This window comes from Gossypium hirsutum, chromosome A05 (assembly GCF_007990345.1).
Source record: "Gossypium hirsutum isolate 1008001.06 chromosome A05, Gossypium_hirsutum_v2.1, whole genome shotgun sequence".
Lineage (NCBI taxonomy): Eukaryota > Viridiplantae > Streptophyta > Magnoliopsida > Malvales > Malvaceae > Gossypium > Gossypium hirsutum.
The window spans coordinates 22,799,997-22,866,416 of record NC_053428.1 but is presented as its reverse complement, the minus strand read 5'-3'; the positions used below and the strand labels follow the sequence as shown (position 1 = coordinate 22,866,416).

The window sequence follows — 66,420 nt, the reverse complement described above, 5'->3', positions numbered from 1 at the left end:
TTATTATAGTATTCTATTATTTATTAATTACCATTTTAATATTCTACCGGTATAGTTATTCTACATTATTTCATTATCATTATACTATACATTACGTTTAAAAATATTTGTTCGTTTTACATATGATGCTCGAATAAACTAAATATATACCTTTTTAAGTATTACGTTAATTTTTGCTTAATGCATAAAAAGAAAATTTTTAAAATAGGCAATATTTCAAATTTGGAGATTCGAGAAGTCGTACCCTAACTTACGGGGTTTCGATTTTCTCGTTGAACCTAAATGATCAAATGTTCTTTTAAAATTAAAAACCATGAGATTTAAATAAAAAATAAAAGGCAAGCTTATTCTCAAGGATTCGAGGTGTTGTGTCCTAACTTAAAGGATGTGACATTTTGTTATCTCGAGATGAGAGGGTCTTTAACATACGTTTCGATTTATCCAAGCAACTTTTAAGTAAAAATAACATTAACACAAAGAGGGATCGTACTTTAAACTCTTTTCAAGTTTTCAACTTTCGACACTAAGACATTAATTAATCAACTAGGTACCAATTTTGGGCATTACGAGGGTGCTAATCCTTCCTCGTGCGTAATTGACTCCCAAACTCATTTCTCAAAGTTTATAGACGAAAAATCATTGTTTTAGCAAATCAAACCGTTTATTAAAACGATTAAATTACGAGGTGACCTGATCACACCTCATAAAAAAAACTTGGTGGCGACTCCCATTTTTGTTTTTTTTTATAAAAAGTCTATTTCAAAAAAATATTTCGACTTCAAAAAGTAGATGTTTGTGGTTAAACTCGGTGTTGAAAAACGTGATATAAAAGCCCTTTTGGTGAAGTATTTTTGTCTAGCTTTAGCATGGGATTGGTATAGCCTTGAGGAGGGAAATGAATGCATATTGCATGATGCCTATAACCCAAGGAACCCATTGTCGATCAATATTTCAAGTTTAGAAAAATAGGAGGATGCAAGAAAGATATATGCTTTGATGGGGGGAGATTCGAGACCCCTTTTATAGCCCTTATGCAAGTGGCATTTTCAAATTTTCATATTACTGAAAAATCTAGCATTAGCAGTAAAATGTAACACCCTGAAAATTTCTACAGTAAGATATTATCCTTAATATAGTAAAATAAGGAAATAAAGTGACAAGAAAAGGAAAATTGAGTTATGTCGCTGGGAAGTATATTATGACATATTGATTCAAGAAGGACTAAATTGTAAAAGTGAGAAAAGTTTCGTCGCCCAAGAATAAATACTTAAAATTCGAGGGATTAAAGTGTAAATATGAAAAAATTGAAGGACTAATAGTACAAATATTTCTAGGGTGGAATGATCTAGAAACCAAGGAAAATTGATTAATTAGGACCAAATTGAATAAGTGAAGAATTATGAGGGACTAAATTACAATTTTACCAAATTAAGTGATGACGCAAGAATGGAATTTTAAAAGATCACAAAGGGAAAAATAGTCAATTGGAAGAGAGAGAAATCTAGAAAGTAATGATATGTTGGTGATATTTTATAATTATTTAATTAGATAATTATTATTTATTTAATATTTTAATAAGATATTTTAATAAGATATTTTATTATTTTATTTAGTATATATATATATATATGATTGTGTGTGTGTGTGGAAAAAAAAATACACACTTCATCATCTTTCCCATGCAAAACCAACGTGAGAAGAAGAAAAAAGAAAAGATGTTTTCATTTCTTTACAATTTGGTCCTTCTACCAAAAATTCACCATTTTCACCCAAAAATCAAAAGAATTTCCATAGCTACCAAGAGAGAAAAATGTTAAGGAGATTATGAGAAGTTAGAAATCAAGTTGGATTCAAGAAATGGAAGTTGAAGGAGAGAGAAAATCAAGATGAAGATTGAAATCAATAGACAAGGTAAGAACATCATGATTTCAATATATTTTTAAGTTTGATATTATTGAAAAAGCATGGGATTGATGTTAATGTAGAGTTTCCTTACATATGGTCCTATGTTCTTGATATGTTAGTGAAGAGAAAATAAGAGAAAGTGATGAGAAACAGTGTAGAGAAAGAAAATAAGGGTGTTATAAACATGGTAATTAATATCTTGCACTAAAACAGTTCTAGACGGCAGCAGTAGGCTAACTTTGAAAAATCAACATAAATTGTGGAAACCGAATTAGAGGATGAACAAAATATTTAATTAAATCTTATTGAGTCTAGTTTCTTATATAAGAAACGGTGTAAGCAATGGAATCATAAATTGTGAGATATAATAAATTTAGTGAGATAAGGTCAGAATGATTTTGGGTTCCCCTGTTCTGACTTTGGAAAATTATAAAAAATTAGATAAAAATAATTAGGTTCTTAAAGTTATATGTTTAAAATCCTGAATGAGTCTATTTTCAATAGAAACAAACAAGAACATCATCCAAATCCTGTACAATGAGATAATTAATCTTTAGTAAAGAAGGGTCGGAACTGTCAGATAGCAGAATAAGAGTGATTTTAAAGAATAAACTTTACTTATTGGATAAACCAAAAAATCTGAAAATTTTATGTTAAGTTAATATAACTTGAATTGTATTTTTAAATGCATGAAATATCGATATAATAAATTATCTGATTTATGTTTATGAAGAAATGGCAAGAGAATGATATTTATCATGACATGTAAATATGTGATTATCTTTGATACGTTGATACAAGAAAATTAAGTATATTGGGACGAGTAATAAATTCAAGTAAAACATGTCGAGAAAAAAATAAGTACGTTTAAGGGACAATATGTTTGATTTTAATTGGTTCCAAATATGAACGTTAGGTGAAATAAAACATCTGATAAATAAATCGGTAACTCTGGTAATGCTCCGTAACTCTATTTCGATAATGAATTCGGGTTAAGAGCGTTACAATAAAAATATTAAATTATATTAAAAATTGATGCTCCAATTGTTCAGCGAAGAAAAGTAAAATAAATCAGGAAAACACCTAAATAAGCCAAATAATAATCATCTGAGTACAGCTGAGGTATAGGTTTGACGGTAAGTACCTGTTCCAGGGAAGGCCAGCTACTGCTGGCTTAAATGATATGGCAAAGCAGCTAACTTTGATAAAACAACACATCATTTTCCCATTATAGAAGTGGTGATTATTGAATCATATTTCGTCATTCGTCAACTCCAACAGTTGAGGATTTCCGTAATTATCTCACATCGGGCTTTGTTTAATAACATCATACGTAATTATTTCACCTAATTAGTATTTAGGTGTTGACTAACAAATAAATTTTATACAAAAAAAAAAAATTGTCTTACAAGCAAGTTTTAAAATTCAGTTTTTATTTTTTTATTTTTCATGTTCGAAATTCGTGACTTTTAATAATATAGATTATAAAGTTCAAACTTTCATTCTTCCTTTCTTTGAGAGCACAGTATACATAACTATAACCACGATTAAATATACAAATATAAAAATTAATAAAATTTTAAACATATTAAAAGCAAAGGATAGATTTAAAAGAGAAGCATTCCCTATTCGTCCATAATGAAAATTGTAGAGTTCGGTTATTCATGGGTGTAAAAAGGATTGATGAGGATATTTTTCTCTGTTTGACGTGCAAAATGAAGTATAGTTAGAAATAATTACGTGGTCATTATTAAATTGGTTGGGATACTGACAAGGTGCATAACTCATGTTATGTCAATGAAAATGGCTGATGTATTTCCATTACTTGCATTATCTTTTTAATAATTTAAATTGCAAAATGAGATATTTATTGAGATCCTTTAATAGTATTCCTTCACCATTTAAAGCTCTTTTTGATAAGGACGCTGCCCTTAATTTCCACCATAACACATTTATTATATTAGATAATGGCACTCAAAAATGTAGTTAAGTAACAGCACATGTCCATGTTTTTAATGCATTACATGTGATTTGATTATTTGTTATTTTTTATAATTATAGTTTTTTTTTTCAAATTTTGATGTCTAATTAATTTGTAATACAATTTAAGTGTTGTTTGATCAAATTAAGTATTGAATTTAAAGTTATAAAATTTATTTGGTATATTTTATTAAAATTAACTATGTGTTATGAATATCTTATTAAGTGAATATCTATCAAAATCAAGATAAATTTTGATTTACTTCAAATTCTAATAGTCATCAAGAGTAGATCTCTATTTCATTTATACTTCTTAGGTATACAAATATAGATTTTGGAGAAGTATTGTAATAATGATCAATAAAATACGCTTTCTTTACTCTCCAATTCTCTTTATTCTTTATTCTGTCTTTTATTTATAACACTATAGAATATGATATGACTGTTTCACAAATGTAATATTTAAAATTTTTAAAAAATAATGTTTAAAAAATAAAAAGAATTATTAAAGAAATATACATTAAGTGATGATTAACTACTTATCAATCTATCGTTTTTATTATGAATTATCAACATAAACTTAAAATTAATATTTTTAGTTTTTTCAAATAGTTGAACAAACAAGCATTTAGACAAAAAAAAAAAAACTTAAAAGTAGTGTAATATATATAATATAAGATGTACAGAAAGTATATATTTTTATTTTATAATTTTATCTTCTTTTGAACTGAATCATATGTCATTAAGTCTAAAGACATCTAAAAGCATTATGAAAATATAGATATTACTACATCATACTACACCTATTATGGTCATCTATATTTTTATATTATATTTAATATTTAACGTCATAAGATAGTTGAAAATTGATTAAAAAGCTATTATTCTTACAAATAAAGTATAATATGATGAAAATCTATTTTGATTTTTTATATAAAAACTTTTTAGAAGGTACATCAAATTCAACCGAAAAGATTAGGATAGTAGAAAAAAAATAAATTATGTTCAAATACTGTAGTTAAAGAAATCCAAAATGATCCCAATCTCAATAATTGATGAGATCCATCTTCAATAAATCATAATGTTGGCATAGAAATTTGAGTAAAAAGTAAAGATATTAACCTAAAACCATGATTAATTTGAGAAATTGTCCTTAATAATTTAGTTACTGTTCATTTATACATAATAAAATCATTATTAGTCCAAAGTAAGAAATTAAGTTTATATGCATGTTAACAACTAGACTAATTTCTTTTTATTTTATTTTTTGAAAAATAATAAATGGATGCCATTAATGCTGAAACATTAATCACAATCTTGGTCTCCTACATCTATTAGACGGTGGAGCAGCTCCTAATTAATGAGGCGGCTGTATCCTACACACCTCCTATCGTCCGGTCCTTTAAAAAAAAAAAAAAGACAGCCTAAACAATCAACCTAAAATGGAACTCCTTCCTAAATTTCTATGACAACATTATGATTTATTTAAAGTGCATTAGATAATGAAAAGAAAGTGAGATTTGAATTGCCTTTCTTATCTGTTAAATTAAAATATGAGTGAAGGGATCAGATCAAACAATAGTATTCTTCCTTTTCATGAATAAACAATACTAGTACTAGATATGAAGTTGAATAGTAACATCATGGATGACACACTCACATTCCCCACTATTCTTAGGCGGCGGCACACTATTCCGACCGCCGTAACCCATACCATTTCCTTTATGTGTTAGTAGCCAATTGGGTTTTGGGTGATGGAGGACGAGACAACATCTTCCACCAGTTTAATAATTTTTTTTTTACTTTTCATTACAATTAGATTTAAAAATTCTAAATTTATGAAATTAACAGTGAGATTAGAGTATAGTATAATATTTAAATTTATACTCCATAATTTAACACAAATAAATAATACAAATGAAATTTTATTAGTGATAAGGTTACATTATTTTTGTAATGGCAAAATATAACCTTATCAATACTTAAAAGATATATCTTTTGAATCAAATAATTAAAGTAGGCTTTGATTTTAAGCTCTAGGTGTGCATAAAAGTTGGATAATTTTGTCAAGATTCATGTAAGACGAGCCATCAGCCTTGACAGTCGCCGCCTTTGCTTTTCTCTCCCACTCTACAGCTTTCTTCTTCATATCTTTACTCTTTTCTCCTTTGATTAGCTCTCTAACACGGCTCTCTACTTTATCCCTCTTAACATTATTGTCGATTTCCATGCCGATTCCCCATTTAGTACATGAATACCAACAGTTTGTTTGTTGCTCCGCGAAAAACGGCCAACATGTCATGGGCACGCCGCCGGATATGCTTTCAATCGTGGAATTCCATCCGCTATGTGTTAAGAATCCTCCAATCGAAGGGTGGTTCAGGACTTGTTCTTGTGGGCACCATGTTGCCAACATGCCTCTATCTTTGGTCTCCGCTACGAACTCTATTGGCACAACTGCTGATTCATCACCAACAAGATCAGGTCTAATGACCCACAGAAAAGGTTGTTTGCTATTTGCTAACCCCCAAGCAAATTCGTTTAGCTGATCAGCTGTCATCACAGTGATGCTCCCAAAATTCACGTAAACAACAGAGTTGGGCTCTTTGGAGTCTAACCATTGGAGGCACTCGGGCTCTTCTTTCCAAAGATTCGATCCTATTTGTTTCAATTCACTATTATCCACATTGTGATTCAAAACAAGATGCAAAGGACCCACTGAGTAAACTGGGGGTAGCATTGAGTTGAGTGCGTCCAATGATTCGTGCTCCAAATCATCAAACGTGTTCAATATAATTGCTGACGCCTTCTGAGCTCTTTTGGTTTCAGAGAAAATAAAATCAAGCATAACAAAATTCGAATCAGTTGTTCTAAGAAAAGAAGGTAGATCCCTCAATCGGATACCTTCCATTGTCGGTATCCAATTTATGACGGTATCCAAGTACCCATTGGTTAAATAGCTTTCATCTACAAATCGAAAATAACAATAATTAAACCCAACATCAATGGCGGCACTAGTGCCAGTGGTGGAAGTAGAGCTAAAATGTTGGATGATAAAAATTACCTTTGAGAGGCGTATAACCCTTTTCCATTAATTGGTGATAGTGAACGTAACCAAGGAAGCCACAAGCGCTTGTGGTCCAAAACAGAACTTCAGGGACGCCTAGTTCTTTAGCTGCATCAAGAGTGAAGCTCATGACACCATCCGAAACAATGCAAGAAACAGGGGGAACTTTGGATGTGGACGCAGAATCGTTTAGCTTGCGGAGGAGTTGTTTGAAATGGGGTAAGCAAGTCTTGCTAGTGGAGTTGCAGAGGGAAGGGATGTCTTGGGTGGCATCGACGTCGGTCGGCGGAAGGCCGTCGGGAATAGTCTCAAAACGAAAAGAAGGGAGACCATTAAGAGCATCAGGTCCTCGAGATTTAAGTATACGTTTATGGTTAAATTCAGTGTTGACAAAAGTGATATAAAAGCCCTTCTGGTGAAGTATTTTAGCTAGCTTTAGCATAGGATTGATATGGCCTTGAGCAGGGAAAGGAATACATACTGCATGATGCCTATGACTCAAGGAACCCATTGTTGAATGATATTTCTCAATTTGAAAAAATAAGAGTATAAAAGAACGATATATGCCTTGATTGGGGGAGATTCGAGACCCTTTTATAGCCCTCATGCAAGTGGCATTTTCAACTTTTTATACTAGAATAATTTCTTAATTACAAAATAAATTAAAATAAAAAAGTAGCTAAATTTGGTAGAATAGAGGATGAAACATTATGGTTAAATTAAAAGTGCATTTGAGAATGAAAAGAAAGTGAGATTTGAATTGCCTTCTTACCGGTTACTGAAGGAATCAAATCAGATTCCTCACTCTTCTTAGATATGAAGTTAAGCCTTGAATGGACGACCCAATCAGATTCCTCACTCTTCTTAGGCGGCGGCTGACTATTCCCACCGCCTTAACCCATACGATTCCTTGATGTGTAAGTAGCCAAATTGGGTATAAGTTGATGGAGGAGGAGATAACATTTGGACCACTTTCCCCCTTTGCTCGTCCAACCAAACTTAAATCATTGTTCCATTATTTCTGCTAAACCAAACTGAATATATAATTACGTTGAAAATGGGGATTTACTTTAAGAAGCAAACCTAAAATGCAAGTCACACTACAGTGAAAAGATTAGGTAAGCAATGAATTACTGTTTCCTAACCTCATTCGCTTTCTTATGTGTTAATTAAATTTAACCCACTGTTACCAAATTTGTGGTACCCATCTACTCATATTTTCATCACAAGTTAGACACCTAATTCAACTTATATTATGTATTTTTATTATTATGTGAAATTCAGCATTCCCCATTCCCATTGCTGCGTTTCTTAAGTTGGGTTATTACCAAAATGCAAATTATCTGATCTTCATTATGTTTGACTAAAGTTAACAAAAAAATTCCAAAAGGAAATTTTAGTAACAATGACACAGACATTAAATGCTACATTCTCTTTCTCTTTCACTTACATTAAATCAAATCCCTCAACTCCATTATCAATTTTATATCAACTCATAAATCCAACTTTTTCTTTCTTATCTTATTTCTTTTTATAATTTATTTATTTATAAGATAAAAGAAATATTATTATAATTATCAAATCATAATTTCTTTTCATTGGATAAAAAGCACATGTATTACATTTAAAGTTGATGATAGGTCAGGCTGGATCTCAATAAAATTTTAAGTTAAATTTCTAGGATCAAGCCAGACTTAAAAAATAGGTTTAAAATTTTAGTCAAACTCAGCCCATGCGTATTATATTTTAATATAAAAACAAATTTAAAAAAATAGAATATCAAATACACTATAAACATTAAAATAAATATTTCTCATTAAATTTAAAATAATTTTTTTAAAAAATATTTATATTTAAATAACACTAAAAGAGGTGCAATTTAGCAAGCAAATGCCTCTAAAATAATAGTAAAATTAACAATATAACCACAGTTATATAATATCCAAACAATAACAAAAAATAAGTAGCAATATAATAGCGAAATGACAACAAAACAATAGAAACAAAAGTAAAACTGTGACAAAACAATAAAAAAAATTTACAAGCTCAGGCCAAAAAAAGCTTACTCGAGGCCCGACCTATTTAGAATGTGGGGAAATATGTTCATATTGTAGTAAACATGTAACTGTTTTCTATGTATTTAAACGATGAATAAATAAAGTTAATTTCATATTTCACTATTACGTCTTTTGTATTTCTTTCTTCCATATTTTGTATACATAACAAAATTGTGACAAACAAAAATTAGCTTATTGATTGTCTAAGTTCAAACTGGTGATAAGTGGCACTGTAAGAAAGTCTAAATACGAGAAAGACAACTTATTTCAGTAGATAGTCTAAACAAGTCCGTAATCCCGTCAAAAAATTAAAGTGAACATTTGATTCAAATACTTAGAACGATTATTATTGTAATAGCCCGATCTTAGGCTTAGTCGGAACAGTGGTTTCGGGACCACAAATCCGACGAAAAAAAATGTAATGGCTTGAATTTTCAGAGGTGTCGGAACGGTGATTCGAGATCACTAAATTCGACAAATGGGTAGAAAATATTATTAATTTAGTAAGTATAAGTTAAATATGAAGTTAGGAAAATTTTTGAAATAGTGAATAGTGCACTATAAATAAATATTAAAATAATTAGAATCGAAATGAGGTATCAAGACCTCGGGGATTTTAAACTGAGCCATAAATATTTTTATAAATATTTATGGAGTGTTAAAAAGTTAGTATTAAAGTTTCGTTAAGAAATTTTAAAGTTCCGATAATTAATTGAACAAAAAGGACTAAATTGTAACAAATGCAAAATTTTGGGGAAATGATTAAATAGCTTAAATGATAAAAGGAAGAGGGCTTAAAAGGAAAATAGACCCAAGGTCTATTTGGGCTGGACGGCAGAGGCATGAAATCAGCAAGAAAGTAAGGAGAATTAAGGGCAAAATTGGAAAATTGCAAAATTTGCTTAATAAAGTTAGGACCCAAGTGGAATTATCTAGATTTCTCTTCATTTTTCTGAATTCTCATCAGCTAAAACACCATGGAAGGGCTTCTTCAAGCTGGTTCTTCATATTTTTATTACAAGTAAGTTCAATTCTTGACTATTTCTTGAAATTTTTGTATTTTTATGACTTTTACAACTAGGCCCACTTGTTAAATCCATTAGTTTTTGATTTTATGAAAGAAGTTGAAAGTTGATATGAATATGTGCTGGAAGTATATGATGATTTAGCATGAAATTAGAGCTTTAAATTATTCATATGCTGATTTTATTGAAAGAATTGAATAGAAAGTGAATGTTTGGGACCTAATAGTAAAAGAGTTTGAAGATAGAGTTATATGTGGAAATTCTGAATTTCAATAGTTGTGTAACAACTTATAATGTCTAGTAAAGTACTAATTGAGAAAATTAGATTAATTGAGGGGTTAATTGAGAAAGGACCGAATTGTATAAACTGTGAAATTTGGGGCAAAATGGAAATCAACATTTTGCACTAAAGCAGTTTTGGACAGCAGCAGTAGTGTAACTTTGAAAAATCACCAAAAATTGTAGAGATTGAATTAGAGGATGAATAAAATATGAAACTAAAGCTTATTGAGTCTAGTTTCTTATAAAAGAAATGATGTGAGCAATGGAATTGTAAATCATGAGATATAATAGATTTTGTGAGACAAGGTCAGAATGAATTCGGGTTCCCCTGTTCTGACTTTGGAAAATCATTAAAAATTGTACAAAAATGATTATGAGTTATAGTTTATATGGTTAGAATCCTTAATGAGTCTATTTTTAGAAGAAACAAGCTAAAACATCATCCGAATTCTGTACAATGAGATAATTAATTTTTAGTGAAGAGTGGTCGGAACTGTCAGACAGCGAAACAGGGGAAACTTTAGAGAATAAAATGTACTATTTGGCTGAACCAAAAATTATGAAAATTTTATGGTATGAAGATATGTGAGTCTAGTTTCAGGGAAAATTAACGGATCTTAATTTGGAGCTCTGTAGCTCCGGATAAAAATAATTTAGTGACTCTGACTCGGATAAACAGCTTTGAACATACATGTTAGTGAATATTGAAATTATGGTTAATGTTGTTTAAGTGTGTTATACACATTAAGGATGTGGAATGGAGAGGAGGAGGAGGAAAATTGGGAAATATATGAATGATTCGTGTATAAATGGTCATATGTTTGATTATAACTCATAAACGATGAAATATGAATGATGCTTATTTTTGTGCATTATTGGTCATGGTTTAAGCTCATGTGTGAAAATAAAGTTTCATAGTATGTGTGTATGTATATTCAGTATATGATTTGGCATGAAATAATACCATGAATGGTTTATGAATTAACACATGTTGGTAAGCCTGATATATGAATAAATGATCAAATTGAGCGGAACGCCGGATTTGAGTACTTCTGATCAAGTGACAAAGTGATAAGTGGTAGCTTTAGCTACACTTATCTGATCAAGTGACAAGTGGAAAGTGATAAGTAATAGCTTCGGCTATACTTATCTGATCAAGTGACAAAGTGATAAGTGATAGCTTCGGCTACACTTATCTGATCAAGTGACAAGTGAAAAGTGATAAGTGATAGCTTCGGCTATACTTATCTGATCAAGAGACAAAGTGATAAGTGATAGCTTTAGCTACACTTATCTGATCAATAGACAAAGTGATAAGTGACTACACTTATCTGATCAAGAAACAAAGTGATAGGTGGCTACACTTATCTGATCAAGAAACAAAGTGATAGGTGGCTACACTTATCTGATCAGGGACAAGTGATAAGTGATCATACGTAAGACCATAGTTATACTATGGCAAAGTGAAAGTGAAGTACTCAATTTTCCGTGACCGTTCCCTAATTTGATTAAGGATGGTAAGTGACAAATGGGCCCAAAAGAATTAAAGTAAATGGATAAGTGGTAGTGTATTTATATCAGGACGATGTTGTTATTCAAACTAAAGTGATATTTTCATTGCTAAATTGAGAATTTCATAAATGTGTTATTGAATGGTATAATCAATAAACATTGAGTTAAATGGTAAATACGTATTAGTTTTGAATTTGATGTCATTGAATTGTACGTGAATTAAATGGAAATTGCTAGTGATATGATTTAAATTATGAGCATGAGAAATTGCGAATTGAATGAAATGGAAATGAAGCATTAAATTGCATGAGTATGTATCGGGTCTGGTAGGCCCTAATTATTATGATTATAATATTTTGAGGATATATTGTGAAAAGTTATAGAAACATGTTAATTATTTTGAAAGTTTTAATTTTGATGAAATTTTATAACTCGGTTAAATACGTTTACAAGTGTATGTGTTTTGGTAATGCCTTGTACCCTATTCCGGTGTTGGATACGGGTAAGGGGTGTTACAATTATGTTGTCTACAATTCCAATTGGGAAGATGACTAGTTTTGGCTATCGGAGCAGTTGGCTCCACGGGTAGAGATATAGATGATACATTGGGCTGAACCCAAGTTGAATTAATTCTGAATCCATTTGTGAATTATTTCACTTGTGACATTCATGGTGTGAATTACCTAAATCCTGAGTTAGTCATTGACCATGCGTATGTAACTCAAGTGCTTTGATATAAGTGAAAGTTTATGCTCTAAATATGATCCAACCCATAGCCGATATGTTGGGTACATGACTTGTGTATGGCATGATTTTAGTAGTAAAAATGGAATCCATAACTTGATTAAAGAATTAACGGTATCCTCTCATTGACATTATGTGAATTGATAAATATGAAATATGGTCACGGGTTGCTAATTTTCATACGAGCAATTTATCTATGTTTTGCAAAGATCAAATAAATGAAGATTGAAGAGTACAAAGTACGAGTGTGCAATATGTTTGTATTTTAAATATTGTATAGATCATATAAAATTTTTAATATTGTATGATTACATAAATTATAATTTCAAAATTTTTTATTTTTCGAAGACTATATTTTAATTATCTTTAATATTGATTATTTATATTAATTGTACTAAATAAAAGTAATTTATTAAATAATATAGAAAACCTGTAATTTGCGTGCAACGAGGATAAAAATTAAATTTTTAATGGAGTTAGTGTTTAGTAAATTTCTTATAGCAAATTTTGTAAGGGATTTGTTTTTTTTAAATACTTACTTTTTCTCAATTGTGATGGGCAGTTTTCAATTAATGATTAATTTATGTTACTAAATTGTGTTCATACAATACTCTCATCTATTAACTCTCTCACAATTCGGAAGACGTGATTAACCAAATCTTTGTAATTAGGCAGAAATGGGTTGTTGAGGGCAGTTATCAACTATTGTTTTAAAGGCTTGTAAGTCGGCCAGGGGCTGTTGGGCTAAATTTATAGCCGCAAATGTTGTCCTATGTAATAATTACCAAAGGACGAAGGTCTTTAGTTTAAGAGGTTCACAAAACTAATCAATAGCCAGAATGAATTATGTTTACCTTAGTTTTTTTACATCAATTTAATTATAAAACATATACCTTTTAGAAGGTAAATTATATTCTTATTAGTTTGTGTTAGTAATTTCTAAAAAAATTAAATTTAAATCAAATTTTCATATATAAAATTTTACAAAATTAAAGTTCATATATGAAAATGCACATTAAACTAAAGTCTATATATACATATATTTTTATATTTATCCCTAAAAAGATATAAACCTAATAAATACACTATGATTTTTAAACTTTTTTAACTTTAACATTCCAACTTAAAATTCATCTATTTCTTACGTAAACTTTAAATAACCAAACTGTTGTTTCTCTAATATTAACCAAGTAGCGGATAGTAATTTATCAAAACTGCATGAGACTCATGTAGGGGAGCATATTACTTTTAGCATTTCTATTTAAAAATTAAGTAAATTGTTTATTTTTATTAAAAAAATTATTTATTTACACCGTTAAAAATTAAAATAATTGATACAATAATTAAATAATGACATGCGACATGCCCACATGTAATGTAAATTAATTAATTTTTAATGAAAAAAATAAAATTTTTAAATTTGCCTCATAAAATTTGTAATTTTATTGGTGATAATATTTTTACCTGATCCTCCACTATAAAATTCTTTATATTCCCCCCTCATACAAACTCATTTTATAGGTAAGATAGCGTAAGAAATATAGTAAGGATAAGATTTATTTACACATATAACAGCAGATTAATAGATAGTACAAACTTAAAATTCCCATGAGGGTCTCAGACAAGCGTTGAACATTGAGAAGTAACAGGGTCATACAAGGCTGGTAGCAAGTATTTCCTTTCATTTCCATATGGGTCGGTGACGGCCCCAGCCAGAAGACTAGCCATGTTTATGATCATGCCATCCACACCCACGTCTCCATTGGCGGCGTTTGTGGTCCGTAAATGGGCTGGTGGAATGACCAAGCGCATGTTGAAAAATAAAAGCTACTGCTAAATTTTTATTCTATAAAAAAAAAGACTAGCGATAGAGACAGACGAGAATTGAATTGATTTTTACATTTTATTAGTCACTGATCAATGCCTTTAAATAGGTAAAATTCCATCAGCTAATAGCTAGTAAATAAAAATCCTACTATAATAGAATACCCAAATTAGAGGAGCAATAACAGTAAAATATTAATAAATTATTAACAGATTATTTACATAAAACATGATCTTTTTAATCAACTACTTGACTCAATCAAACTCCATACACACATAACTTTAACAGCGCATTGACCTGGGCATTGAGTCTCCGAGTTTCCAACCCATACAAACACGGACTTTTACTTAGCGTTCGAGCTATGGAATCCACAGTTGCTCATGCAAAAGCCTTCGACAGCCACGTCTTTGGCTGTAAGAACAAGAGTCAATCCATGAGGTTTGGAGTGAACTCCTTTAGCCAACAAGGAAACTTGAGACTTTTTCAGAATTTTTCTGATAGAATAGTTCGTATCGGTGACTTGATTTGCTAAAACAATACGAGCATCGCTTCTGCCTGCTTTTTTCATGTAAGTTTGGATAGTGTTCCACCAAAGAGAAACCAAGGGTTTTGCAGGGGAGGGATCCGAGAGAGTAGAAAATCAGCAATGATGGATTTCTGAGGAGGTGAGAATTCACTATACCAGAGAATAGAGACTGGAATATTGCCTTCAAGCAATGCGCCGTTATGGTAAGTCAAAGCCAGGGGTGGTTGCTAGTATAAAGAGTTTAGCTTTCTTGCTCCGAGGCAAACATTGGCTAAGCTTAGGTAAATCAGTACAATAACAAGAGGAAGTGTTTTGGCTAACCAATGGAAACTCATTTCGAAAAGCTTTCAAGATAAAAAAAAATGGAACCAAAGATTCTGAAATTGCAAGAGACAAAGGGAGCTTGAATTTGGATATTGGGACATGGGTAAGTTGGTACATGCACTGAGAAAGTGGTAGCGGTTGCACGGTAGCTTTCATTGGCAGCTACGCAGTTAAAGAAAAAATGTAGAGATCGTGAAAATTGGGAAAAGATGTGAGGTGAGAACATCTAGCGAGAATCTTCCCTTTATTTATTCACTTTTTTGAACCCATTTTATTTTTGCATGGAGATTAGGACAACTTTAGCTAATGCTTACATCAATTTAAAGCTCGCAAATCGATTTAAATATAATTGTTTAAAGAGGTATGGGCAGCAGGTGTTGTAAAAAAAGCCTCTTACCTTATGCTGCGTCGCATTTCCATTCCCTTCAGTTTGAAGATTTGTTTTTGGATCGATGCTCTTATCTATTGGTGTTGCCGCCTCGTTTTACATCATTAAACTGCGTTATTATTCAATATAAAAGATTAAAATTTGAAGTCGATATTCAAAACTTAACCAATTCTTTAATTATGTGCATGAACCCTGCAAGATTTATTACCATTGTGGTTAAATTAAAAATTGTTCTGGTTTTTGAAATGTTCTCCACGATAAGAATCTTTAACCCCATGTAAGTTAGCTTTATATACCCACAGACAAAACTTCACTGCAATGTCACATCCATGGGGAATATTCCAGAATGTTTGGGACTACTGTAAGAAATAGAGCAGAGCCTTCCCCATCCCATGCTTCATAGAGGTGGATGCCATGCCTCATTTTGTGAGTGGACATTTTATCAAAATCATAAAATAGATAGATGAAAGGCCCTCTCACCCTGCCCATCGTTTCTCAATTAATGCAATCATGGTTGAATATCATGGCTTTGATGTTACTTTTCAATGGATTGAGTACCGGGGATTGAATGTTTAATTAATTTAGAGTTTCAAAGCATCACTCCTGCAGGTTTTGAAGAAATCAAAGCAATTGGTGACCATGTTTGCAAGTATGGGAACAAAAGCAAGCTCATCTACTCTCAGACAGGCTGGATGCTCTGCTCGAGTTCATCGGATGCTGCTGCTTTGGCGGCATCCGAGGTGTCTAAGTGCGCTGTTAATGGAATATAATATGCTCTACTCACGCACTTAAAACTGATTTCTTCAAGGGTTATGCGAATAAAATAATTCCAGCACCAAAATCATGGACTGCAATTGAATATGCAACGTCGATGGAGTTGGAAATATGGGAGAGTTGACAATTCCAGTGAAGGCTCCACTCAATTACTTTCTGAGAAAGTGCCAATATTGACTTCCGATCATCTCAAAATGATGGTTTCCCAAAAGTCTTATTAAGCACAGCTCAATTCAACACATAAATATAGGAAAATGGGTGTGAAGAAGGGGAACACTTTGACACTGAGATCATCCTCGTTCAATGAATTCATAATTGGGAATTCCCAAAACTCTTATTATGCATAGCTAAAAACCATGGCTTGAAGTTCAGTTTTTTTATCAGTGAATTCTGTTGATAAGTTAAATTAAAAAGGGGTTGAAAAGTCAAAAATGGTGGGAGGTGCAATTGGCACCGAAAGAAAAAAATAGTTGGCAAGTTGTTTAAAGTTGAAAGGGATAATTGCAATTTTGGTTCCTAATTTTTTAGGCCATTTGCAAGTTAGTCCCTGAACTTCAACTATAAATAGGCCTAACCATTTCTCATTTCAACCATCCCAACCAATCTTTCTCTCTTAGTTTTCTCTCTTCTCCCATTTGAGAATTCTTAAGGAATTCTATTTGTTTGTAATACTTTGGAGATAGTAAAGTTATCATCTGGTGTTAGTGCCCGAGGACGTAGGTATAATTTACCGAACCTCGTTAAAACTCTTGTGTTCTTTCTTGTCCTATTTTTCTTTCAATATTTGAGGGTATAATAGTAGTATTTAATTGTGCTATTAAATTACTATAGAAGGGATATTCTGTCTAAGGAAAGACTTGGTATTTAAGAGATCCATGTGATCCACCTCTCTTCCCTGGGAATTGAACTTTGTGTGATTTTTTAGAACAATAATTTACACGCTTCCGACCCTATTGGAACAACAAGTGGTATCAAGAGCCGAAGGTTAATCGTAGTATGCTCTGTGGTTGCAGTTTAAACTGATCTTCCACATCAGAAAAGATTTCCTTAGGTATATTGAAAGATTATGGAGAAAACAGTCGGTGTAGGAGCTTCAACATCGTCCATGTGGACAAGACCGACAATTGCAAATGCAAGATTGGCCGTGGAGATCTTTGATGGCACGGGCCATTTTGGTATGTGGCAAAGTGAGGTTCTAGATGCCCTTTTTCAGCAGGGTCTAGACATTGCCATTGATGAAGAGAAACCAGATGATGTACAGGAGAAAGATTGGAAGGCGATCAATCGGTTGGCATGTGGCACAATTCGATCATGCCTTTCTCGAGAGCAGAGGTATGCTTTTTCAAAGGAGACTTCTGCAAATAAGTTGTGGGTGGCACTTGAAGAAAAATTTTTGAAGAAAAACAGTCAAAATAAGCTCCACTTGAAGAAAAGACTGTTTCGCTTCACATACGTCCCAAGTACCACAATGAATGATCACATCACCAAATTTAATCAGTTAGTCACTGATTTGCTGAATATGGATGAGACATTCAAAGATGAAGATTTGGCTTTGATGCTGTTGGGGTCACTTCCTGAGGAGTTTGAGTTCCTAGAAACTACTCTACTTCATGGCAGGAGTGATATATCTCTGAGCGAAGTCTGTGCGGCCTTATACAGTTATGAACAGAGAAAAAAGGACAAACAGAAAAACTCAATCAGAGATACAGAAGCTTTAGTAGTCCGAGGTCGTTCATACACTCGGAAGAAAACTCAAAAGGGGAGATCAAAGTCAAAGTCCAGACTCGGGAAAGATGAATGTGCTTTTTGTCATGAGAAAGGCCACTGGAAGAAAAATTGTCCAAAGCTGAAGAATAAGGGAAAAGCTGCTGTAGATGCTTGTGTTGCAAAGCATGATACTAGTGACTCTGAACTATCACTGGTTGCATCATCATCGTCGTTCCATTCAGATGAGTGGATATTGGATTCGGGTTGTACCTATCATATGTCCCCTAACCGGGAGTGGTTCTCTGATTTAGTAGAACTAAATGGAGGAGTTGTTTATATGGGCAATGACAATGCCTGTAAAACTGTTGGGATAGGTTCAATCCAATTAAAGAATCAAGATGGATCAACCAGAGTTCTGACTGATGTTCGGTACGTGCCCAGTTTGAAGAAAAATCTCATCTCATTGGGAGCCTTGGAATCCAATGGTTCAGTTGTTACTATGAGAGATGGGATTTTGAAAGTGACATCTGGCGCACTTGTGATATTGAAGGGCATCAGAAAAAATAACTTGTATTACTACCAAGGTAGTACAGTTATTGGAGCAGTCGCTGCAGCTTCCGGTAACAAAGACTTGGACTCAATGCAGTTGTGGCATATGAAGTTGGGACATGCCAGCGAAAAATCCTTGCAAATTCTGGCAAAGCAAGGATTGTTGAAAGGTGCAAAGGCTTGCAAATTAAAATTTTGTGAGCACTGTGTTCTGGGAAAGCAAAAGAGAGTGAAATTCGGCACTGCTATCCATAATACAAAAGGTATTTTGGAATATATTCACTCAGATGTGTGGGGGCCTTCCAAAACACCTTCGTTGGGAGGAAAACACTACTTTGTTACTTTTGTTGATGACTTTTCCAGAAGAGTTTGGGTGTATACCATGAAAACTAAAGATGAAGTGCTTGGAGTTTTTCTTAAATGGAAAACTATGATCGAAAACCAGACTGGCAAGAAAATCAAGCGGCTTAGGACGGACAATGGAGGGGAATATAAAAGTGATCCGTTCTTCGATGTGTGCCAAGAGTATGGTATTGTTCGACACTTCACAGTTAGGGATACACCACAACAGAATGGAGTGGCAGAGCGTATGAATCGAACATTGCTGGAGAAAGTTCGATGTATGTTGTCCAATGCTGAGTTGGGCAAGCAATTTTGGGCTGAGGCTGTGACATACGCTGGCCATCTTGTTAATCGTTTGCCATCATCTGCATTAGAAAGAAAAACTCCTATGGAGGTATGGTCTGGAAAACCGGCTACAGATTATGATTCCTTACATGTGTTTGGATCCACTGCATATTACCATGTGAAGGAGTCAAAGTTAGATCCGAGGGCAAAGAAAGCTCTCTTTATGGGAATCACTTCTAGAGTGAAGGGATTTCGTCTTTGGTGCTTAAGCACAAAGAAAATGATCTGTAGCAGAGATGTTACCTTTGATGAATCTGCCACATTGAAAAAGGTAGCAGATAAAGATATTCAGACGAGCAATACTCCACAGCAGGTGGAGTGTACTCCAAAACAGATGGAGTTTGAGCAGATGGGGATTTGCCCAGTTAATAAGTCTAATTCTCCAGCCACAATGGAGGAATTAGAGGTTGAAGAGGTTCTGACCCAAGAACCACTAAGTACACCAGAACCAGTTGCAGTTGCAAGGCCACGGAGAGAAATTCGTAAACCTGCTCGATTTACTGATATGGTGGCCTACGCCCTTCCCGTTGTTGATGATATTCCTATCACTTATCAAGAAGCAATGCAAAGCTTAGAAAGTGATAAATGGAAAAGCGCCATGGATGAAGAAATGCAGTCTCTCCTGAAGAACAATACTTGGGAGTTGGCGCAATTACCGAAAGGTAAAAGGGCAATCGGATGCAAGTGGGTATTCGCAAAGAAAGATGGATCTCCTAGCAAGAAGGATATTCGCTACAAGGCAAGATTGGTAGCTAAAGGCTACGCTCAGAAGGAGGGAATTGACTACAATGATGTATTTTCCCCTGTTGTGAAGCATTCCTCCATTAGAATTTTGTTGGCCTTGGTAGCACAGTTGAATTTGGAGCTAGCTCAACTTGATGTTAAGACGGCTTTCTTGCATGGTGAGTTAGAAGAGGAGATCTATATGACTCAGCCAGAAGGATACACAGATGCTGGTGGTAGAAATTGGGTTTGTAAGCTTAACAAATCGCTATATGGATTGAAGCAATCCCCGAGGCAGTGGTACAAGCGATTTGATAGCTTTATGAGAAGGCAGAAGTACACAAGAAGCAAATATGACAATTGTGTGTATTTGCAGAAGCTGCATGACGGATCTTTCATTTATCTACTCTTGTATGTTGATGATATGTTAATCGCTTCGAAGAGCCAAAATGAGATAGATAAGCTGAAGGCTCAGTTGAATCAAGAGTTCGAGATGAAAGATCTAGGTGAGGCCAAGAAGATTCTCGGCATGGAGATAAGTAAAGATAAACAGAGAGGCAAGCTTTGTTTGAATCAGAAGCAATATCTGAAAAAGGTATTACAATGTTTTGGTGTAAATGAAAACACAAAACATGTAAGTACCCCACTTGCTTCTCATTTGAAACTTAGTGCTCAATTATCTCCGAAAACTGAAGAAGAAAGAGAATATATGGCGAAAGTCCCATATGCTAATGCAGTTGGGAGTTTGATGTATGCGATGGTGTGTACGAGGCCTGACATTTCACAAGCTGTTGGAGTTGTGAGCAGGTATATGCATGATCCTGGAAAAGGACATTGGCAAGCTGTGAAATGGATTCTACAGTATCTTCGAAAAACCGTAGATGTTGGTTTAATTTTTGAACAGGATGAAGCACTTGGTCAGTTTGTAGTTGGATATGTTGATTCTGACTTTGCTGGTGATTTAGATAAACGTCGTTCAACTACGGGGTATCTGTTTACTCTTGCGAAAGCCCCAGTGAGTTGGAAGTCTACCTTACAGTCTACAGTAGCTGTGTCTACTACAGAGGCAGAATATATGGCAGTTACAGAAGCTGTTAAGGAGGCTATTTGGCTTAATGGATTATTGAAAGACTTGGGAGTTGTTCAAAGTCACATTAGTCTATATTGTGACAGTCAGAGTGCTATTCATTTAGCGAAAAATCAAGTCTATCATTCAAGAACCAAGCATATCGACGTAAGATATCACTTTGTGCGGGAAGTCTTTGAAAAAGGAAAAATTCTACTTGAGAAGATTCCGACAACAGATAATCCCGCAGATATGATGACCAAGGTGGTAACAACAATCAAGTTTAATCATTGTTTGAACTTGATTAACATCCTGAGAATTTGAGCACCTTTAGGTGTATGGCGCTCGAGAGCGCATTTGGAGGCACTACAAAAGATAGCTTTATCGAATTTGGGGAGTTGAAGGAAGTGTGTGAAGATGTGATTATCTTAATCAAATCTTCAAGGTGGAGATTGTTGATAAGTTAAATTAAAAAGGGGTTGAAAAGTCAAAAATGGTGGGAGGTGCAATTGGCACCGAAAGAAAAAAATAGTTGGCAAGTTGTTTAAAGTTGAAAGGGATAATTGCAATTTTGGTTCCTAATTTTTTAGGCCATTTGCAAGTTAGTCCCTGAACTTCAACTATAAATAGGCCTAACCATTTCTCATTTCAACCATCCCAACCAATCTTTCTCTCTTAGTTTTCTCTCTTCTCCCATTTGAGAATTCTTAAGGAATTCTATTTGTTTGTAATACTTTGGAGATAGTAAAGTTATCATCTGGTGTTAGTGCCCGAGGACGTAGGTATAATTTACCGAACCTCGTTAAAACTCTTGTGTTCTTTCTTGTCCTATTTTTCTTTCAATATTTGAGGGTATAATAGTAGTATTTAATTGTGCTATTAAATTACTATAGAAGGGATATTCTGTCTAAGGAAAGACTTGGTATTTAAGAGATCCATGTGATCCACCTCTCTTCCCTGGGAATTGAACTTTGTGTGATTTTTTAGAACAATAATTTACACGCTTCCGACCCTATTGGAACAACAAATTCATGATTAGATTTCGGATTGCAAAAAATAGGGATTAGATTCGGAGAAATGTTGCAGTTAGAAAACGAAAAACAATTTAGAAATATCAAAACTGAAGATATAAATAAATGGGAAATGTATGCAAGTATGTAAGAAGGCAGGTAGAATATGAAAATTCCCATCAGACACGACACGATGCAGTAATTGTTTAATGTTTTGAGTATTTCGGGACTTTAGGGCATTGTAAGTGGACTCATTGGCAACCAATTCATTGATTCAACATATTATAATATTTTTGTTAATTAAGATATACGAATCATGTGGTCCAAGTAATTACTAGATAACAATTTAGCATGCCTCGTGATTGCTACTAGATTAGGTTTTGGACACTTTTTTAATAAAGCTCGTGACATTTTTTTATGTTTGCTATACTTTTAATTTGGTCTTGTAAGCAATAACACAGTTCATGATTTGGTTTTTAAAATGAAATGAAATCCCGTGGGGATCTTAATTCTACGCTTTGTCTCAAGCGTGCCTCCTCAATTGATACAACCATCTTGGTGCATCGTTGTTTGACCATGCTTTGGATGCAGTCTTTGCCTGCCTTGATGCCTATGCTCATTTCTCAGGCACAGTGTTGAGGCTCATGCCATACTGGGATAGCATGATTGTGCTACTCGTAATATATTTGCCTCGTTCGAAAATCATTTAACATAAACTTTAATCTCCAAATGCAAAACTTCTGACTTCCTCTAAAAAAGAAATTAAGTATATAATAATATGATTTTTTTTGAAATTTTTTCCAAGTTCAAACTTTAAACCACAACACCAACGTTAACCTGCAAGAAGTACAGGAACCAAGAAGTCTGTTTTTGTTTTTTGATTTTGAAAAGCAGCTAGCTGGCTAACAACAAGCAAGTCCACAGTATGGCTGGCTAAGCGTTGAAGCCTAGCAACTAAACTGACGTGTCAATTTACCTTGGATTCCAGACTTCACTACTTTGCCCGCACTCTTGACTGCCAGCCAGCTTGCTTTAATAAAATTAACTCCAGCCTGTTCATTTCATACCCTATATATATGCTTCCATCTTCCACAAGGAACATATGTACACGCGCTTTCTAGGAATTGCCCAACACGACCGATTCTGATTGGTGAGTGAACTAAATGACACGTTGAGCGAGCCAGGGAGACCGCGCTTTCTTTCTCTTTTACTATTAAAAACACGCTTGGGTGAACCGTTGGGTTTTTTATTTTAAGCTTGCTGGCAATGTCTCGAAGCTCCAAACCCTATCCCCTTCCTTTTTTTTAAATTTTAAAAAATTGATTAAATTAAATAAATAAACACAATTTCTCGGCCTATATATACTCATTTCCCCTCGATCAAATCCACAACCCAAAACCCAAAGCTCAAAGCTTTCTCAGCTTTTTATATATTCCTACTTATTTTCTATAAAAATCAAAATGGCTTCTTTCCTTACTCAAAGTGTCCTCAAACTTTTCCTTGTCATCTCTTTGTTTCAAATCTCTTTGGCCGTTAGGAAGCTGAGTGAAGTGGTGCAAGACCAGCCTCAGCTCTTGACATACCACAATGGTCCCCTTCTTTCTGGCAAAATTACTATCAATTTGATTTGGTATGGCAAGTTCAAGCCTTCCGAGAGGGCTATTGTCTCTGATTTTGTCACCTCCCTTTCCTCCACGGCTCCATCGCAAAGCAACCGGCCTTCGGTTGCCCAATGGTGGAAAACCACTGAGAAATACTACCACCTCACCTCCAAGAAATCTTCCCTTTCCCTGTCTTTGGGAAAGCAGATTCTTGACGACAAGTATTCGCTTGGCAAATCACTCAAAAACAAACAAATCGTTGAGCTAGCTTCAATGGGTGACCAAAAGAATGCTATCAACGTTGTTTTAACAGCATCTGATGTTGCTGTTGAAGGGTTCTGCATGAGCCGCTGTGGGACTCATGGCTCTGCCTTGGGCTCCACCGATGGTCTCGTCAAGGCCAAGAAGCACTCCAAGTTCGCTTACATTTGGGTGGGTAACTCCCAGACCCAGTGCCCCGGTCAATGTGCCTGGCCGTTCCACCAGCCAATCTACGGACCACAAAGCGCGCCTTTGATTGCACCAAACAACAACGTGGGTCTTGATGGCATGGTTATAAACTTGGCTAGCCTCTTTGCCGGGACCGTCACGAACCCTTTCGGAAATGGTTACTTCCAAGGCCCAGCTGAGGCACCATTGGAGGCTTCATCGGCTTGTCCTGGAATTTATGGTAAAGGGGCTTATCCAGGCTATGCAGGAAACCTACTTGTAGACCCTACAACTGGCGCTAGCTACAATGCTCGTGGTAACAACGGAAGGAAATACTTGCTTCCTGCTTTATATGATCCTTCTACATCATCTTGCTCAACTTTGGTCTAACCATTTGAAGCAGCCATCAACAAAATCAGTGTTAGCCAGTACTCGGTTTATAATGTAATTCTTTTATTTGTTGATTTATTTTGGATAATAATATATCAGCAAACTAGTTCGGTTTGCTTTTTTTCACAATCCAAGTTGAAAATTGTGGAAGGTTCAAGTCGAAAAACAAAACAAAACAAACGAAAAACAAAACAAAACAAAACAGTTGCCAGCAAAATAGTAGGAGCTATACATCGATTGGGTGCTTTTTTATTCTTTCATGCCAGATGTCTTTGTCCTATTCTGACAAATGCTCTGCTAATACAATTTAAAAGAAGGCAAGTTTCAAGCAAAACTACATTTTCATCTCTAAACACCGTTTAGTGTAAGACTCCCAACATTCTGTAACTGTTCAGTAAACCTACAAGACTACAACTGGATCCCTCACGAGTAAAGCTGGGATTTTATTTAAGAGGACTATAGTGTTAGAATAAAAGCTGGATCTCGCTCTACAACTTGGACTCAGGCTTTCTAAGTTTAAATGTTACTTATTTTTTTATTTTCAAATTTAGAAATATTTTTATTTAATTATAATTATAAAAATTTGAAATTAATTTATTATAATAAACTGTTAAAGATTGAAAACTTTATATTACACATTTTTCTTTTATCCTCCTATTTATAAATAATTTTGAATGTTATGAATATATTGATAATAAAATTTTTTAATTTTATAAGTGAATTTAACGAGTATCTTATTTATGTAGAATTTTTAAAAAATATCAATTAGTGATATCTTATTGTGAAATTAAAAAAACTCTTATCACCTATATATCAAAAAATTAATCCATAATATTTTATTATTCCACATTGAGAAATTAATCTTTTTCTATTTATTATGCTATTAATGGAGTAAATAACACAATTTTTTAAAAAATACTTTTTTAGATATTTAAAATTATTTAAGATTATTTTTTTTTTATTTTAAAGATTTTTAATTTTTGTAATTTTTTATATCTTTTATTGAAAATATGGAAAAAAAATTTAAATATGTTTGTAATTGATTATATACTTTGACTAAATTAATAAAAAAATATAAATATTAAAACATTCACATCATTAATCTAAACAATAAAATTAATAAAAATTCAATATCTCAAAATTAAAACACTGTATCAACCTTCCACATATTTAAACCTTAACCTCTAACTACTCTATAATTTCTTTGTCTACATTAAATGGGGACTATGATCTAACGTAACAATTGCCATTTTGTTTTTACAAAAGAAAAGAAAAAAGAGACCACAATCAATGTGGACTACAATTGAGATATAAATGTTAACGATTAAACTCACAATCACCATATACGTACATATAAATTTGATTATAATAAATTATATTAAAAATCATTAAAATTTCTTATTAATTATAATTATTGGCTCTATTAATAAAGGCGAAAATCTTGTATTTTAAATACTTAGGATTGAAATGTTAAATTTTGAATTTATAACGCTTGTGGATTTTCGAGTTTCAATCCAATTTAATTAATTTAATAAATAATTCGTGTTGTAATAATTTGATATTTATAATCACTTGTTTATATATTTATATAATAATTATAACACTTTCAAAAAGAAATAACAGTCCTTTTAAAAATATCTCTAACAATAATATCAATGATTTTTTTTTATGGAAATCAAACAAAATGCAATAACCACTCCCTTACATATTTAGGGGAAAAAATAGAAACAAAACAACAAAACATCCCAAATCAATGAAGGTGCTTATAACCGGCAACACATAACTTGCCACATATTCTTCATGTTACATAAATAAATAAATAACATGACATGTTTGATGTATGAAAATTATTTTGTTTGGTTTAGAAGTAGTTATTCTGAATTAATCTTAATATTCCAGCAAGTTGCTGTTATTGAAAATGTAAAAGGCAATAACAAACGCCCACTTGGTTTGGCTGCACAATTCCCAAACACTAATACGCGTTTTCCTTCAGCCTCAAAAGCTCCCTCACCTGAATACCCACTCAATTTCGTCATTTTCTTCACGTCTCTGTGTCTTTATCTACCCTTAGCTGGCGTTAAACTGGATCCTTTTAACGCATTGTTTCGGTTGAGTGGGAGAGTCATTGATTATAATATAACGCGTCAATTGGCTGGCATGCCACCTCTCCCTCCTCACTCCTTTACCTTTCTCTTTAAATTTTTTGGCTCTTTCCTACCTTAAAAAATCACCACTATAACTATGTTCCTTACCTCCTTTCATTTCATCCCAAACCAAACAAAGACATTCATTTTCACCTCAGCTTCTTCTTTTTTCTCTTTGTTTCATCATGGCTTTTTTGGCTACATTTAATTTTGTTCTGTTTCTTATTGTCTTGGCCTCTTTGCTACATTTCACCGCCGATGCAAGGAGGCTCGTTGAGTCAGACCAACCTGACCAGCCTTTGCTCTTCCAATACCACAATGGTCCTCTTCTGTCTGGGAAAATCTCTGTTAATCTTATTTGGTACGGCAAGTTCAAGCCTTCTCAACGTGCGGTTGTGTACGATTTCGTCACTTCCGTTGCGTCTTCCAAGCCTACAATAGCTCAGCCCTCGGTCGCCACATGGTGGAAAGCCACAGAGAAGTACTATCAGCTCAGCAAGAAACCTTATTCTCTTGCCATCTCATTGGGTTCACAAATCCTCGACGATAACTACTCTTTGGGAAAGTCGCTAACAAATCAACAGATCATGGAATTAGCATCAAATGGTGGTCAGAAAAACGCCATTAACGTTGTTTTGACATCAGCTGACGTGGCTGTCGAAGGGTTCTGCTCAAGCAGGTGTGGAACCCATGGTTCAGGTTTGGGCGGATCAAGCAAGGGTCTCAACAGTAAGTTCGCTTATATTTGGGTTGGTAACTCCGAGACACAGTGCCCAGGTCAATGCGCATGGCCATTCCACCAGCCCATCTACGGACCACAGAACCCACCTTTGGTTGCACCCAACAATGATGTCGGTCTTGATGGGATGGTGATCAACCTGGCTAGCCTCTTGGCTGGGACAGTGACCAACCCGTTTGGAAATGGGTACTACCAAGGTCCAAAAGAGGCACCACTGGAGGCTGCATCTGCTTGTCCCGGTATTTATGGTAAAGGAGCATACCCAGGCTATGCTGGAGACGTTCCGGTGGACGCCACAACTGGCGCTAACTACAACGCACATGGTGTGAATGGGAGAAAGTATCTGCTTCCTGCTTTGTTTGACCCTGCAACCTCAACTTGCTCTACACTGGCTTGAAAGTCTTAAACAAAGATTATAAGACATGAGAGCATGTCAGTGTATAAAATATATATTTTGGCGGTATAATTTTGTCACAGATTCTTTCATTGTATTGTTATTGAATTATTCTTTTTCAATCATGCTTGAATATCAGATTTATACTTGAAATACAAAAAATCTTATTTTCTTCTTAAGAACTCGTACTCGTAATTACACATGAATACTTCTAATCCGAAACCAAAAAAATTGGGTTAATAATTCCAAATTTGGATGCATTTGCTGAAGCACAAGAAAGCTTAACCTAGTAGAAATGTTATTATTTTCGAAAAAAAGAAAACATGAGGCATAGACTGATGGAGTCTATGTAGAAATTTAAGTTGGTTAGCCATCCTTATTCAAAAGATGGGAGCCCTTAGCCACCCCAAATTGCACATTCCCTGTGTAAGGCATTGGCTGCAACCCAATAAATTCAGATGACCCCCGTATTCATTACCGAAAGAGAAAGGCCACAATTTTTCATCATTTTACTAGCCATTCAATTTTTTTTACTTACTCTTTTCTTCAAGTTGTTATATTTTGTCATTTGTTTATTGCTTTTTCAAATTATTTATTCATTTAATTTAACTAATAAGTGTATATAATTATACAATGCTACATTAATTATTTATTAAAATATTTGAATAAATACATATATCAACATTATTGTCATACTCTAACAGTAAGCCCACAAATGGTGTAGGTAAATTCTTCAAAATGACTCATCGGACAATTTTCTTAGAGAAAATTTTCTTGACAAATAATTTAACAAATCTCACTTTATATCGTCACATTAAACTTTTATCGTAACGTTTCATCTGAGGTGACATATGACAATTCATAGTGTCACTTTACTTAAACCAGTACCATTAAATCACTCAACTACGTAACTCTAACTTGCCAATATCAGCTCGTCCCGTGGCACTTGATAGTCCAAAACTAGAAGTATATAAAGCCAAAAGCAACTAAGCACAGGGGATCATCGCTATATCAAAAACTCGTACCTCTCTCTCACTCTCTCCTTTTCTTGTCCTTCCTCCTTTCCGTATTTGATCACCTCATCCGATGGTGCTCTACCTTGCACTAAACGAAGTGAATCACATAGCCTCATCACCTTTTTTTGCCTTATCCAGCAAGCACATCAACAGCTATGTTTTGATTGAATTATTATTTTTAGGATTTTAAATTTTCAAAAGTGTTAATATATAGTTTTTCTTTTTCGTATATACTGTTTTAAGTTTATATTTATTTTCAAATTTTATCCACTATAATACTATTTTGATATTCAGGTATATAAATGTTAATGTATATTTTAATCTCCTTATTATCACTTGTTTTTTTTCAGACTCACGAGGTAGGGGAGAGGAAATTTTAATTAAAATTATATTTTGTTTAAAAGACTGAAAATATCATTACGTTAATACTCATTATTTTATTAAAACTGTTTATAAGTAATTTTTATTGATGACATCAACTCAACCAAGTATATTTTATACTATAGATAAATAATTAATACTATATTATAACATACTCCCAATGTGAGTGAAAAAATTATGTAATAAAATTATATATATAATAGCTAGATGTGACTTTGGTTGAAATAGTAAAGTCTGAGATATTAAAAATTATGATGTTAAATATATGTAATAATTATGTTAATAATTTATGAGAATTAAATTATATAAAATTACATATTAAACTAAAGTTAAATATATAATATTAAAATTATATTTTATTTCAAAAACGAACCTAATATAGATAATGATTATCCAGAAGGTGAGATTCGAGAATTGATGAACCAAATGCATTTCCTGTCAATGTTAACAACACGCACATTCACTAAAACGACAAAGTCGCATAAAGACACGCCCCATTTTCACGCCATTCGCATAGCCACATCCCACTGGGCAGCGGCAGCACACCGACCATCTCACTCCATGACTTTCACGACAAGTTCGCCGACAATCCATCCTCTCCCACTCGTGTGATTTTGCCTTATCTCTTTAACCAAATAATAAGGTACATTGTTTTCTTCTTCTTCTTTTTTAGTATTAATCCGACGACGACGCCTTTGGCTTTCCGACCTTTTTCCTTTGGTGTCAATGCATCGGCCTTTGCCACATACCAAATCTTCCAATGAATGAACACTTGCACTTTCAGCTGTTGACTACATTTTTTAGTTCTGAGTGCGCCAATCAATTTACCTCATTTAAGTTTGGTCCAAGGGTTTCATATTTTCATCACTTTGCTTGTCAAATTGAAGAACAAAATTATATATCTGATAAAATTGAAAACAAAAACAAAACGACCCTTGATTTTTAACATCTTGGTTATGCACATATACATTATATATGATTTTACTGCGACGGGAATTATGTATCATTAGACTATCACTTTAGCTTTGAAGGTTATTTAAATTTTAATCAAATCTTTTAGGAGGTAGGATTATTTAATTGTTTCGACAAGTTTTATTTGATTTGAATAAGTGTGAAATGGGATTTTTTAATTCAAATATGATAAGTTTTTAATATAATAAAATATATATAAATTTAATTATATTTTAATACATTTGAAGCATTAAAATGAGTATTTGAGTGAATATATGGCGCAATGGTTAAACTCATTAAAACTGCAAAAACCAAGGTTGAAATCCAATGATTTTCATTCCTTCCATGAATAAGTACTTAAATTTATCTCTTAATTTATTAAAAAAGTCATCATTAAGAAATTATAAGTAAAAAATATAATTAATTGAAGTTAAGCTTCATAAATATGCTAAAACCCTTTATATAATCTTATTTACTTCTCCCTATTAAGAATAATTTATATAATCTTAATAAATATTTCGATTGAGTCTTAGTTTAGTTGATAGCAGTATTGTTGTCAGTGTAAAAAAATATTGGTTCGAGTGCACTGAAACGTATTATCTTCTTATTTAAGAGTTGGAGAGAGACTATGAGTAGTTTTAGACATAAAAAAATTAAAAATCATAATATTATACTCATATGAAAGAAAATAAATAAATAATAATAATTTAAAACCGTAGAATGAGAAAAAAAAATTGTAATTATGTCGCAAATATTTTTTTTTCTTGTTTTAAAATACTACTTGAAATGCTATTAAAAGAATACTACCTAAAATGAGCACCGAAACCACCCTTAGAAAATGGGGCTTGTCTCTTACTTTGCCTACCGCCTTAACCCAAACTTATAATATTTACATTAACCCAACTCATGCAAAGCCGCTACTTTTCTTTTATATTTTTAATTTGTTTCCTAGGCTTAACCTTCTCTCATTATATATATATTTCATTATACTTTATTTATACGTTTTAAAATAGCTAGACATAAAATAAAAAGTAGTTAGAACAAAATTAAACATGCAATTTGAAATATAAGTAAAAACTCTGGTAAAAAATAAGACATTTTTAAAATAAGTGAAAGGTTTCATTCTCTTTACTACAAACAAGTCATATGAGTGTTTAAAAATTATCAATTATCCCTACCTTAACTTGGACCTAGTGTGAGGGACTTAGATTTTTCCCACGCGATTTGTGTAGCCTTAGGCAGTTTCTTCACTCAAAAACCCCTAAGTCAGTCTAACTCGTAACAAATAAGGATTCAACAGAATTCCTCTAAGGCACCCACGAAGAATAGTGGAAGAACAAAATAAGAACGAACTCGAAAGATGAACAAAAGCCACAGAAAAGCAAGAACATTTGAGAGAAAAGTTTGAGTGAATGCTCTCAAAAATTCTATTAATAACTGAATGAAATACAATGAGGGGGAAAGGCCTCTATTTATAGCTAAGCCTCCCAAAAATCTCTAATATTACATCAATGGCTAAGATTAAAAGCTATCTAGATATTAAATCTCTAATATTACAGAATTGTATCTTCTAAAGATTACATTTAATGTCTAGGATCACATATCTTTGAAGATCACCTTCCATATTTGCCAAGCTTCAGATATAAGCTTTCAATCTCTCCAAGCAACGGACCAGTCCGACTGGGCCAAATGACCTCCTTCAAATATGATGGATCGTACAAGTTTGTCATAGTTGTGGGCTCCCACGCGCAACCCATGACATTCTCCCTCACTTGTTCTAGCGACACTCTTGTCGCGTCCTCCTCATGGAATTGGTCTATCTTTCATTGGAACTACCACAATGCCTCGGCAGGTTCTCAACTTGCTTCGCTGTCGGGAAGTCCCTTTTACCGAACTAAGTATTCATGCCACAGCCAATGCTACTTCCGTCTAATCACACGATCTGCCACAACGTTTTCAACTTCACGGTCACAAGAGACCTTTACCCCCATTGGTGCTCATTCGGACTTGCCTTAATTCAGTTCATTTTGATCCCCATTGAATGACTTAAGCATGCTTATGTGAAACACTGGGTGGACTTCGAGCTTTGCCTAGGCCATCTTGCCTACTTTTTTCACAACTCAAAACAACCCCTCATACATTCGCACAAGCCTCTTGTGCAAACCCGTATATCGCAAAATCAAGTGTAGTTTGGCAAGGACTGAGTTACCCACCTGAAATTACACATCTCTTCGATTCTAATCGGCCCACTTATTGTTACGCTTACTTGCCTTGTGTAAACAAGCTCTAACCAAGTCATTCCTCTATTGCCAATCCTTCGCAAATCGATAAACTGTCAGATTTGGTCATGTATAACTAGTTACAACAGCATTGGGTATGAGTGGTTGTTGGCCCGTCATTATCTCGAATGGACTTTGATTCCTGGCCCCACATCGTTGCAAGTTGTATGAAATTGGGCCATATCCAACAACTTTGGCCAACCCCTTTTTATGGCACTAACATAGTTCCGAAGATATGTCTCCAACAAGGCATTCACTCGTTCCGTTTGCCCATCGGTTTGCGGACACATTCTAGTGGAAAGTTCAAGTCTGAACCCATTGACGTGAACAACTCCGTTCAGAACCGACCCGTGAACCGCCCATCTCAATTATTAATGATAAACAATGGCACTCATCAATATTTCATCACGTGTCTAAGGAATAAACGAGCTGCCTCCTTAGCAGGGCACTCCTTGGTAGCCGAAATAAATGTTATGTACTTCGAACACTTGTCCACCACAACAAAAATACTTGTAAACCCATCAAACTTAGGCAAACCAACAATAAAATCCATCGATACACTCTCTCATAGTCTTTCTGGAATGGGCAAAGGTTGTAGCAAACTGGCTAGAGTCTTTAAATCGACCTTGTCTTGTTAGCATATTAGACAAGTTTTCACATAGGTCTCCACATCATCACCCATGTGAGGCCAATAGTAATGATCCTCTAAAAGGACCAAGGTACGGTGCATTTCTGAATGATCCGCCCATCTCAAGTTATGACATTCCTTCATGACTTTCTTGCGCAATTTCTCATAATACTGCACATAGATACGGCGACCATGAGTGTATAGTAGCTCCCTATCAAGCCAAAATCTCCTCGTTTTCCTCTCCTTAGCAAGCTCAATCAACTTTTTGGTTGTGGGATCATGAGATAATCTCTATCGAATGCGTTTCCAATAAGAAACCATTAGGTTGGCTGATTGCTACAAACTCCATCTTTCGACTAAGCTCATTAACCACAATGTTGGCACTCCCTAGTTTATACTTCATTGTGAAATCAAACACAGCTAGGAAAACACAGCTAGGAAAACTTGCCAACAAGCCTATTTGGGAGACAACTTTTTCTTGGTTAGAAAATAACTGTTGACAATGTTATTGATAAGGACCACAAACCTAGAACCTAATAAATAATGTCTCCATGTGAGCAAGCAATGCACCACAACAGTCATCTCCTTTTCTTGGACTGTGTACCACCACTTCGTCTCATTAAGCTTTCGACTCTCGAAAACAATTGGATGCCCATCTTGCATCAGTACTCCCCTAATAGCATAATCCAAAGCATCCGTGCGTACCTCATAAGGCTTCGAATAATCCGGTAAAATAAGTATAGGCTCACTCGTCTTCACTTGCTTCAATTGATTAAAGGCCCTCTTACATCGCAGATTCCAATTCTATACCTTTCCCTTTTTTTAACATGTTCGTTAAGGGTGTAGTAATTCTAGAGTAGCATTCGATTAAGCGGCGATAGCAATTCACCAACCTAAGGAAAGATCTCAACTCCGTCACCTTGGTCGGACGCTCCCACTCAACAATGGCCTGAATTTTGCTCTCATCCATTTGAATCTTGTCACCTCATGTAGTGTGGCCTAAAAATGACATTTTTTGTTGAGAAAATGAGCGCTTCTCCTCTTTGACGAACAACTTATTTTCCCTCAAAGTTTGGAATACTTTCCTCAAGTGTTCCATATGCTCCTTAAGGGTTTTACTATACACCACAATGTCATCAAGTTAAACAACCAGAAATGGTTAATGACACGAAATTGTAACACCCCCTTACCCGAGACCGTCGCCGGAGTCGAGCACGAGGCATTACTAAACTTATTTGAGCACTTAAACAAATTCGGACAAGCTGTCCAACTGCGTCATAGTTGCTTAAAAATTCATATCTCGAGTTCCAAAACTCGAAATCCAATTCTATAAATTTTTCCTGAAACTAGACTCATATATCTATCTACTAATTTTTTATAGAATTTTTGGTTGGGCCAATTAGTACAGTTTATTAGTTAAAGTCTCCCCTGTTTTAGGGTTCGACTACTCTGACCTCTGTGTATTACGAATCATATATCTCCCTGTACAGAGCTTAAATGACTATGCCATTTGTTTCAAATAAAACTAGACTCAATAAGGAATCTGTACATATAAAGCATGACTTCTAATTATCTTTTTAAAATTTATGGTGAATTTCCAAATTCAGAACAGGGGATCCAGAAATCGCTCTGGCCCTGTTTCACAAAAATTTAAACATCTCATAAAATATAGATCATATACCTGTTTCGCTTCTTCCATATGAAAATAGACTCATCAAGCTTCGATTCCATAACTTATTCATTATTTAATTCCATTTCTACTATTTTTAGTGATATTTCAAATTCTCATCTCTACTGCTGTCTGAATCTATTTTATGGTAAATTTTACCTATTTCATGGTTTCCATGGATTAGCTAGCAATTTGACATATATAACACCAAATATGATCATGATTAGCCATTCCAATGGCTAATCATTACCAAGCATTTCCATACCACTCAATAACCATATCATAAGACCATATATACAAAATGATTATAATGCTATACATGCCATACTCAAAATATACAAGCCATTATGCCAAGATGGTATACGGATAGTGTGAGTGGGCCTCCGACCGTTCCCGATTTCCGAGCTAGCTTGTCAAAACTATAAGGAATGAAAAGGAGGGAGTAAGCATAAATGCTTAGTAAGTCCATATGAAATTAATAAGCAATTACCAACATGCTTTTAAGATAAAACACCACAATTGTACAATTTCTAATGATTTTCTAAAATCAGAACAGGGGATCTCGAAGTCATTTAAACTCTGTCTCACAACAATTTAAATATCTTATAACATAAAATCCAATTGCATGCACCGTTTCCTCTATATGAAACTAGACTCATCAGGCTTTAATCTCATATTTTATTCAGCCCTCAACTCAATTTCCACAATTTATGGTGAATTTCAAAAGTTACACTACTGCAGTAATCCAAAACTGCCAAGGCCATATTTATTCATTCACCACTATTATTCACTAAATCCATACAATATCATTTCATCCATCATGGTAAGAACACATAATTATGCTTCATAAGCATAGATCCATAATCTCAATGTCATCAAGTATCAAGAACTTATTCCAAATCGTGTCATTTTCATAGTATTCACCAATTCTTAATCTTTTCGGGCCATTTTACATTTTCGTTCATAATCAAATTAGGGAACAACTACGGAATTGAGTACCTCATTATCACAATGCCATAGTAAAATTATGGTCTTGCACATAGTCACATATCACATACCGAGGCCATAGCCCAGCCATGGTCTTATACGGATCACATATCACACTGATGCCATATCCCAGATATGGTTTTATACAGTAGCACATATCACACCGATGCCATATCCCGTATATGGTCTTATACGAAAGCACAAATCACATTTCTCCGAAGCCATAGCCCAGCTATGGTCTTATACGAAAATCACATTTCACATGCTGCCATGGTCCAACCATGGTCTTTTTCGTCAATTCGTCTTAGCCACTGAATGAAAGTACTCAAGTCCGTTGTTCCATTTAATTTGTACTTTTATTCAAATATCATTTTACAATTATCACAGTTTAATGACATTTTATATACAATAATATACTATATCATTCATGAAATTTTCATTTCAAAACATTAAATTACACATTGCATTATTAAAAATCATATGAACTTACCTCGATATAAAATATTAGCAATCGAGCCTATTCCTCGTAAACTTTATTTTTCCCTCGATCACGACTTGAATCTCGTTTCTCTTGATCTATAATATAAATTATTTCTACTCATTAGCATTTATTTGATTTCTACTTCACTTCACAATTTATGCTGTTCAAATTTTGAAATTACACTTTTACCCTAAAATTTACAGTTTTTACAATTTAGTCCCTACTCAATTCACCCATCAATTGAACTAATTTTTTTTTCTCAATTAACACTTTATTTATCATTATAAATTATTTCACAACCTTTGATATTCTCAATTTCAACACCAACATCTAATTCACAACTTTTTCACAATTAGGTCCTAAATACCATTTTCTATCAAAATGACTTAATAAAACAACCTTAATATGAAATTAGAACTTCAATTTCATAATAATTGATCATATACTACCCTTACTAAGCCAGGGTAACTTCCAATTTCACCCACCAAATCAAAAACTAATGAATTAGATGATTGGACGTAATTGTAAAAGTTACCAAAACATAAAAATTACTAATAAATAGTAAAAATTGAACTTACATGGTGTAAAAATATGAAAAACCAGCATAGGAGACCTGGTACGACGTTTCTGGCTGAGAAAGATGAAGAAAATGTCTAGATTTTACAATTACATCATTATTTAATTACTAACTTTTATGCTATTTCCAATTTTGCCCCTTGTTCACATTGTTTTCTTGCTTATTTCATACCCAAACCGTCCAGCCATTAACCTTTGGGTCTAATTGCTCTTTAAATCCATCTTTTTAAGTACTTAAGCTATTTAATCACATCTCACAATTTTACAATTAGTTCAATTTAGTCCTTTTCACCTAATTAACTACCGAAATCTTAAAATTTCTTGACGAAACTTTAATACTAACTTATTTACACTCCATAAATATTTCTAAAAATATTTATGGCTCGGTTTATGAATTCGAGGTCTCGATACCTCGTTTTAGACCCAATTTACTTATTAAATTCTTTTCTCTCTTTTTTTTACACAAAATTCACTAATTCAAAATTCTTCTAAATTCACACTTGACTCATAATTATTAATTTATTAAATTTTTAAACATACTTGTCGGATTTAGTGATCTCAAATCACTGTTCCGATATCATTGAAATTTGGGCCGTTACAGAAATAATCAAGGAAAGGTTGAAGTACCTTATTAATTAGGGTGCAGAATGTAGCTAGGGCATTTGTGAGTCTGAAGGGCATCACAAGAAACTCATATGAATCATACGGCGTCACACAAGCTGTCTTTGACTCGTCCCCCTCAGCTATCCGAACTTGATGGTACCCCCCGATCTCAATTTCAACTCAAAGAACCATCTCGCACTACCAAGCTGATCAAACAAATCTGTAATAAGAGGAATAGGGTACATGTTCTTCACAGTAATCTTGTTTAGAGCCTGATAATCAATGCACATTATCAACGACCCATCATGTTTCTTTTTAAACAATACTGATGCACCATATGAAAATTTAGATGGCCTAATGAATCTCGCATCTAAAAGCTCTTTCAATTGTTTCCGTAATTATTCTAATTCTAGCGGAGACATACAATATGAGGCCCTTGATCGTGGCACCATATTGGAAATTAACTCGATCTTGTGCTCCACCTCCCCCTTAGGTGGCAAACTTTTGGGCAATTGGGCGGGCATTACATCTCGAAATGACTGCAATAATTGACCCACTTTTTTCGGGGTCTCACTAACGGACTTAACAGTTTCCTCGATCTTCAAGGTCGCTAAATAAGAGACATCATCTCCACATACTCCTTTAGCAAATTGAATTGCTGATAGTGTTTTTCCCTCTAAGCTTCTTTTCCTTGTCATTCTCACTATGAATTGATGGTTTAAATCCGAAATCGCCATGTAATTACCTAAATGAATAATAAACGCATTAACCCGGTTAAAAAAACTTAATCCAACCATAAAATCATATTCATCAAGTGGTATTACCTTAATGGATGCCTTACCGGTCTAATTGCTAAGTTAGAAATCTACTCTTTTTGCAACCCCTTGATTGGAACACTTTTTGAGTTCATCGTTTTGATTCTGTCTGATTCACTCTCTATCTTAAGGCTAAGTTTACGAGCAGCCTCTTTGGACATGAACAAATCAGATGCACCTGTGTCGAGAAGCGCATTCAATTTTCTTCTGACCACGATAATATCTACAAACATCAGCTCATAACCCGTCTTCTTCGACACCCCCTAGTATCGAACCAATATTATTATCCTCCATATTTGATTCCATTTTTACTTCCATAGCAGAAAGTACGGTCTTCTTTGGACAATCCTTGATTATATGTTGGTAATCACAATGGAAGCAACTTACAGGCCCACTCTTCCTTTTATCTCAAGGCTTCCTACCATTGTCGTTCCTAGTAAGCCTTTCTTTGTCTTCCTCACTATTGCCATTTGGATTGAATTTGGGCTTATAAGACTTAGGCTTTTCTTTCTTCCTACCAAATTCACCAAACGATTCTACTACAAACATGGCCTTGGTAAGCTCTTGGGTTTCTCAGCGTTGCAACTCTTGCTTCGCCTATGGTTTACTCTGGATAAAATTGTACTTTGAACTCACATTGGAACTCCTCTCAAATCCCAATTTCAATCCCATTACGTCTCACATCGATGGACCTATGATGCCACCATAACAAAGCAATGTCAATAAGATATATAACAGCAGTAATTACTTTAGTGGTATCATCTGTGATGCCTTTGGCACGGCAGTATTGCTCTATTCCCAAAAGAAAATTATCCATATCTCTTGCGGACCTTATTCCCTTAAACTCTTTGAGCTTGGGAACATTCACACTAGACTTGGGTGCGACAGCAGTTAACCCTCCATTGCTCAAAGCAGCCTTGAAGATTGTGAGTTCACCCTTGAACTCCGCAATCTCCTATTTCAAGTTCGTCATCATAGCCTCAATGGCATCATCCCTATCAGTCAGCTTTTCAACATAGTCCAACACATACTCTTTGAGTTGCTCTTTCATGGACTGCAACGTATCAGTGAGCCTATTACCGACATCATCAATCCTCTCATTAGTATCTCTCACGGATTCCTTGAAGTGACGACTTGATCCTCCGAAGCCAACAGTATGTCCCTCGAGCAACTAGCTTTCTTAGCCCTTCCATGGTTCTCCATTCCCTTAACATTCTTAGTAACTTCTTTCGACATCTTTCAACGGTGCTTTCGAAGCCTGGCTTAGATACCAACTGCCACGAACTTAAATTTTTTCCACGCGATCCATGCGGTCTTAGACAGTTTCTTCACTCAAAAATACCTAAGTCAACCTAACTCGCAACAAATGAGAACTCAATAGAATTCCTTTAAGGCACCCACAAAGAACAGCAGAAGAAAGAACTCGAGAGATAAACCAAAACCACAGAAAAGCAAGAACACTTAAGAGAAAAGTTTGAGTGAATACTCTCAAAATTTCTATTAATAAATGAATGAAATATAATGGTGGGGAGAGGCCTCTATCTATAGCTAAGGCTCCCCAAAATCAACAGTAAAGATCAAAGTACATAAATGGCTAAGATTAAAAACTATTTAGAAATTAAATCTCTAAGATTACAAAATCATATCTTCTAAAGATTACATTTAATATCTAGGATCATATGTCTTTGAAGATCACCTTCCATATTTATCAAGCTTCAGTGATGAGCTTTCAATCTCTCTAAGCAACAAACCGGTCCGATTGGGCCAAATGACCTCCTTCGAATACAATGGATCGTATAAGTTTGTCATGGTTATGGGCTCCCATGCGCAACTCATGACACTAGTTAGTCCCTCCAAAGCCCACTGAGATGAATAATTGGATATGAACTCTCGCTCTTATATAAATACCCAAAGGGTACCAACATTGTAGGGGACTCCTCTCTATTAAAAATCCTAATACGCTAAGTCGCTAAGCATTCATCCTAAGTCTTTCTACCTGTCTGGCTCTTGGTCCTAGAATAGGTGATCTGGCCTACTTCAACACCACCCTTATCCTTCTTCTCCATTTTTGTTGGTATTGTATATAAAAAATGGTATGGTGAACTTGGATCGACCAAGCCTTACCCAGTTCAACAATATGACTCAATTACATTCGCTCCAAAATCGTCACTGCTCGAGAGTTGTCGTTCACTTTTAGTTGGTCAGTGGATGAATTTACCCAACCATGGACAAACAAAAACAACAGGTGAACTTCTAACAGATCTCTTCACCCTTTAGTCTAAGTCCAAAATCAAATTCATCCACTTAAACAACCAAACCATCACAAAAATCCTAACCTCGCTCCAAAACCAATCGCACTTACTTTGTCCTAATCTTCTTTAACACTACTCAATTCCCCACCAATTCCGTAGTAAGTTCGATCCACACCTCTACAATCTTTGTCAAGAGTTCACTCTTTACTACCAATTCATCTCATCTTTCACCTCAATCAGCGTCATTCAGGAAAAACCCACCCTCTATACTCCATGCTTAGCTAGTAGCCATTACAACCTACCCCTCACTTTAACACTCTTTGCCTGACCCCTCATTGTAGGTATGAACTACAGGATGCTACATTCATTGTCAGGGCAACTATAGTTACATTACAGTAAAATATTTATATGCACATGTAATTCAATGTTAACCATATTCATTTCATGTTAAACAATCAAATATGAGTCTTAATTGAGCTTACGAAAGCTCTTTTATGAACCCGAACACGAAATAGAACAAAATTGCAAAGTTTAGAAGGTTTGAAGTCGACGTCGTGGTTGCTACTGGTTTGAGATGGATATCCATATCTGGCATTTTGAACTACCGATAGTGAGAATCAAGTGAATTCTATGCTGACTCATGCATAGTGAGAATCAAGTGAGTTCTATGCTGACTCCTGCATATATACTATTCATATCGAGAGAAACCTGTAGGAAATTGATTGAATTATGAATCTGAAACTATGAAAAGTATAGTATGTATATGGATAGTGAATATGATAATTTCAAGTGTGTGATGATCGACATACGAATACTAAAGTGTTGAAGTATAGATGTATATATATATGTCTGGAATGTATGCTTTGAGATGTGTTTTGTGTTAGGTGTATGTTAATGAATTAAAACATTGGGTTTAGAGTGTGTTAATGCATGAAAATTCTGTAAAGTGAGTATGTCTCTAGTCACCACGGTAATATCTGGTAAAGTCCATCAGGGCAGAAAATACGAACTCTGATATGAAACTTTTAAGGAAAGTCCATGACCATGGCACTTTCTGAAAAAGAACTAAGGAATGGTGATTACCCAATTGAGTTCTCCGCATGTCCCAATATGATAATGAGCAAACATCATGTAATGTGAGTTTAGGAAAATCCTTATCGTAAACATAACAACTAAGAATAGCCTTTGTGGCGAACATTGAAAGGAATGTCATTGTGGTAAATTTTGAATGGAATGCCATGGTAACATACTCTATATGATTGCTTGGCATTTTCTATTAGTCTTATGTAGCATAAATTGTCAGGGACGTCTAGTAAGACCTGAATCTAAATGTTCATCTCTATTGTAAGGTATGAGTAAATTCTTTTAGTTTTGTAATAGTAAAGCTAAGGTGAAGTACTGATATGTTATAGGTTATAAGGGACTAAGTCTTAAGGGTTTTCCATGAAAAAGAGATATGTATCTATATGTCAAGAAGGGTATCCATTATGATGATTTGTAAATATGGAAAGTGAGGGGTATTGTATCTTCTTCTAAAATTATTTTGAACCAGAGTTAATGTTATCTTGAACTATAGGATTTCGATATATCACGTCATGGAATTCGTCAGAGCGGTCTATGCAATAATTTATCAGTAAGGACATGTGTGGTACTGAATTAGAATATGACTCAGTATGGGTTGATAGTATTATATTCTACGTAAGTATTCGCCAAACATATATGAGTGTCCACCCATGATAATTGTCAGTGAACAACTATTTGAATTAAGAATATGGGTTAAGGCATAGATTGTTGGAAGTGTTTTCTGAGGATATATATTATGTTAAGAAAGTATTATGGGACAAGAGATTTATGAAACAATTATAAAGATTCTCTAGTCAATTAGCTATAAAAGATCAAGTATAACAAGGGAATGATAATTGATACATATGCGAGAGATAAGACTGTATTGTATCAGCCGAAGTAAATGATACAGAGTAGTAGTTGAGTCATAGAAATTCCTACAAGATTGCAAAGCATCCATCAATGTATGGTTCATGAGCTCATTAAGTATTTTTGTACTTACAAGATTTGTTATTTCTTTTCAATAAATTGAGAAGAAACTTCGCTTTGAGTGATAACACCAGGAGTGTGCCTAGGTGGTGACGAAGTGGAGTTGTGGTGTAGTTTAGGAATACACTCTTCGAGTCTGTAATAAATAAATTTCCATTTTGTAATGATTTAATTCGAGTCTATTGTAATTAAATATATTTTAGACACATCCCTTGTTTTCTTATAATAAGTTTTTTTATTATTAAAATACCATAATACATGTTTAAAGAATTAGGTAATTGTAAATTGTCATTGTTAATATGTGAGTTTTTGTGTGATAAAACCATTAAGTCTCGAGACAACAAGAGCATGTCTCGAGATCGTTAGAACAAAATTTACATTATTGCGCATTTCAAATGCTTAATGTCTTGGGACATGTCAAGCTGTCTCGAGATAATCTCACCTAGGTCGCTAGACAAGTGACCTTTTGTCTCAAGACAATAAAACATTGAACCTAAGTTATACCTTGCTCCAAGTCTTGAGAGAATAACACTGTGATATCCCGAATTAGGGCCTAATCGGAATAGTGGTTTCAGGACCATAAATTCGAGATAGAAATAATTATTTTATAATTATTTTGAGGTCTATGATATGATTTCATAATTGTGTGAAAATTTCGTGAAGAAATTCTATGCATAAAGTGCTTAATTTGAAATTAGGGACTAAATTGTAACAAATGTAAAATTTGTTAGAAGGATTAAATTGCTCAAGTGTTAAAAGAAAGAGAATTTAAAGGGAAATTAAGCCTAAAAGTGAATAGGTTGGACGGCAAGGGCAAGAAAATCAGCAGAAAAATAAGGGAAATAAGGGTAAAATTGGAAATTTTACAATTTTAACATATAAAATAAAGAAAAAATTGAAAAATCTAGAGATCTCTTTATATTTTCTTAGCCAAAACGCCATAAGAGGTCTGGAGAAAGCTGGTTTTTCATATTTTTACATCATGTGAGTTTAATTCTTGCTTTTTCTTGATAATTTTTATGTTTTTATGACTTTTACAATTAGGTCCACTTATAGAATTCATTAGTTTTTGATTTGGTGGGTGAAATTGGAAGTTACCCTGGTTGAGTAAGGGAATTTTATGATGAATAATGAAGGAATATGATGGTTTGATGTGTGTTTAACAACTTTTACCTAGTAGTTTTATGTGAAAACACCTAAAAAGGGACTTAATTATAAAAAGGGTAAAATTGATGGTAAAAATCTGATTTTTGGTGTGAAATATGGGCTATTATGGACACTAGGAAATTCGACTATGCCTAGATGTCATGGAAAATGCATGTAACTCATGGTATAAACTTAAGGACTCAATTGTAAATAATTGAAAAGCTAGGGGTAAAATGGTAATTTTATCCAATCCCGTATTAGGGGCTGTTTTGATGAATGTGCATATTGCATAAATTAATTTGGCATTTTAGATCAAGAGAAACGAGCTTCGAGTTGTGATCGAGGGAAAAATAAAGTTTACGAGGAATAAGCTCGATTTCTAACATTTTGTGCCGAGGTAAGTTCATGTGTAAATGTGGTAACATAATTGTCAATTTAAGTAATATAATGTTATTTATATGATATGATGATTATTATCATTAATGTTATTTATATGATATGAAGATTATTATCATGACATATTATGCTTTGTGGCTATTATTGAGTATTATGTAAATTAAGTGAACTACTTGATAACTATGAAATGCTACCAAGTATTGGTTTCGACAATCCGTAGAAGACGACAAAGATGTGTGATCGAGGAAAATCTTGTTTGAACCTTGGAAATAGATTAGGATACAAGTGACATGTCACTAAGATATTTGAGTCTGAACTCGTTGAGTTGCAGGCCGAGTTCATTTATGGATGCGAACTCCCGAACTCGTTGAGTTGCAGGCCCAGTTCACTTATGGGCGGGTTACATGGTAGCATGGGCTACATAAACCGCAGGCTATTGAGTTTGTCTAACTGCAGTCATGGCACTTAGGTGCATGTATTCCGTGTATCCAAATTATATTCCGATGTGTTCAACAGGTAAAGTTCTAGTAAAGTGGAAGGATACTCGAAATGAAAGTGACATGTGGTAAGTGTTGTGGAATGGGTACTTTGGACAGGTATGTTCTTAACCCTTGGGTTGAGACCTCGATATAACAATAATATGGTAAGATGATGAATGAAAATGTGATATAAATGCCTTGGTGCTATTATGCAAATATTGATTTTGTATGATTGCATGGTTATGTTACTTGTTATTTGCATGTGAACTTACTAAGCATTTATGCTTACTCCCTCCTCTCCATTCCTTGTAGTTTTGACAAGCCGGTTTGGAAATCGGGACGGTCGGAGGCACGCTCACACTATCAACGGACTATCTCGGTATAATGGCTTGTATATTTTGGGAATATGGCATGTATAGCATTATAATCATTTTGTGTATATAATCTTATGATATGACTCATGGGTGGTATGGGAATGCTTGGCAATGGTTAGCCATTGGAATGGCTAACCAAGATCATATTTGGTGTTATGTGTGCTTAATGTATTATCTACTCCATGGAAATTTATAAAATGGTGAAATTAGCTATAAAACAGTATCTTATAGCAGCAGTGATGTAAGTTTGAAAAATCACTAAAAATAGTAGAGATAGAATTAGATGGTGAATAAAATGTGAAATTGAAGCTTGTTGAGTCTATTTTCATATGGAAGAAACAAAACGAGTAAATGAGTTGTATTTCATGAGAAATTTGAGTTTCTGTGGAACAGGGTTAGAACGATTTCTGAATCCCCTGTTCTGACTTTAGAAATTCACTAAAAATTATAAAAAAATAATTAAGAGTCATGCTTTACATGTATAGATTCCTTATTAAGTATACTTTTAATATAAACAAACGTAATAGTCATCTGAATTCTGTATAGAGAGAAAAGTGATTTGTAGTGAACAGAGGTCAGAGCAGTCTAACACTAAAATAGGGGAAATTTTAACTAATAAACTATACTAATTGTCCAGGCCAAAAATTCTGGAAAAAAAATTTAGTAAGTAGATATATGAGTCTAGTTTCAGGGAAATTTTACGGATTTGAATTTTGAGTGTCGTAACTCGAGATATGAAATTTTTTAGCGACTGTGACGCAGATGGACAGTTTATTACGAAAGGTGAAATAATTCGTTTGAAATTGTTTAAGTGATAAATTAAGTTTGTTAACGCCTCGTGCTCGACTCCGGCGATGGTCTTGGGTAAGGGGGTGTTACAAACACCTTATCTCGAGACGTACAAACATCGAAGGAAAAATAAAACACAAAGGAGGCTTGCCTTGAGACTAAGTCTCTAGAGTTGCTATATCGAAGTAAAAATACAAAAATTATAAATGAAGGTTGTCTTGAGACAGAAATTTGAAATTTGACATTTGAGTTTGGCTTCAAGTCCTGACTCTGAATTTGACCTAGTATAACTTTGTATTTAAATGAAATAGATTCTTATGTTCTATGAATGTATTTATTTGATCATAATGAATGAGTTTGTTGTTTTGAATCGAAATTATGAATTTTATTTTGTGAAATTATGATAAGTTAATCAGAGTTGTTTCAGCAACATAATATAATGTCATACATTCGAATTCGACGACCGAGTCAGATGTGGGGTGCCACATAATTAATTAAACTTGTATTTTTTTTATTGTACTTGTACCTATAATTCAACTTGTAAACTCTTAAATTAAAAAACGAGCGCACAAATTAATTAAAAAGTATTGAATAATGATCATCTTGCGATAAAATAAACGTATCATGATGAGGATCTACCAATGGCTTAAGCTTTTAAAACAAAACATTAACCTCAAAATAAAGCTAGCCGACCTCACTAATTGCATATTTTGGGCCCATCCGCCGGAGTATCAGTCGTTAAAAAAAGGCCACCACTTGATAAAGTTAACGTCCGTGATTACTAACTGTTTGACAAATTGTGCCTTAAAAATCCATCAATTTCGATACTTTAATCATTGGATTCAATACAAACCTCATAGTATGGAAATCACTCGGGTTTTTTAAAATCCATAGGAACTTTAAAATGTAACCGAATAAAATGCAATGCTCAGAATTATACCTCTACTTTAGAAATCATGAAACTAGCTGGAATGCACCATGGGTTATGCATGGGACCAACATGGCTCATTTGATTGAATCCAAATTACTACTTTAATTCAAACAAAATTTAGGTCTCACCAATGGATTCATTATATATTAGAATAGGTTGTTAATAAAAAAGTAAAGGGAAGAAACTGGAGTATGGACAATTTTAATTATATGTATCTCGAATTTTAAGACTTTGGTGGTACCAACTAAAAGAAGAGAATACTGTGGGACCAACTAGTGGTGTTCATCAATAAATAATCACCTACGGATTCTATTGGAAGAGGGCGGTGCCATGAAACTCTAATGGAGGGTTTTAGCTGTAGACCAACTAAAATCTTAATTTTTAGTTTAGCAAAAGCTAATTTTTTTTTAACTTGTTAGGTGCGTTGATGGAACCGAATGCGCGAATGTCTATTTTATTGTCAATTGATTATATTAAATTATAAAAATATATAATTTTTTTTGAGGTTAAACTGATTTTTTAACGGACTCAACTATTACATCAAATTGGATAAATGATCAGTTGACTCTAGACACAAGGATGGTTGAAAAGTAAATGTAAGGGGAAGGGGAAGGGGAAGGGGAAGGGGAGCGTATAGCGTATGCCAACTTAACTAATAACCGTGTTACCATCCAAATTTAATGTTTTCATTACTTTTTTTTTTACAAACACAAAAAAGCCAAACCCCAATTCATTGAAGTTGATTTGATCATCTCTCTATTGTAATTATTTCAGTTTCCCAACTAGAATTATATACCTTAAAAATAACTTCTACCCATCTTGAATTAAGTCCAATATCCACCAAAATAGTTGTACCTACGTGTCTAGCCAAATACAAGGGTCAAGGAGGAATCACCTACCAAAAAATGACTAAAATATGGTTAATGATATTTTAACCACCGAATTGGCCATATTAAAGTATTACCAAAAACAAGAAAAGGATTTAGCCATATTCAAACAAACTTAAGTACGATTTTGATCGGAAATAAATTAAGTAATGGATAGAAATAGATACTTTACCCAAAAAATACATGCATAATGGGAATAGTTATCCAAATCTACTCCCACAGTCCCACTCAACGGCTTCCCTTAACAAAGACTACACACAGGAGTAATAGTCTGCCCAATTAGTTACTGTGCATCTTTATTTCGCAGTGGAGTCAACCCTACGCGGCTCCATTTTACACCCAACATTTCCATCATTTTCACCAGCTGTCCCACGCTACGTCCCTATAAATATTCTCTTCTCTGCTTTCTTACACCACTCCCAAACCCCTATTTCATAGAATTCCTCGAACTCTGTTATTTTTGAAATTTTCATGGCACCCATCCCTTTCTTATCACTTCTTTTGCTCTTCTCATTAACTTTCCCATCTTCTTCCTCAGCCTTCGAACAACAACCCCTCCTTAAATACCATCATGGTCCTCTTCTTAAGGGTAATATTACTGTTAATCTCGTTTGGTATGGGAAGTTCTCATCTACGCAGCGTTCCATAATCGTCGACTTTTTGAACTCTCTCAGCAACCCCAAGACGACGTCACCCCCATCTGTCTCCTCCTGGTGGCGAATGACTGCCAAATACAGGGGAGGTTCCAGCAGCGTCGTTGTAGGGAAGCAAACTCTCGATGACAAGTACTCTTTAGGCAAAGCTCTTAAAACTTCCCAACTCGAAGTTTTGGCTTTCAAATATGGATATGGAGATGGTAAAGCGGTCAACGTTGTTCTGACTTCCGCTGACGTGGCGGTCGATGGTTTCTGCATGAGCCGGTGCGGTACGCATGGTTCGGTTCAGGTTAAGAAGAGCAGGTTCCCTTACGCTTGGGTAGGTAACTCGGTGAGTCAGTGTCCTGGTTATTGCGCGTGGCCGTTTCATCAACCCGTGTATGGGCCGCAAACTCCCCCCATGGTTGCTCCTAACGGAGACGTAGGGGTGGACGGAATGGTGATCAACTTGGCAACGGTTTTGGCGGGAACCGTGGTGAACCCGTACAACAACGGGTACTTTCAAGGGCCGGCAGAGGCACCACTGGAGGCGGTGAGCGCTTGTACGGGGATATTCGGGAAAGGAGCTTTCCCGGGGTATCCGGGAAAGGTTTTGATGGGCAAAACGACGGGGGCCAGCTATAACGCAGTTGGGGTTAACGGGCGTAAGTATTTGCTCCCAGCGATGTGGGATCCTCAGACCTCGACATGCAAAACTCTTTTATGAAGCAAACAAAACTGAGAATAGGAACGAAGGACATCCTAATGTTATTACGTATCTATATCATGAACTCCATCCGTTATTGTTCTGTACAAACACAGTTTGTAAAAATATTGTAATAAATTTGTACGTGATGCATCATTTCAATTAAATTTTGTAAAATCTATGTTCCATTTTTAATTTTAAATGGGGGCCACTCAAGGGCCATACCTAATAAATATTCGGGCTTAGAAAGACGCATAAATGTTCCATTGCCTTACTATGACGTGCACTTTTCGTCCCAAAATAGCCACTGCTTCTGGGACATTCGCAACGGCCGACGAGAGTTTTCTTTTTCCCTTGATTAAAATCGCACTCCATCACCCCGCCAAAATTCTCTTTGTCATTTTCCTTCATCGAAATGGAACTATCACCCCTGGCCCCAACCTCGTGGCCCGACCTTTCAATTCCCTTAACATAAAGAAGCGAATGTAATTGATTCCAAACCTCCGGTATTCCTAAAATAAAAAATTATTATTTAAGTATTAAATTTTTTAAAATTTTAAATTAATAAAAATAAAAATTATATTTCAATTCTTTAAAATTATAAAAATATAAACTATAAAAAATTAAAATTTCATTAGGTGCCTAAAAAATCGCTCTGACTTCGCTCCTACTCAACATCCCGGCCTAATAATATGGAAGCCATAATCCTGGCTCCCATCTAGAGGTGTTCAATCTGTTAACCGATCCGAATTACTATTAATCTAATTAACCGATCTTTTTAATTTCTTATCCGTTAATTAAACCAAAATTTTTTAAAAAAAATAATCGAACCAAACTTTTTTAATTAATTCGGTCGGTTAACTGAATTAACTAAAATTTATATTTTTTATTTTTAATTAAAACGAATATAAAACATATATTTGATCAAATACATATATATTCTAATATAATTTATTAAATTCGATTAATTTAATTAACTAACCAATTAATTAAATTTGATCAATTAACCGAGTTAATTTAAATTTAACCGAAAATTATACGCCCCCTACTCGCGTCCTAAATCTCAAAAGGTCCCCACAATCGCTCCTCCCTTCCACTTTGTGACCCCAGCCAAGAAAATCACATCCCCCGGGGACATCCGCAAATTTGACGACTACCCAGCGTCTAAAAATTAGCTAGGATACATTGTAGCCTTGTCAGAATCCATGTATGGCCATAAAATCTTCAATCCATGCCACGAATCCCCCACTATCTCCAAGATTGTTTCCGTTATCGAAATCCTGCGGGCTATGGGTCGACCAAATTCCACCCGTTCAACAATCCTCTCGCTACGGCAACACCTCTTATCGAACCTGGCATGAACGCCTAACTGAAAACGTTGAATCCCTCATGCTTCGGTTCCTCCCCGACGATCTCAAACCATCCACCGTCGAAATCGTCCCTTATTTCACTGAAAGATTCGGTAACTCGAGCCGAATCGACTATGGGACCGGCCACGAAACCAATTTCGCAGCCTGGTTATATTGCTTAGCCAGAATGGGAATCATTAAAGAAAAGGAATTACCACGCAGTGGTGGCTAGAGTTTTTGTCAAATATCTAGAGTTAATGAGGAAGCTTCAGCTTATTTATTGCTTGGAACCTGCGGGCTCCCACGGGGTTTGGGGTTTAGATGATTACCATTTCTTGCCGTTTATATTTGGGAGTTCGCAGTTGATTGATCATAAGTACATGAAGCCGAAATCGATTCATAATGATGATATTTTGGACAACTTTTCGAGCGAGTACATGTATCTTTCTTGTATTCAGTTTGTAAAGAAAGTGAAAAAGGGCCCATTTGCCGAGCATTCGCCGTTGTTGAATGATATAAGTGAAGTGCCTAATTGGAATAAGGTGAATACTGGGATGCTTAAAATGTATAAAGCTGAAGTGCTTGAAAAGGTTCCTATCATGCAGCATTTCCTCTTTGGATGGCTCATTAAGTGGTGAACTTATTTTGGGTTTATTGTTTATTGTTTCATTGGTTTTATCTAATTGTTTATAATAAAAAGAATTTTGTGTTGATCATTATATATAATGTTGGTTTTGTTTTGTCTGATCTTGAAGTAAAGCTATTTTGCATGAATTTATAGAGAAAGGTGCTCCATTTTTTCAAATGCTTTGCAATTGATTGATAACTGCCATTTGATCATGAGCCTAGCCCCTGAATTATACTACCAATCATCACTTCCTCCCTCTTAGAATTGTGGTATATACAGAACAACCATTTGATTTCCTCATTCAAGGTGAATAACTCAACTTGGGATTTCCTCATTCATATATGAAATAACAATTTGAGCAGTGTGGAATAATATATAGTTGAGTCCAACCATTTGTCCAATTTGTGATGCTGTCCTTTAAGCCATTCAAGGTGGAGAACTCTGTATTACATTTGAAGCAGATGTGCACCGACCACAGTTAAATGTTTTTTTTTGTTTTTTGTTAATGATAAGGCTCAACTAGTGGACAATGGACTCTGTTTAACTGATTCGGGAAAGCTTTGGACCTTTTTCATGTGTGGTTGTTGTGTTTGCACATTGTGCCTGAAGCTTAGATAAAATCCTTGTTCACCAATTCAATAACATAACTTGTAGCATTCTGTCGGTTAATGACACAGAAATATACAAGATTCTAATTTGTCTTTAAGCTAAGGAGGTAATAGGTATGACCTATGGCATGTCATTATATTGCTAATTGTGTTTTGGAAATAACAAAGATATTATCTTTTAATTAAAGATTTATTAACCCTTTGAGTTTTCGCAGGGAATAATGTTTTATGGAGACAAATGGTAAGGAACCAAAGAGAAAGGTAGTTCCTCATCCTGATTTCAATCAATGGCACCCCATCAATCCATTTGGTTTGTTCTTTCACCCCCTCCATTCCTTGTATTTCTTTTGTTTATGATATATTCTTGTAATGAAAGGCCATCGGTTGTGTTGAAACACCCAATGCTCAAATGCATGGGTTAATGTTTTGCAATTATTTATGTACATCAATTTTGGGTGGAAAAGTTGAAAGGATTTTGATAAGCTTAGGAGACTGTTTTTGAAAGGCACAATGCTGTTGGCAATATCTATTTATGTTGATTCATTCATTCATTAATTAAAGTGCAAAAAAGGAAAATGCGATATCTATAAACTACTAATGCTAGGGTGTTGGCTGATGAAGATTTTAAAAGAAAAAGGTAAATGTTTTTAACATAGGTTTTGAAATATGTGTGCTTTTATTCTTTTCTACAAACAAAGTGTGTTTTTATTTTGAATTTTTAAGTTTATTTTTTTTATTTTAATCATTAATATTCTCGAAATTTAATATTTTGATCACTCTTCCATTAAATCACTAACGGTAATTTTGTATTGATATAATAATAAATTTAACCCTATAATATTTACAAATTATATCAATTTAGTCATAATTCTAAAAAAGTACAACAAATTTTGCTCTTAACTTTATACATTTTATTCAATTTTGTCTTCTTAAAAATACAAAAAAATAAAAATAAAACAACTTAAAAATTTTTTAAATAAATTTTTATTTTTATGATAATATTACATACAATATTATAAATAAATGAATACTCATTTCTTTTTTTTTCTTACATTAAATTTATTTATTAAAATAATAATTTTATAAATAAAATATATATTTTTAAAACTGGCAATTAAAACTTAAACCAAACTACAACTTTTCCTTTTTTTTCCTTTTAGTTTATTTTATAAATAATAAATTTCATTATACGACTTGCCTTGTTCCTTGTCCTTGTCAAATTTGTCGAGCATTGGACACTACCTTTGTTCACTACCATTGGCACTAATAGCCCTTACTCCAAACTCCTCGATTTTCACTTCCTTCATCATCCCGCCATTGAACTAGAAATTGGTTGTGAAGTTGATGACATGGCCTTCCACCAACTGAGTCTTCAAAACATCATCCTCACTTATATATCCCCAATTGTGCCCACCCTCAAGCACAATCTCAAATGCAACAAATCTATTCTGGGCAGTAACCTAAAGACATCAATTCTCACTATTTCCGATCTCACGCTATAGTTTTTTATCCAACTTGAACATGGTGGTTGTTAATGTTGAAAAAAAGGGAAAAATTGAATTTGCATAAGTATTCTTCGTGTGTTTCCCCCCTTAAATTGTTCTATTTATAAGTAAATTTCATGTTAGAAAATGTGAAAAATAGATATTCAATTGATTATAAATATCTTTATAATTTTGTATGTAATTTTATAAAATCTTATGTATTTTTATCGAGAAATAAACTTTTAAATCATATTTTTTAATACTTTTAATTTATAATTTTTAAGAAGTAAGACTAAATTGATAAAATATATAAAGTTGAGGCTAATTAGTAAGACTAAATTGATAAAATGTGTAAAGTTAAGGCTAATTTTGTTTACCTTTTTTAGATTTAGGACTAAATATATAGAATCTATAAACATTGGAGGGCTAAGAGTATGTTTGATTAATTAAAAATAGCTTTTGAAAAATGATTTTTGAAAAAATAGATTGATTTTCTAGAAAATATGATATTTTCTAGTGTTTGATTGAATTTATGTAAAATATTTTTTTATTGTTTGGCAAATTTCCTGAAATTATATTATTTTAATATAAAAAATAAATTTAAATTTAATTTGATAAAAAAGGAAAAAAAAGTAATTTGTTTATAAAGGTCTCAGCCAGGCAGTCTTCAAGTCAATACTTGTACACGTGGCAAAATTTCATTGGAAAAAATTGTCACGTCATTAAAAAAAATGTCGTCTAGGTCAGGGTTCACTTTAGTAAACAGAAATAATTACTTGCTATTGTCTTTGCTTTTGACAAGTTTTAATCTTATCTTGTAGGTACCAAAGTGACGGTCTATACGGATCATTCGACAATTAAGTATTTACTTGCCAAGAAAAACGATAAACCAAGATTGATCCAATGGGTACTTCTACTACAAGAGTTCGATCCAGAAATTCAAGATCGAAAAGGAGTAGAAAACCAAGTAGCAGACCACTTGTCCAGATTGGAGTCGCAAAAAGGGACTTCTCCACTCATACCCATTCAGAAGACATTTCCAGATGAACACATACTTAAGGTAAATCATATCCATAATACCCTTTAACTAGCTAATTTTACTAACTATCTACCTTGTGGCTTGATGCCTCTTGATAAGTCATATCAACAAAAGAAAAAATTTCTTCACGATGTGAAGTACTATTTCTGGGAAGAATCATACTTGTTTAGAAAGTGTGCAAATCAAATGATCAAAAGATGCATGACAGAAGATCAAGTACGTGAGGTTTTATATCATTGCCACACAGCTCGGAGTGAGGGACACTTTAGAGGTACATGTACTGCAGCCAAGGTATTACAAGTCGAATTCTTTTGGCCAACGTTATTCAAAGACGCGTATGCTTACGTAAAGAGTTGTAATCAATGCCAAAGGGTTGGAAACGTCACCAACAGAAATGAGATGCTCCGAACAAATGTCATTGAGGTAAAACTATTCGATGTTTGGGGTATTAACTTCCTTAGTCCTTTCCCTCCGTCTTTTGGTCATAAGTAAATATTGGTAACAGTAGACTATATATCTAAATGGGTTGAGACTGAGCAATATTCGACGAACAATGCCAAGGTTGTGATGAAATTTTGCAGAAACATGTGTTCACAAGCTTTGGAACTCCTAGGGCCATCATCAATGATGAGGGGTCCCACTTTATGAACAAATGGTTGAAATGGTTACTCAACAAACATGGAGTGAAGCATAAGGTTGTCACAGCTTACCATCCGTAGACGAACGGACAAGCTGAACTGGCAAACAAAGAGATAAAAGGCATACTCAGAAGGTAGTTTGTTCAAACCAAAGAGATTGGTCCAAAAGATTGGATAATGCTTTGTGGGCTTACAGGATTTCATACAAGACACTTTTAAGGATGTCACCCTATAGGTTGGTTTTTGGGAGAGCTTGTCATTTGCCCTTAGAGTTAGAACACAAAACTTACTGGGCTCACCAACAACTTAACTTCAATCTTATGCTTGCTAAAGAGAAACAGATGCTTCAACTCAACAAATTAGAAGAGTTATGAATGTTCTCATACGAGAATGTCAAACTATTTAAGGAAAGACTTAAAAGATAGCATGACAAGCATATTCGAGTTCGAAAATTTGAAGCAGGTCAAGTCTTGTCATTCAATTACAAATTAAGGTTCTTTCTAGGTAAGTTAAAATCATGTTGGTCCGGTCACTCATCAGGTTTTTTCATATGGAGTTGTCGAACTTCAAGGTAAAGGGAGGTAATTTTCGAGATAATGCTCAATGCTTAAAATATTACTAGGGGATAAAATTGAGCGGGATAAAGTCTCGTCATTTTATTAGATATTTAATTTTTCTCGTTATCTTTTAAATCTAATTATAGATTTTAAAAATTCAGAGCCACATTAGAACAAACGCCAAATTACAGGGGCTAATGGTGCCATTATCCCTATTAACTTTGATTGAATTGATCTTTGCAACTGTTTATCAAACATAACCTTAGTTAGGAAATTATCAAATATCGATCATTTGAAAAAGTAAGAAATATATATTTTTTATATTTTTATATAAAATTTAAAAATATATATACACATTTTGTGATTTGAATCCAAAATATCATATTTTAAGGGGAAAAATCATAATATTTGGAAAAAAATTTATAATATATTTGTTACATAATTTATTTACCCATGTTATAGACGTGTCATAATTTAGTAAATTTTAAATTTTATATTAAATAAATATTTTTATTAGAAAGTCATATTAATTTTATACAACTTTATAAAGTTTTATATGATTTATGCTTTATAATTTGGTGGTAATATCTTATATTCGATTTATATGGAGGGGAAATTATGATGTTGATTTTTTTATTAAGCTAAAATTTGAGATTTATCTTAGTTTTTTTTTCTAAAATATTTATTCTAACTCACCATTCTGACGTGAATGTTTTTTTTTGTATTAGAATGAGTGTTTCGAAGACAAAAATTACGTCTCCATTTTAATTACAACAGTTAATTAAAATGGTCATTTTTCTTATATATCCTTACATCATAAGATAAAATTATGTGAAATTAAAATTCAAATAAAATTTCAATTTTTTATATAAAATAAACTCAAAATTCCAAAAAGCTTATAAAGAAATTCCCATGTTCAAAATGTTTCTAACTTTATCTTCTTCTAAAAGAACTTGAATCTCTACAAGAGGATCATCAAACAAGCATAAATCTTCAACGCTCACTAAGGTCATTTTTTTCCTAAGGCATCCGCTACCTGGTTCTTGTCTCTAAGACTCCGTTTGTTTGCAGGTAAAATATTTTTCGGAAAATAATTTCTGAAAAATAATTTCTTGAAAAATGATTTCTGGAAAATGATTTACTTTTCTGGTGTTTGGATGAATCTGTGTAAAATATTTTCTATTGTTTGGCAGATTTCCTGAAAATATTTTCCTGAAAAGCTGTTTTAATAAAAATTTATATATTAAAGAATTTATTATCTTTTCTTTGTTTGATTGAGTTTACTTTATATATATATTAATAAATTTATAAATAAATCATTTTAAATATATAATAATACTCAATTATTAAACTAGAATATTAACCGTCATAAATTGAAAACAACCAAAGTCAAATAAATTATTTGTAATTGTGTTATAAAAAATAAAAAAATAAGGATTGAATAATTATAAATTAGCTTCCAAACCACAATTAATACTAGAAATTAATAATATTATCTAAATGCATAATTAGTATTACACCACATGATAACAACAACATTATCCAAGTGCATAACTAATATTACACCATATGATAACTAATATTACACCACATGAAAACAACAATATTGTCCAAGTGCATAACTAATATTACACCACATTAAAAATATCAATATCTTCAACCTTGAGAAAATTTTTGAAGCCGAATTTTTCTATGCTTCTTACTTTTAACTAAAAAAGCTTTTGCCTCAGATTCATGACTCACTAAATAATCAAACACAAAACAAAAGAAGTCATCATCAAATCCTTCTACCTCCATTGACATCACTTCTTCATAAAGATGTGGTGTCTTATCCGCAGTAAATCATTCCAAAGCATTAGCAATTTTGCCAAGTTGTTCACCCACAAATTTAATTTGTTCATCATCGACACTTTCTTGAGCCTTTTTTCTTTTACGTTTGGATGTGCCAGATGAAGATACATTTGTTCTTACCTCTTCAATCACTTCATTCTCGCAGTCTATAGGCACTGAATCTATGTTATCATCATCCAAATCTATGTCAGCAAATGTTCTGGCAAAACTCCCTGTTGCCATATCTTTGCCAACAACCAAAGCCATTTCATCATAATGATCAATGCTTTTATTCAAAAATGGTTCATACTTCTTGTGTGCCTGTTGGATATTATACAAAATTAGAATAACAAGTAAAAAATAATTGAAATATACTTACCATATATATACATATATTACCATTACTGCTGCATCATATGTCGCTCTATCACATGTGATCATTTTCATGTTATCATCCCATCCAAAACCACTTTCACCCCGAATTGTGCATATAATCTGCCACTGTTTTTTTACAGTCCTCAAATGATTTTTCACATGTTTTGCATCGCATTGGACTTGAAATTTTTCAGAAATAGCTTCGACAACTCGATTAATAGAAACTGCTTTGAAAGTATTAGAAGGCTTATTTCCTTTCTGGACCTCCTCTGTTAAAATTTCAAGAAAAAGATGTTCTATCGATTTTGTCCACCTAAATTGCTTGAAGGTCCCTTCTTTGTTGGCCTTACCCATTCTACATTAATAATTGTCATTGTCAATCATTTCAATATCCAACAAGCTTAAAACATAATAAATTCAATATCTAACAAGCTTGAAACATAATCAATATCTAACAAAATCAAGACATAATAATTTCAGAATCCAACAAATATAATAAACTAAAATTTTAGAATCCAACATAAACAAAAAAAAAACAATTTTAATACTAAAACATACATAACATAGAAACAACAACCCTAAGCCCTAAACCTACCTAATATTTCTAGCCATATAATCAGTCCACATAGTTTGTGCAATTTCATCTCTTTTAGCAGACCATTCTCTTGTTTCTTCTCTTTCTTCTCGCTTCGTAAAAGTTGATATTATCAAATCAGACTCAGGCTTCTTGTATAATCCTTGATTAAGTAAATCACTAGGATCAACTCCCATGATATGATTATGAATGATACAACAAGCCAAAACTATATCTACTTGAGTTTGAAAATTCCAAAATGGTTCAGCATCTAATACACGAAACCGTTTCTTCAAAATCCCAAAAACACGTTCAATAGTGATTCGTAATGATGAATGTCGAGGATTAAAGAGTTCCTTTGCATTTTCAGTTCCCTGAGCACTAAACTCTTTTAAATGATATCGAACACCACGATATGGGGTAATATATCCATTACGGATGCCATATCCAGCATCAGCAAGATAATATTTACCTACAATTTGACAAAACATAATTATTACTAATAAATTATGAGCTTACTAGAACTATTTGGTATTTAATGTTTTATAATTCTTACCTTCCGGAATTCTTAATCCTCTTGGACGTGAAAATGCATCACTTAAAATATGAGAATCATGTGCACTACCTTCCCAACCAGCTATAACATAGGAAAATTTCAAATGAAATGTAATGGCAGCCAATACTGTAACACTCCTTACCCGAGACTGTTGCCAGAATCGAGCACGAGGCATTACTAAACTTAATCTATCACTTAAATAGTTTTAAATTGTTTATTTAAGCTTTTCGGAATGTGCTGCCATTCTGCATCGTAGTCGCCTAAAAATTCATATCTTGAGTTCCAAAACTCAAAATTAAGATCCGTAAATTTTTCCTGAAACTAGACTCATATATCTATCTACTAATTTTTTTCATAGATTTTTGACTTGGCCAATTATTACAGTTTATTAGTTAAAGTTTCCCTTGTTTCAAAACTCGACTGCACTAACCTCTTCTTGCTACGAACCATGTTTCTTCCTGTACAAAATTCATATCACTAAGCCGTTTGTTTCTCTTAAAACTAGACTCAACAAGGATTATAACCATATAAAGTAAACCTTCTAATTAGTTTTGTACAATTTAAGGTGAATTTCCAAAGTTGAAACAGGGGATCCAAAAATCGCTCTGACCCTGTTTCACTAAAACTCAGATATATCATATAATATAATACCTTTACCTGTTTTTCTTATTCCATAAGAAAATAAACATAATAAGCTTTAATTTAATATATTATTCATCTTCAAACTATGTTTCTACAATTTTTAGTGATTTTTCAAAGTTACGTCATTTCTGTTACTTGAATCTGTTTTTAGGTTACTTTCACATTTTTCATAATTTTCATGTGATAATCACCATTCAATCATACATATTAATAAACATGCATATCACCGGCCATTTTTATTAGCTAATCACTAGCAAGTATTTACACATCATTCATTGTTCATATTATACCAAAAGTAGCTAAGTTTCTATACATGCCATACACAAAACAAAACGTCTAATTATACCGAGTTATTTCTTTGATAGTGTGATTGGCCTCCGACGTTTCCTTCGATCCCCGAGTGGCTAGATAAGTACTATAAGAAGAAAAAAATAAAGAGATTAAGCACTAGGCTTAGTAAGCTTACAAGCAAATAAATCACAACATTCAACATAATGGATAATTATGCATAATATCATCTAACATCATAAATTTCTTTACTTCTCAATTTCTATCTTCTTCTTTATTCCCTTACCTTCTTTCTTACCTGACCTTTCCTTTTTCATAAATATAATCTACTTTTCCTTTGTTGTTAATTCACTATAATTTAACTCGTATTCTGACCCGTTGAACCACTCGGAATACTAAGGATACTAGGGTCATTCCTGTCTATCAATACCCTGCCAATGCCATGTCTTTGACATGGACTTACATGAATTATTCCTGTCTCCAATGCCATATATAATATGGACTTACATGGCTCAATCCTGTCTCCAAAGCCATATTTCTAATATGGACTTACATGGCTCATTTCTGTTCTGTCCTGTCAACCCTAATATCCTAACATTCCTAGGGTTCAACCGGGGCTTTCTAACACTTTTCCTCTGTCACTTCACCTTAAATTCGACTTTAAATATTTTCATAACATAAATATATAAATGCTGGAAATTGAAAATAATAATGTAAAATAAAATAATATTGCATTTATTTACTGTAAACTTACCTCGATACAAAATGTGACTAAAGTTTACAATTTAGTCCTTTACTTTTTCTTTTCCCCGAACTACTCCCGAATTTCGCTCTTCTTGATCTATAATAGCAAATTTATCTTATTTAATATCAACATTTATCAAAACAACCCTTTACTCAAACTTTGGCAAAATCACATTTTTGCCCCTAAACTTTCACATATTTGCACTTTTGCCCCAAGGCTCGTAAATTAAACTTCATCCTATTTTCTTATGTTTTATGACATACTGATCATTTTTCCCTTCAATGACAACATCAAATTCACACACTAACATATTCTTATGGCTATTAGGTATTTTTACCGATTAAGCCTTTTTACTCGTTTTCACTTAAAACCAAGTAGCACAAGTTGTCTAACATAATTTAAAGCCTCATATTCCATCATAAAACATCAAAATACACAAATTTCACCTATGGGTATTTTTCCAAATTTGATTCCTAACTTAAATTATTGCTAGCATAAGCTTTATCGAGCTACCGGGACTTAAAAAACTTAAAGATCGTTAAAAACGGAGCTTGGAATCACTTACTATAAAGCTTGAAAGTTGAAGAAACCCCAGATATGGAGAGAGGTAAGGTTCGGCTGGTAACTTGAAGAAGATGATACAATTTTATCATCTTTTTTACCTTTTTATTAATGTTAATAAACAAATGACCAAAATACCCCTCCTTACTAAACTTTCAAAAATTCCTTCCATTTCCTAATTTTGTCCATGAACTTAAAATTGGTCAAATTACCATTTAAGATCTCCTAATTAATATTCCAAAATAATTTCATACTAAAAACTTCTAGAATGCAAGTTTTGCAAATTAGTCGATTTAGTCCCTAACCTCAACTTAAGCACTTTATGCATAGAATTTTATCACGAAATTTTCGCACAATCATGTAATCATACCATGAACCTCAAAATAATAATAAAATAAATTTTTTTCTACCTCAGATTTGTGGTTTCGCAACCACTGTTCCGTTTAGGCCCTATTTCGGAATGTTACAAATACATTTTGTGTCGTTCCCCCTTTACGGCTACGAAATCTTCCTTGAATGTTAAGTGGAACGGATGCACGAACATGAGTTCCATCTAATGCTCCAATACAATCTTTAAAATAAGGATAAAACCTTGGATTGTTTCTGATTTCACTAGGAGTTGACTCATCAGGTAATCTAATAACTAGCTTATACAATTTCAAAATAGCTCTCAATACAACCCTAAAATAACGGTGAATTGTCTCAGTTGATCTATAATATCTAGATCCTATCACTCGAAACCTTACATTATGACCAATTATATGTAAAAATATAACCACTTGCTCCCTAATATTCACAGATTTAGTTGATTGTAACAAATTATTTCTACTAAGAATATCACACAAATTAAAAAATGCAATCGGTCTCATCCTTATCACATCAATACAACGCTGGTCACCACTATATAAAATACTATTAATATAATTTTCTCTTTCATAATCTCTATTCACATGAGGGTGAGAAGCAAATTCCTTCCTAGTTTTTAATTTTTTAATCCAGAGAGCCCCAAAAGCTAAAACTGAAGCCACGACTTCGACAATTGCATGATGTTGATTACGATCCATCTACACAATACCACATAAATATTTGATCACTACAAAAAATACGTAAACTTTTCATAAGATCACATATATGACTAAAACTACCATGACTAAAGTGCATACATATACATATATATATATATGAAAGTTTCTCAAGCAATGACTCAAGCAATGACTAAAGTTACCATGACTAAAGGGAATAGAGTTAACTATCATAAAAATTACAATAATTTTTTAATAACAGAAATTGATAAAATATTTAATCAAAAAGACTGATTTACTATTAGACCTAACATGTAAAAACTAATTTATCTATTCTATTAATGAAAAAATAAAATATAATCTAATTCGTAACACACGAACCTGTATAATAATTTTACCTAGGATTAATTTTGAATCTTGAGACAAAAGGAAATTAAATCAAAAGTGGTCGGCCAAGGGTGGCCCAAAGAAAAAGAATCATGGTCATTAACTTTATTGAACAACGACTAAACGATGGAGAAGAAAGAAGACAGACAGACAGGTCAGTTGCTGTTACCTCTTTTTACTTGTTTGATCAAAATTTGATTATACAATTTTTTTAATTCAAATAAATTCTATTTGTAATTAGTTTTCATAATAAAATAAATATTTTATTTTCAAATTAGTGAAAATTTTTAAATACTATAGAATAAAGATATATTTTTTTAAAAAAATTAAGAAAACTAATAAATAAACGATTTTATTCAATTTGGTTATATACAATATTCAATTGGACTTGGGCTGTATATGTGAATTACACTTATTATACATGACTTTTTTTTAATCATAATCATATTTTAAGTGATAAATACCTAGCAAAATATTTACTTATGATATATTTTTTTACATGATTTTATAAGTTATGTTCTAGCATCTTCAAATTTCATCTAAAAATAATCAATGAAATGCTGTGCAGAGACCAAAATATTGATTATATGTATTTACTTGTAAATATATCAAAAATATATATATAGAACATGTAGTGATTAGTTGGTTACCGTGACTTTGGTCTGTTTGCTGCCATTGATTCATTCATTTCAATGAATTAAACCTTCTATCAAAACAGTCCTCTTAAAACCTGAATCATATTCCATTTAAATTTTTCATAGCATGCATTCTATTTTTACCTTAACCACACCTTGATTATCAAAAGCAAAAAGCAATATAGAACTTCAAAATGCATGTCTCCTGCAATTCTTTAAAGTCCATACCCCATTGACTCAAAAATTAGATCATCCCAATATCAATGAATGATAAAGACACTTCCTGACTTCACCATTTATGACCATGATGAAAAACAGAGGTATCCTTCTACAAAGTAACCAAATTCAAAAAAATTAACAAGCATTAAAACAGTAAGCAATCATCAGCAGGATTCGTTGATCCTCAAAACGTGATTAGAGATACCAACTTATGTCTCCAACAGGTTTAAGAGGACATCATTTGTCTCCCTAAATTAATGGTTTTTAGGGTTTGCTTAATAGAATAAAAAATATATTAATAATTTTTAGACTTTTCTTATTAGAGTGAATAATAAATTAAAAGGGACTAAAATATTGATTATATGTAATTAAAAGGGTTTCAAGAAGAATGACTATAAACGCCATGAGAGAAGGAGCTAAGTATAAAGGGACTCAAATGAGGGAGAAACAGTTAAATGAGATGATTGAGAAAAAAGTGATAGAAGCCAAACAAGTTTGTAAAGGAGATGAGACATCTGATGAATGCAAAGGAGAAGAAAGTGACAGAAGCCAAGCAAGTTTGTGAAGGAGATGAGACATCTGATGAATGCAAAGTAGCTTGGGATGAAGTTGAAGAGGTAAGCCAAGACAAGGCTGCTCTAAGGCTTAGACTTGAAGTTGAAAAGAAAGATCCTTTAGAATCTTTCTGTCTGGAAAATCCTGAAACTGAAGAGTGCAGAGTTTACGATGATTGATGAAGGAATTCAAACTTTCCTCAATACCCTTAAATACAATAAGCATCCCTCAAAATTCCAACAAATTCGCATCTATTACCCTTAGCAAGACCACTAGTGAAAATAAATTAAACAAAAATAAAAAACACAGTGCTTTATATAAACAGTTCTTAAGACAAACAAATGAACATTTACTCTCCCATTCTAACTTAGAATGTGCTAACCCACAAGTTTCGATGCATACAACCAAATAAACTAAAATAAAACAAAAAAACCTTACTTATTAGATTTTTAATGGAAACTAACAAAAATCCCATAAACACAGCAAAAATCACCCCTAAAAAACCTTACCTGTTTTGAAGAATGAGGGATTTTAGGTGCAGAAGCAGCAACAGAAGAGCAATGCCTAGAGGATGCTGTGGAAGTGGAACCCTTTGGCGCACAAGATCTTTAAACAAATTCCCAACTGTCCTTAGAAAAAAAATGCAGATTGCAAAGATAGGGTAAGTGGGTAAAAGTGAAAAGAAATAATAAATTCGATTCTTTGTATTGAAATATTAGAGAGTGGGAGCTTAAGAGGGAGAATAGAAGAAGAAAAAGAAGGAGAAAAGTTACCTGGATGAGAAGAAGAAAGAAGATTAACGACGCACTGAGTTTGGAAAATGTCTTACAGGAAAAAAAATCTATAAGACATTTTACATAAAAAGCAAGCAATTTTACCCGTGTTCCTGAAAATGTTTTCTGTAGGTAAAACGTTTTCAGGTTACCAAACAACGTAAAACCAGGAAAACATTTTCCGAAAAATATTTTCCTGGTTGCCAAACGGAGCCTAAGAATGTACTTCATGGGCCATTTGTTTCCACATGACAAAATATGTTGAATTCTCCTAAATAAAGATGATCTCGACCTAACTAATTGGTTTCCACATAAGGCTTCAACAACCTCGAAATTGTCAAATTGAATGATGACCTTGTTATATCCTTGTTTTTTAATCAAAAGTAAGCCATTCAAAATGCCCCATAGCTCAGCTTCTATTACTGAACACTTCCATAAATGTTGATTATAACCCAGTAACCACTTCCCTGCTTCATCTCGTAAAATTCTTCTTGTAGCAGATAGACCTGTAGAATTTTGAACAACTCCATCAATATTAAGAAAAAGACACATGCCTAGGGTTAAACATTCTAACTAAGGTGTCAATTCCATTATTGATACATCCTTTTAGACTGATATATATTGATTCACCCAACTAAACGAGACATTGATAATTTCATTGCTTTGGTGAATTGCATATGTATCCATTGTTTTGCCTTGGAAAATAAAAAGGTTGTGAATAAAATCTCGAAGTTGATAACATTAAAGAGAGCAAAAATAGAATTTATCCTTACGTGATAGTTATAAAAAGTTTTTGACAGTCAAGTATTTATTAATTAAGAGATTACTTTTTAGTCGAGGAATGTACTTATATAAGTGTAAAATTAAAATTGTTTTACACTTTTTTTATATATTTTTTACAATTAATATTTTAACAATTCAATCATCATATTTTATATTCCATTTATATACATCACGCATATTAAATTTGGTTTAAATTTAAAAATGTTAATTAATTATTTTATGTAAAAAACTTTTAATCATTTAATAAATATTAATATATACAATATTTTAGATTAATATCATAAAAATATTATCAAATCAATTTAAAAATTTACATGCATAATAAGTACAATTATATTGACAAATCCAACCATTAGTTTATTAAAATATTAATAATACAAAAAAATACGAAAGGAATTTATACTAGTATAAATGAACCAGTCACTTACTTTTTATGCTGTTATGAAAATATGAATTTAAAAAAACTTTTGAATTTATTATCTTACTAAAATAACATTGGAATAACAATTCATTATATAATAACTTATTTATTTAGTATGTGGTATGAAACACAAATGTTGTGCGTTGATATATGAATGCAAAGACCGTGAAACTTGTCGGACATTAGTTCTTAGAATTCCGTGACTAACGTGTAATATGTTTAGTCTTAATGCACCAAATTAGATGCTGTAACTTGTAATAGGTGGCGGTTGAGTTTGGATCCTTTCCGTCCTTCGGAGGCTTACTTTCTGGGCTGCTACTGCAAGAGATGTATCAATGAAGCCAACCCATTTTCTGATCTTGAATTGAAACCCAATGTCATTCTTCCAAGGCGAGAGAGACAGAATTGTCCATGTGTAAACTGGGCAATGGCACGATGTGGACTTGTCATAGTGAACCAACTATCATTTTCTTCTTTTATTACGTCATTTTCATGTCACCCCCTCCCCTCCCATCATTCCTTCAAATGAATTGATTAAATTTTGATTTTTTATTTTAAAAAAAGGCCATTTTTCATGGATCCAAGAATACCAGCCTTACAATTCACCCCCAAACTTAAAAGTAAAAAATAAAAAAAAAAGTTAAATAAGGATTGAGAATTCCAACACAGATTAGCATCGGAACAAGAAGCTTTCAAAATCCTTTGGCCAATGAACCAAATGGTCAATACACAATCAGGCGTAAGCAACCCACCACCACTGTAAACTTCGGCGTAAAACCATAAACAACCTTTCCCTCTAAAAAAACCCGTTAAACAACCGACTCGTGTCGGTTTCCCACACCTTTCCCCAATTGCTGGTCTTCCTTAAAA

The 66,420-nt window shown here is 33.4% G+C and overlaps 6 protein-coding genes, 1 long non-coding RNA gene and 1 pseudogene across 12 annotated transcripts in view; 5 read left to right on the top strand and 3 right to left on the bottom strand.

Annotated features, from left to right (window-relative positions):
* Positions 1-5,749: 5,749 nt before the first annotated feature.
* LOC107957768 (7-deoxyloganetin glucosyltransferase) lies at positions 5,750-7,964 on the bottom strand. The gene is made up of 2 exons (XM_016893340.2): positions 6,950-7,964; positions 5,750-6,852 (listed from the first exon to the last, which is right to left on the bottom strand). The coding sequence occupies exons 1-2, from the start codon at positions 7,557-7,559 to the stop codon at positions 5,915-5,917; spliced, it is 1,548 nt and encodes a 515-aa protein (XP_016748829.2). The 5' UTR covers positions 7,560-7,964; the 3' UTR covers positions 5,750-5,914.
* A 6,114-nt stretch (positions 7,965-14,078) lies between these two features.
* LOC107960662 (protein PHOSPHATE-INDUCED 1-like) lies at positions 14,079-15,555 on the bottom strand (annotated as a pseudogene).
* A 7,854-nt stretch (positions 15,556-23,409) lies between these two features.
* LOC107957769 (protein PHOSPHATE-INDUCED 1) lies at positions 23,410-24,700 on the top strand. The gene has a single exon (XM_016893342.2). It carries the CDS (start codon positions 23,612-23,614, stop codon positions 24,569-24,571), a length of 960 nt encoding a protein of 319 aa, XP_016748831.1. The 5' UTR covers positions 23,410-23,611; the 3' UTR covers positions 24,572-24,700.
* A 1,523-nt stretch (positions 24,701-26,223) lies between these two features.
* On the top strand, positions 26,224-28,027 carry LOC107957770 (protein PHOSPHATE-INDUCED 1). The gene has a single exon (XM_016893343.2). It carries the CDS (start codon positions 26,901-26,903, stop codon positions 27,849-27,851), a length of 951 nt encoding a protein of 316 aa, XP_016748832.2. The 5' UTR covers positions 26,224-26,900; the 3' UTR covers positions 27,852-28,027.
* Positions 28,028-47,668: 19,641 nt separating this feature from the next.
* On the top strand, positions 47,669-49,043 carry LOC107957771 (protein EXORDIUM-like 2). Its single transcript, XM_016893344.2, has one exon. The coding sequence runs from the start codon at positions 48,012-48,014 to the stop codon at positions 48,900-48,902; it is 891 nt and encodes a 296-aa protein (XP_016748833.2). The 5' UTR covers positions 47,669-48,011; the 3' UTR covers positions 48,903-49,043.
* Positions 49,044-49,993: 950 nt separating this feature from the next.
* On the top strand, positions 49,994-51,962 carry LOC107960663 (serine/threonine-protein phosphatase 2A activator 2). The gene is made up of 2 exons (XM_041113987.1): positions 49,994-50,864; positions 51,682-51,962. The coding sequence occupies exons 1-2, from the start codon at positions 50,488-50,490 to the stop codon at positions 51,686-51,688; spliced, it is 384 nt and encodes a 127-aa protein (XP_040969921.1). The 5' UTR covers positions 49,994-50,487; the 3' UTR covers positions 51,689-51,962.
* A 5,464-nt stretch (positions 51,963-57,426) lies between these two features.
* Positions 57,427-64,991, bottom strand: LOC107961258 (uncharacterized). Of its 2 annotated transcripts, XR_001701240.2 has the most exons (4): positions 64,347-64,991; positions 64,083-64,197; positions 59,508-59,576; positions 57,427-57,744 (listed from the first exon to the last, which is right to left on the bottom strand). It is a non-coding gene; the product is annotated as an uncharacterized lncRNA (long non-coding RNA). The 2 variants fall into 2 exon arrangements; XR_001701239.2 differs by lacking the exons at positions 57,427-57,744; positions 59,508-59,576 and adding an exon at positions 62,150-63,723.
* Positions 64,992-66,316: 1,325 nt separating this feature from the next.
* LOC107957772 (F-box protein FBW2) overlaps positions 66,317-66,420 on the top strand; it is a 2,943-nt gene continuing 2,839 nt past the window's right edge. For 3 of the 5 annotated variants that reach the window (XM_016893350.2, XM_016893348.2, XM_041113984.1), the window contains exon 1: positions 66,323-66,420. This exon is cut by the window's right edge. The gene's annotated coding sequence lies outside the window, so the exon portion shown is untranslated. The other 2 variants (XM_016893345.2, XM_041113985.1) reach the window with 2 other exon arrangements.

Excerpts from the sequence above, each read along its gene's own strand:
- LOC107957769 (XM_016893342.2), top strand. The coding sequence starts at position 23,612 with ATGGCTTCTTTCCTTACTCAAAGTGTCCTCAAACTTTTCCTTGTCATC.
- LOC107957770 (XM_016893343.2), top strand. The coding sequence starts at position 26,901 with ATGGCTTTTTTGGCTACATTTAATTTTGTTCTGTTTCTTATTGTCTTG.
- LOC107957771 (XM_016893344.2), top strand. The coding sequence starts at position 48,012 with ATGGCACCCATCCCTTTCTTATCACTTCTTTTGCTCTTCTCATTAACT.
- LOC107960663 (XM_041113987.1), top strand. The coding sequence starts at position 50,488 with ATGAGGAAGCTTCAGCTTATTTATTGCTTGGAACCTGCGGGCTCCCAC.
- LOC107957768 (XM_016893340.2), bottom strand. The coding sequence starts at position 7,559 with ATGAGGGCTATAAAAGGGTCTCGAATCTCCCCCAATCAAGGCATATAT. Across the intron at positions 6,853-6,949 it reads GGGTTATACGCCTCTCAAAG|ATGAAAGCTATTTAACCAAT; the intron begins GTAATTTTTATC and ends TTCGATTTGTAG.